The 72089-nt window shown below is 40.9% G+C and overlaps 1 protein-coding gene across 1 annotated transcript; it reads right to left on the bottom strand.

The window, feature by feature from the left end:
* Positions 1-27134: 27134 nt before the first annotated feature.
* On the bottom strand, positions 27135-49263 carry OPRK1 (opioid receptor kappa 1). The gene is made up of 4 exons (XM_075920706.1): positions 48852-49263; positions 48060-48356; positions 31558-31910; positions 27135-29947 (listed from the first exon to the last, which is right to left on the bottom strand). The coding sequence occupies exons 2-4, from the start codon at positions 48314-48316 to the stop codon at positions 29415-29417; spliced, it is 1143 nt and encodes a 380-aa protein (XP_075776821.1). The 5' UTR covers positions 48317-48356; positions 48852-49263; the 3' UTR covers positions 27135-29414.
* Positions 49264-72089: the final 22826 nt, after the last annotated feature.

Raw genomic sequence — 72089 nt, 5'->3', positions numbered from 1 at the left:
ATCTGCAAATGTTAGTATTCATGAACAACTTTATCAGTGACCTGGAAGGAAACGTAAGTTGCAAAGGGCCAAGAACAAACCCTTAAGGGATTCCACTGGAAACATACCCACTCAATGAGGATTCCCTTTTTACAGTTGCATTTTGAAACCTATTGGATAGTCAGCTTTTAATCCACTTAATGTGTGCCATATTAATTTTAAATTGTTCTAGTGTTTGACTTTCTACTGTATGACATTTTAAATACATCACAGAAGTCTAAGTATATTATGTCTACACTATTACATTTCTCAGAGAAATCGGTAAGGGTGTGTCTACACTGCAGGGCTTAACTCGAAATAAGCTATGCAAATCGAGCTACATCAATTGCGTATCTTATTTTGAAATAGCTTATTTCAAAATAGGAAGCATCTACACAGCACGTATTTCAAAATAGAGCACTCTTCTTCCAGTTTTCCTTTCTCCTTGTACAATGAGGGTTACAGGAGTCAGAGTAAGCAGCCCTCCAGCTTGACAGTATTTTGACACTATTTCAAAATAAGTGCCTGCCATGTAGATGTGGACTGAGTTATTTCGGAATAGCGCTAGTTACTTCAAAATAGTGTTGCAGTGTAGATGTACCCTAAGGGACAGAGCTGGATGTGGGTGAAGATGGAGCTGTCAAGATTCTACCAGTGCCAAGAAAACCAGTGGAAAAAAACTGCAGTAACTTAAGCATCCCGGCTACGTCTACATGACAAGGTTTTTGCATGAGAAAATATGATAATGAGGAACTCCTTTGCATGAGTTGTGATCTCATTTGAATATTTTCTGCTGATCTGTTTTTGCACTAGGGGGTTTTGAGCGAAAACAAGCCTTTCCTTTTTGCGCAAAAACCCTTTTTTGCACAAGATCCTTATGTTTCAAAAAAGGAAGTATACCAATTTTGCGCAAAAAGGAAACATCCACGCTGCTTGTTTTTGCGCAAAATCCCCCAGCACAAAAACCGATCAGCAGAAAATATGCAAATGGGATCGTAACTCATGCAAATGAGTTCCTCATTAGCATATTTTCTGCCACAAAAACTGGCAGTGTATATGTTGCATCTCAGAGAAATGTCTGAGTTATGTCAGGAAACACTCCAACCCCTTGAAAAGCCTAAAGATCAGAAGGCAAAGTTTGCTTAAAGACAACTTACCCATGAACATCATGGGCTGAGAGTTCTGTTCTGTACCTTTTGGGGGATTTTTATTCCAAATCCCCAAAGAAACAAAATAACTGAATCCCATTCACATCTGAAGGTTGACAGAAAAGAATTGTTCCAAACTAAATAACTTATCAGCAACAGAATGAACACCATAAGGAGCTTTATAGGGGCTATATGCCTTGTGGTTTCTTGTTTTGTTTAAAAAAAACCCCAAATGACTTAGTTTATTAATAACAGATTATATCCCATAAATTCAATTACTAAGAGCTCCCTACAAAGATTAAAAGATGGTATTTTTTCATCAATCTCAAACATTTCCCTATGTGAACACTTAAAAATAATAATACATTGCCATGACTTTGGAGGAAGGGTACTTCTAGGCATAAGCAAGAGACCTTCCAATTGTTTAGCCTGGGTTAGCCCTAAAGAAAAAATAGAACTTGCTGATTGTAGAAGCCTATATTATCTTTAGAAACCCAAGACTGAAACACTTTTGTGTGTCTATATTTGATTGCTTTAACCTTGTAAACAACTCCCTAATTTCCTTTTGCCTATTTATAGTAAACTACATGAACATTTATTAATTTACAAGTGCCTTTGGTGTGAGACCTAAAGCACAATTGACCTAGGGTAACTAACTGTTCCTTTGGGTTTAGGTATTGTCTGAATATTGCTATGATTCTTGAGGTAAGAGGCCATCCATCACAAACGTATGCCCATCTGGGTGGCAAGGCAGACCAGAATGAAAACATAGATGGCTCTGTGTTAAAGCTAGTAAAGCAACTGAGGAGTTTGCACTTGGTTGGTGGAATCTAAATGTAGAACTCTCAATCAATTTTGTGTTGTTCCCTGGTTTTTAACAGTCTAACTTCAAGTTGGCTCTCGTATTCTTTGCCTTATTATTGGTAGCTTCAATTCCTCTGTCTCAGTTCTTGCTCCACAGTTATGAATTGCATCTGACAGAGAAGGAAGCAAGTTACACTGCTTCTTTTTGGCCTACCACACAACTTTTGATAGAGCTCTTCTTTCATTAAATTTTCTGTGGTCATACCAAAGTATTCTGTATTACTTTGCTGTCATAGCAACAATGTAATAAGTCTAGGCTTCTTGTAGAGAAGAATGCACGCCCCATCCTCCTTTGAGGGGGATCATGGGTGCACTGATACCATGGTTACAGTTTACCAGTTTATCCTAGACCTGACAATATTGTGGCCTGATGGCCAGAGTAAAAGTCAGGACCTTTGGGTTCTGGGATGCATGGCTAAAATGCCCTGAGATGACCTGGCTGTCTGCAAGCATGGGATGGGGTGGCCTGGGGATCAGAGTCAATATATCAACCCTCAAATGTAGAGCTATGTGTCCTAGTGATCAGAATCAAGAGAGAGGCTATCAAATGCTGGATAGTGTGGCCTAGCATCAAGAGTCTATACAGCAACTCTTGACCATAGGGTGTTGTGGCCTAGAGGCCAGAGTCAATATGGGAGCCCACAAGTTCAGTGGCTGATCTGGGGATGTGGCTAGGAATATGGGGCTCTAGGGCCTCATGACTCCACTGGGTCCCAGCCCAGCGCCCTAACAGTGGCAGAGTGGTCTGCCACTGGGTCACCAGGGAATCCAACACACTGACCTTACAGGATGGGAAACATCACTCACTCCGCCTACCTGGCTTACTTCCAGCTGGGCTCCCTGAAACTGAAATTCATATGATGTTGGGGTCCCTGGGCTCCTCAGTGCAGGTAATTCCCTGGGACTCCGACTTCAGTTGTAGGTGATAGCTCTCTGTCCTGGGTATTGGGATTTCCAGCTCCCACAGGCAGGACTGTAATGTCTCCGGAGCTGGAACCTCCACCAAGTGTCCTTTCTGCTTGGTGGTCAGCCCACACTAAGCTGGGTTTCTCTCCTTTATACTAGCACAGAAGTTGGAGCATGCCCATCAGGGACTTTAGGGGTGGGACTTCCTCAACCTATAGTATGGGATTGCCCTTTACCTGTCTAGTGCAGGGTATGCACATGCCATCACACTCTTTTAAATGAGAAATTTCATCAGACCCACACTTTGTAGTAGCTATTGATATTGGGAAAGGCAATACAGAGACAGCATTGTACCTAACAGTGTAATGGAGGGGTTGTATAATACATTTTCAACGTTTTGCTGAGTTTGGTAGCAGAAATTTAGAAAAGACATTTCAAATGATAATTCTCTAAATGGTTCCACTTTTATGCATCTGTTTAGAAATTTAGCTATCTTGCTTAGGGTAAATGTCTTCATGACCCCTTTAAGGGTATGAAAAAGAAATCTATTGACTTACTTAAATTACTTAGAAGAAAAACAAAACATACAAACCAACACACACACACACACACACGAACCAAGTCTTTCAACCTGTCAAAATCCAAACAAATTATACAATGTGATAGACCCAAAATGAGAAAATCATTCAGCAAGTAAATTTTAAAAAACAATATTAATTCCTTATAATTTCCTGTAAGTATTTCATATCTTACTCTGTTTTATGATCTTTCTATAAACCTCAGTTTCATGTTTTTCTGTTTCTGAATAAATAATTTTTAAATAACAAAAGCTGTCTAGCGCACGTCACTTTGAGACTTAAATGAATGTTTTCTCTTAAAACCAGTAACATTCGAGAGGTATAACTTAAATAGACAGAACTAGAGGCACAAGCACACTTTTGGACAAAACTCTACACTGCATCCGTTAATATTGAGAACTTTTCACAACTGTATGGACTGTGAAGATAAAAAGACAGCATGATGGCAACTTTGTATCCATGATAAAGTCAGCCACAGATGCAAGATAAACAGAAAAGTGAAAAAAAAGTTTTGAGATGATCAGGAGGAAAAGTATAGGCTAGTATGGTTATATAAAAGTATATATATATGGTTCATATAAAAGTAGTGAAAAAATACATGTAAGGAGTTAAGAGGGTTTAAAGAACAGAAAAAAAAATCTCTTTCCTTTATTAAGATTCTAGATAAAGCAGCTGTAAGATGCCATGGTGAAGGGCAGGAGGAATTTGTGACAAAATTTATTAAATAAATCCAGTTAGAAAAGAGTTAAAAAATGAACATGCAGTTACCACAAGAGAAAAATATAAAACCAAATATAATTCTAATCCCACCCTTTGTAATTATCTAAGAATTGGATTGGTTAATTAAATCAGCACCATTTAAGAGCTTTCATTAATCTAGTTTGACTCCATATTCTGGCACCATAATATACATCACTAACACATGTGATTTTCATTTCCAATCTTTGGAAAAATAGCATTGAAATGCCTGTGATTCTTACAGTCTCAAGTTGCCAATGAGATCTAATGAGTGTCAAAAGTCCCCAGTTAGTCTGCACTAAACTGAATTTCCCCCACATCAAAGTCTGCCTTTTAAATAAAGATTAGACTGCCTGTTTCAGAAAAGATCATGCAGAATAAAACAGAGGACAACCTACGATGTTGCAAGGGAAAGCTGAGTAGCTAACCTGGCACTAAAACTGGAACAAGGTTTCGTTTAGGGTTAAGAACCGACACCATCACTTTCGTATACAACAACCTCTCCTGGTTGCTCATGGCAGGAATAAAAACATAAGAGCCTAAGATGCAGGGGAGAAATGGTGTTCTGTTCCAAGGCGACACTTTTCTAAAGCTACAGCTATTAATAACTTGGGATGGAAGGAAGAGAAGGGGAAGAACAGTAAAGAATGACTAGGGCCAGTCTACAGTACCACTTACTTTACTATAACTTACGTTGCTCAGGGGTGTGAATAAGCTGCTCCCCACCCCACGACACATAAGTTACACTGACCTAAGCACTGAGTAGACAGCACTTTTTTGGAAGGAGAGCTGCTTCTGCTGAAATAGCGACCATCTCTTGAGGAGGTGGATTTATTATGCTGATGGGAGAACTCTCTTCACCAGATGTGCTACAGCAGCATGGCTGCATTGGTGCCACTGTGCCTGTGTAGCGTTGTTGGTGTCAAGTAGTCCTAAGAAGCACATTTGAAGAATCCCATATAGACACACAGTTTTGCTGAGGTAGTAGAAGGAGAATAAATTGTGGCCTCAGTTCAATTGATTTGTTACGTTGCCTCGGAGCTTAGCTGGCTAAATTCCTCTCTCTCTACACTGAGGAAGCAGTGATTTTTCATTAGGGGAGAACGGCTTTGCATATCTCATTTATTATTTGGCATAAGGGTGCCACAGAATGTTAGATTGAAAATAAATGATGAAATGCTTCCGTGTGCCTTGAACATTCTGCTGTGAATAAGCTAGATACTATCAAGCTTGAGCAGCAAGATCTATTGCTTCATTGCATTGCTCCAGCAGCAAAGTTGTATCTTACTATTAGCAATTAAATAAGTTAAAAGGCAGTTTCAAAGCACATTTGAACAGCACTTTTCTTGCCCTATGTCACAGTCAGTTACCAATATACCCATTTAGCTTTAATTTTCCACATTCCATGTTGACAGATTGTGTCTGGAATTCAGCTCCTCTCCCATAAGCGAATTGCTGCTTAGGTATTTATATGGCCCCTGTCACCATCGTATCCACACGCTTCACAATTATTTTGTCCTTCCCACATCAATCATGGCATGGCTATGCTGCAGCTTGTCTGGGGTCACAGACTGGTGCTAGCACTCTAAAAACAGCTGTGTAGATATTGCAGCTCAGGCTGGACCGTGGTCCCTGAAGCCTATGGGAGTGGGTGAGCCGAGGTCCCTATCTAATTTTGTCAAAGCACCAGCCACTCTATTTTTAGAGCATTAGTACAAGCCTGGCAACCTGAGCTGGGCAGTTCACTCCCAGGTGAAGTGTAGACGTGCCCTCAGACAAAGGGAACCACAAGACCCATTATAGAGAGGAGTCAATATACAGAGTACACTAAGGGTGTGTCAACACTGCACTGTAGGTCAAAATAAGATACCGTATATTCCGGCGTACAAGACGACTTTTGATGTTAAAAAACATCCCCCAAAAATCGGGGGTTGTCTTGTACGCCGGGTATACATCCCAGGCGTGCCTGGGATGCCCCGACGCCGGCTTCCCCCGAGGCTTTGCAAAGCTGCTGCGGCTTTGCTCCCGGTGCCTCTGGTCTGCTGGGGACCGTCTCCAGCAGACCAGGGACACCGGGAGCAAAGGAGGCGGAGGGACGCTGGGGTATAAGATGAAACCCTATCTTTTAATTAAAAAATTAGGGGGTCGTCTTATACGCCCAGTCGCCCTATACGCCGGAAAATACGGTACGCAATTTGAGCTATGCAGATTGCATATCTTATGTCAATGTTATTTCAAAATCGCGTATTTCGAAATTTGGCGCTGTCTACACAGCACTTATTTTGAAATAAATCGCTACTCCGCAACATCCCTTTCTCCTGGTGGAATGAGGTTTACAGGAATGTTGGAATAGCAAGCCCATTATCTTTTTAAATAACAGGCACGCTCAAAAGACACGGAATAGCTAAATTGCACTGCAATGTAGACGTGGCCTAAGTGACTTCCATAAGGTCACCTAAGGGCAGGGTGGGGAGAGTCAGAACCAGGAAGTATACCTCAGCCTCCCAAATCCCCAAACTGTATTCTCTCCACTAGACCATCCTCTCACATGGATTTACACATTAGACTGTACCAAAGATTAGCTCCACAGAGGCACAAAATACACAGCTTCTATGGACCCATTGTCACATGCAATAGAGAGGTTCTTATTTGAATGTCTTAATTTGAATGTCTGACTTTGATTCTAGTCTTTGATTTAATTAGAATAGCAGAGCACTGAGATGGTGAGTTACCAACTACAAAGTACAGCTATTTCTCAGTGATGCAAAAATCCTTCACGATGACTAGTAGCAGGTATCATACTTGCAACCCTCTTCCCCTCATGCTTTGGTTAGCTACTTCCTCAAAAAAAGAAATAACCACATATGCAAAATGATTGTGACCACTTCAGCATCTCAACCACCAAAATCCTTCCAATTCAACTTCTCCCCCATTCTGGCTGCTCCTGTGTTATTTGCTAGTAGGGCACTACAATCTTCAAAGGCATTGCCTGTATTCAGCTGGCCAAAATACAAGGTGGACATTTACATATCATCTACCCACATTCCCCTGTTCTCACAATGCCTTCTCTGCTTTCCTTTGAAAAATACAAAATAAGTTGCTGCATTATATTCATGGACAAGCAATGTCTACTTACTGCATGTGCTTTATAGAGCAATTTAAGAACCTATGTAGATGAAAGATGTTTTGAAAAGGTACACTCATTATTTTCATTTCTTTCTATCATCTGTGCAGTGTAAGGTACATCAAAGAATGCCTCCTACAGAACAGCACAGTGCCTGTGCTGTCTACAGCCTAATTTTTTTAAAGGTCATATTATTAAAAAATACCACTCATTGCCTCCCTTCGTCTGCTTGCTCCTGGGCTGGTAAAGGAGTCAGACTGAACAGCTGTTCTTATGAGTACCCTTATGACATCAAGGGATTCTAACATGTCCCAGTGGATTACATGCATTACACTGTGAATAGTCAGGCTCCGTACATGACAACATAGGCCATATTTTCCCAGTGCAGACCAAATCAAACCCTTTTCCAGCATGGCCAGAATTCCCGTAGGTAGAGACCTAAAAGTTAAGCACCTACATTTCTATTTAGGTAGCTAAATAAGGGGGATGATTTTCATTTGTGCTGAGTTATAACTCAGATTCCCACTGGTTATAACACTGCCTTAACATGGCTAAAGAGGTGCAATCCCATCTACAAGCTATAACAATTGAACATAAGAACATAAGAACGGCCGTACTGGGTCAGACCAAAGGTCCATCTAGCCCAGTATCCTGTCTGCCGACAGTGGCCAGCACCAGGTGCCCCAGAGAGGGTGGATCGAAGACAATGATCAATCGATTTGTCTCCTGCCATCCCTCTCCAGCCTCTGACAAACAGAGGCCGAGGACACCATTTTATCCCCTGGCTAATAGCCTTTTATGGACCTAACCTCCATGAAATTATCTAGCTTCTCTTTAAACTCTATTATAGTCCTAATCTTCACAGCCTCCTCTGGCAAGGAGTTCCACAGGTTGAATACACGCTGTATGAAGAAGAACTTTATTTTATTAGTTTTAAACCTACTACCCATTAATTTCATTTGGTGTCCTCTAGTTCTTCTATTTAGGAAACTAATAAATAACTTTTCTTTATCGGCCCTCTCCACACCACTCATGATTTTATATACCTCTATCATATCCCCCCTCAGTCTCCTCTTTTCTAAACTGAAAAGTCCCGGTCGCTTTAACCTCTCCTCATATGGGACCCGTTCCAAACCCCTAATCATTTTAGTTGCCCTTTTCTGAACCCTTTCTAAGGCCAAAATATATTTTTTGAGGTGAGGAGACCACCTCAAAATTGGTATTGTATGGTCCTGATTTTTAGAGGGTTATAACATACATGGTTATAATTAACTTTGGTTGGCCTCACAGCTGACAGGTCAGACCAAATCATGTTATAGGTAGCTGGAGGAACAGAATTTACTTTCCAGTAGCAGTGCTCTTTGGGAGCACTGACTGTGCCTAATGCCATTTGCTTCAGATTGAGGGCTGTCTGTAGCTGAGGGCTGGCCTCTCAAGGTCTGTGAGAGTGAGGGATCATTTTCTAGGGTGGGATGTTACTTTCCAGAAACCGGCCAGCGGGAGTTGGAAGATTTTGCAGGGTCGGGGGCAGCATGTAAAGCCTCTCCTCTTTGCCCTGGGCTTGCAGTGTTCAGAGAGCTGATCTGAGCAGTGTGCGGGGGTGGAGTAGGCGGAGGCTCTTGGGGGCCAGATCTTATGGCTTGACAGGCCTGATCTAGCCCCTGGGCCATATTTGCCACCCCTGTTCTACATCCATAGTGACCGGGATGGTGTTTTCAGGAGCATTGTTTTTTCTAGAGAGCAACGTTGCACTTGTTTTGATTTAATCTGGCCCAAAGTACCTGTCAACTAATTAACAAGGAAGTTTAATTGATCTGGCCCACATAGGGGAGGTGATCACTGAGCTTTTTGTTTCTTAAAGGGTTGCTAAATGCAGCCGTGAAGTAAACAGGCTGCTAATCTAAATAATGATTTTCGAACGATAACTTAAGGCTTGGTAATAAATTCCTGAGCCACAGTTTTCAGCAATGAGTGAGTTCCCAGATGGAGTATGTATTTAAACTCTCTCTAAATTGTCAGCATAGGCTCCCTCTGAAAACCCACCAGTATTATATCTGTTTTAGGCATAACTAACAGAGTCATCCTCTGCTGGCACTTTGGGCAACTGCTAGGGCGTGTCCTAGTCAAGCTTCATGTCCGAGGCCTGCCTTCATTGCCACCTATGCTGGGGATTTCCCCACAGGGGACTCAGAGCTGTCAGAACCATCAGGCAATGAAGTCTTTCCCAATATCTTCTAGTGCTCCTGACTGAGGTGTGGAATTCCACACTGTTGGGCTGTGAATTAAAGCAATAATTTAGAACTGCTGGGGGACCATTTTTCCCAATAGGTAGTGTTGCTGTCGCTCTTGTGCACTGATGTGGATCCTTTTGTGTAATGGCAAAGGGGGAAAAAAAGGACAAACTTCACTGACTTATCTCTGGCGATGAATGGCTTTAATAATAGAGCTGGTTGAAACACTTTTCTGCCAGAAAATGTCACAGTCAAAAATAAACCTTTTCCAGGGGAACCAGTCAGTTTTCTCAAAATTTGCCATAGGAAAAAAAAACTTTAATATTGGTTGTCCACACAGGTCATGTTATACTTGGCTGGAGGAACTGAAATTATTTACAAGTAAGTGCTCTTTGGGAGCACAGCCTGTCTTTAGAGCTTTTATCAGAATCTAAGCTGATGGCAAAGAAAAGGCTTTTGCTTTTACTTTTTGGGGCAGAATGAAGATGGGAGGAAGATAGAAATGGAGGAAAAGAGAAGTGCATTTTTTTCACATAAATGCCTTCTGCAGTTTTCTTACCTACATAACACTTGGTCTGTCAAGGCATGCTAGGATTTCAAATTATACAATACGTTTTGGCTGAAGAGTCAAGCCATTGCTGACCAGTGAAGAATTTGAGTGTCTTATTTCAGATATTTAGAATTAGTGAAAACTATGTACAGGTACTTAATATACTTTTGTGGTCCTTATCCACAAAAGTAATAAGGACTAAGGAGCTACATTCAGGCCTGGTCTACACTAGGACTTTATTTCAAAATAATGCCCCCCCCCCCCATAGTCAAATTTATAAGTGGATCGTCCGCACTACCACGCTCATTATTTCAAAATAAGGGGTCACTTAATTCAAGCTCTGTACTCCTGCTTTTCATCAGGACTAATGCTAATTTTGAAACAGTTATTTTGAAACAGCATTATTGTGGACGCTCTAGTGCCACTATTTTGAAATAATTACTCCTCAGAATAATTCAAACTAATTACTCCCCAGTGTTTCCTGTGTCTCAAGTCTGAGATAGGGCATCCACATTAACAGAACCTGCCTCAGACCAATTTGGAGGCTTCTCTGTAGTATGTACACACTAGTTCAAATTTGTTAAATCGGCAGTTAAGTCAAATTTACTAATTTTGAAATAATCTCCTAGTGTAGATATGGCCTTCGTCCAGATTGGCTCCTTGATAGCCTTCTGTCCCTGGTTTTCAAATATTTCTGTTCAAGGAAAATATAAAGAAGACATTTTGAGAGAGAGAGAGAGAGAGAGAGAGAGAGTCTGTAATGATATAAATAACTATTCTTCCAGAATAAGCATTAGAGAGACAGTTATCCAACAATAATTCCACAGTATCAAATTTATTTTTCCTGTGTTTTGAGCCTTGACTTTGAACAATGGCACTATATTCTACCTAATTCTCCTATTTTGAGTCCCTTTGATTTCATAACAAGTATTTTGAAACTTTGAAAGTGCCTGCAATCAGTACAGTTGCACCTGAATTTGATTAGCTGTCTTGATGGCCATTCTGCTATTTTAAAATTTGATTCTATTCTGAATAGGAGCAAAACCAAAATGCCATTGTTTTCCCACAGGTGAAGTTTAAAGAATGATTATGGGTCAATTGAAATGTTCTGTTTTGATAAAATTGAAATTGTTCATTCAAGTTTTTTCCTTTTTCATTAATTCATTCATATAAAAGTTTTTAAAAATACTTTTTCATTTTTTTCTAGTCAATTTTGTGAAAATTAACATGTTGACTTGGAGAATTTTGACTTTTCATTATGTGGTATTGTCTGATACAAAAGTGTTTCAACAAACTCTATTATGAAAGCTATACCATGCATAGATTGCACATAAGATGTTTGATCTCCAAGCCTTGCCCTCAGCCCTTTAAACCATATGGAAAACTTTGAACTACTTTTTTTAAAGTTATCTTCATATTTTGCTCAAATTTTCACAATGAAACTGAACCTGACAAGGCAGACATGAAGAAATACCAGACCTTCAGTACTCTGATTATTTAAACCAATCACCGCACCGAGAACAATTACAACAATTCTTCACCATTTTTTAAAAAATTAAGTCAAATTTCTGTTTTCCCACAAAGTAGAAGCTTGAAACCACCAATATTTCAGTTCAGACAAAATTGTTTTATTTAGTAGAACTTACAAAAAAATGGTACTAGAACACATGACAATCATATTTTACTGGCACCAATCATTTTTTAAAGGATTAGAATACATAAATCATTTCTTTTAAACTCCCAGGGGTTCCATTTCTGCATTGGCTGCCTCCCTCTTTTTTTTTTTTTTTTAAATCCCAGGGATACCAAATTCTGTTGGCATTTTCATAAGACCCTATTGATATTAACACTACCAATAAGTTCTACTTTCCAAAGGCTATTGGCAGTCTCTGGATATTTAGTGACCTTCTACAACTCTGAAATCATGAAGCCATCGTTTTATGAATTATACTGATCATTCCAAAGCTGGTGGAGAGCTGAGCAGATTTGAGACCTATTCTGTATGAAGTAAAATCTGAAGCCAAACATTTTCAGCTTGTGCTAGGGAAGACTTCATTTGCTAAAAATCAAAGTCAACATTTAAGTTACAGATGGAGCTAAATGAAAGCCTCAAATGTGAACACCTTTGTACTTAGGGAAATTTGGATATACTGTAAATCCAATTATTTCTGTATTAGGGCAAAACAAAGTCTGAATTCAAACACTGTCAGCCATTTTGGCTCAAGTGACTAACCAATATTTGGGGGTTTGCATTTGTTTACATTAGGAAGAAAAAAATGATGCTAGAGTAAATTATTTCTTGGATGCAATCTTGTTTATTTACCAATAATTTGTATAAAGTCCCGTTTCCCTGAATACAGTAGGAATCAAATTGCAGGAGACTGGGTTTTGGTTGCAGTTCTGAATTTCTTTATAACCTGGGTCCATCAGCAGGTGGGATTAAAGCCATGAGTCTATAATGCATGAGATAAGAGCCAACTAGCTGTTAGTTAAGGTTGTCAAGAAGACATCACTCTTCCTTTCTCAGGTCCTCTGGATCACACAGACATTACAGCAAATGTTGTTAATTAATAACAAAAACCATTGCTAATCATAGAATTGTAGAATCCTAGGGCTGGAAGAGACTTCAGGAGGTCATTGAGGGTGTGTTTACACAGCAAAGTTATTTTGGAATAACAGCCGTTATTATGAAATAACTATGCAAGCATCTACACAGCAATTCCATTAGAATAGTGCAGTGTAGACATAGCCTACGTCCAACCCCCTGCCCAAAGCTGGACCAACACCAACTAAATCATCCCAGCCAGGGCTTACAAATCTCTAGGGCTATGTCTAGACTGCAAGCCTCTTTCGAAAGAGAGCGTCTAGACTGCACGCGGAATTTCGAAAAAGCAAGCCGCTTTTTTGAAAGAAAGCACCCTGTGAGTCTGGATGCTCTCTTTCTAAAAAGCCTGTTTGCTTTCAAGAACGCCTTCTTTCGAAAGAGCACTTTCGAAAGAAGGCGTTCTTCCTCGTGGAATTAGGTTTACCACCGTCGAAAGAAAAGCCGCATTCTTTCGATTTAATTTTGAAAGAACGCGGCTGCAATCTAGACGCAGGTGAAGTTTTTTCAAAAAAGGCTACATTTTCGAAAAAAACCCTGAGTCTGGACACAGCCCTAGGGATGGAGATTCCACAACCTCCATAGGTAACCCATTCCAGTACTTTACCACTCTCATAGAGAAATAGTTTTTCCCTAATATCCAACCTAGACCTCCCCTATTCATCTCTAGGGATGGAGATTCCACAACCTCCATAGGTAACCCATTCCAGTACTTTACCACTCTCATAGAGAAATAGTTTTTCCCTAATATCCAACCTAGACCTCCCCTATTCATGGTTTTCAAAAATTGCTCTGCTTTTGCTCCAAATTTTAAACTTAGCTGTAAAAGAAGAGAATGTTTACTTCCTTGTTAGCAAAGTAATACATCATTGGGAGAAAATAATGGATTGCCTAGAAGGCTCTGAAACCCATGATAAACATTTAAGCTTTCTAATTACCAGATGCCACACAATTCTGAGCTAGCCTAAGGAAGATCGTGAAGCTGCCAAAATCTGATTTAGGTAGCATAACAAGGCTCATAGCAAATACTGTAACAGACAGAGACAGAAAAATGTTTTTCCTTATTAATGTTATTTTGTGGCATTCCATTCCCTTTATTAACATTTGTTGTTAAAGTTTGGGGGTTCATCACTTTACCTGATGACAGAATAAGAAACTTCCACGTATATACACTACATCAAAGTATCTTCAAGATGAGAGTTAGCATGAAACATTTATGTCATAGTGTATGTGTGATTATGCACATGCAAATTGTGATATATTAAGGAGCACCATGTCTAGAGCTCATACTGCAAATGGTATATGCCCATTTGAGTATTTTGGTGTGAAAACGTGTTTCGACCATTTGGAAGATGTAGACCAAAAGTTTGCCATTTGAAAATAGTAATACAAAAATGTTATCTGAGGTCTCAGTTCAGTAAGTTGCTTACCCACATGCCTATTTTTTTGGACTATTAGGGTTGTTAGTTATAAGCAGATGCTCCAGTACCTTGCAGATCAGGGCCTGAATTTACATATTCCATCATTTACATAAAAAAAATAGAACTTTGCAGGACATGTTTACAAATAAGTATTCCTTGCATGTGCAAATGCTGTCATCTGAATTTAAGATATTTTAAGAATGAGCCTCAATTATTAAGTTAATTGTGATATTAGTAAGCATCTGTGACAAAATGCCAATTATTGTCATCTGCTTCTTTCAACTGTACGCCATTTTTATACTAAGTAGAATGACAAGATGAGTGGTTTTGGTAACAAGTGTTTTTAAAAACTCTGGGTCCATTCATTAGAGTGTAATACAATATATACAAATACAAAGTATCTACTGCAAAATTTGCCAGATAATAAAAATTTGCCATTTTTTTAAGAAGAAAATGAAAACACAATTTCCTATTTTTGTACAGGTTGAACCTCTGTGATCCAGGATGCTCTGGTCTGGCAACATGTGTGGTCCATCAGAAACAGCAGAGTCCTGGAGCAGAGGAACCCTGGCTACCCCATAGCAGCTGAGTCTGGCAGCCTTGGGGCAGTGGAGCCCCCGGGCTGGCCAAGGAGCTGAGAGCCTGGTGATCTAAGGGCAGGGCAGCCTAGCAGTTTGCTGACAGATCCCAGGAGAGCTCAGAGTCTGTCAGCAGAGGAGCCAACCTCCCTTCTTCTGGCAAACTCCCTCCTTCAGGACCAGTCAGGTCCCAAGGGTGCCAGACCAGGAAGGTCCAGCCTTTAGTTTCCCTAAATACCAGGTTTCCATTGTTCTGCATGTAGAGAATGTGTCTAAACTCACATACTCAAAAAGATAGAACATTAAACCCATCCATAACAATCTCTCTGGTTTGCCATTCATTCTGTGTTTTAGTTTAAAATAGCTATCTTTATTTTAAAACCTGTGTCTAACCTTTCCTTTCTTCCATATTTGTCTCAGAACTTCCCTCTCTCTCATTGTACACAGCCTCATTCCTTTGTGGGGGGAAAAGAGGAATGAGTATTTTCTACAACTTGTACTATGTAAAACTGTCTTCCTGGGTCTGAAACTCCTCTCTTCCTATTGGTCTATGCATCCTAAAGTCTCTGCTTTCACTTTTTGTTTTAATTTTGGAATGGTGAATTCTAGGTTTCATTTTGGAACAGAGTGTATTGGAAAGACAGTACAAAATTGGCCCTTTCCTTGTGATGCTGTTTGAACCACTTCATGGAATTAGTCTTATCTTATTAAGTTGTGTTCCTATTTGGAGAAGGACAGCCACGGCCTGCACACCTGGTTCACACAAGTCTCATATTGATTTGACTTTATGTGAATGAAAAAAGATACACCACGAAATAAGTACCAAAGACAGTATTGTATAACAAAACAGAAATGAGAATCTTAATGCTACCAAGAAGGTAGTATCTCTTTTACTGTACACAGTGACTGAAGACCTTCTATTTACATTCTCAGAGAGGTAACTGAGTTAGGCTGTACCTTCAAAAACAGTGAGGAGTCCTATAGCACCTTAGAGAGTAATCAATTTCGGATGAAGCTGGGTTTTACCCCTGAAAGTTTATGCCCTAATAAATCTGTTAGTCTCTAATAAGGTACCACAGGACCTGTTCATTGTTTCTTCTATATATTAAGGCTACAATTTATGCATGGGTATGTTTAGGAAACGTTAGGGACTGGTCACAATCAGTAAGCAAAAATTCACAACCCTTGATCTGGCCTTGACTTTTATGATATCTCCCTGACTAAAACTTGGGAGGGGGGCTTCAGCTCATGGCAGTGCCACATGGTTGCTGTGTGGAGATGTAGGCTGAGGGGAGCAACACGGATGCTCACAAGGAGTGCAGTCTGGGGGCAACTACCAGTACATGTAGGGAGCAGACTGGGGGATGCTGCCCAAGCTTGGAGTTGGGGATTTGTGGGGGGACTATGGGCACAAGGGGGCACAGCAGATGCTGGGAAAGTGGCCCAGGGGACACAGCAGGTGCTCATGGCAGTGGGCATTTGGTGGAGCTAGGGCAGGCTGTCTACCCTGGTCCTGGAAACTTGGAAGCAGCAACCCCAGCTCACCAGCTCCACATGCTTCCTCTGCTGTGTTCTAAGCCCCAGTTCTACAGCTCCCATTGGCTGGGAACTATAGCCAATGGGAGCTGTGAGGACATGCCTACAGGTAACAGCAGCACGTGCAAGTGGAGTGATGAGCTGAGCTCCCCAGATAAGCACTGCTGAGGACCCCAACATCCAGCCTTGATCTCCTCCCAAAACTTCTGCTGCCGGGGGGTGGAGAGGCCCCAAAACTGACCCAGCAGTGGTCGGTGTGCCTGGCACAGGAGTTACCCACCACGCAGAGGTCATGGAAAGTCATGGGACCTCTGTGACAAACACAGAGCCTTATTTATAGTATATGAAGACCTTCATTTGATACATGTGGGGAATGATCTTGCAAACCCTACTTTGAAGTGAAGAGATGTTCCAACTGGATTTCTAGGATCCAGGAAAAGGAAAATATTCATAATGAATTCGGAAAGAAAGAAAATAACTTGTAAGAGGCTGCTTCTTATATGTTTCCTTTCCCAGCACACATTGCAGTTTAGCCTACAATTTCCAGAATGCCCAACTGCTTTGAATTAGAACTTGGAACAGAACTAACTGGATCCGTTATAAGGTTTGAGGCCTTTTTCTACAGTAGGCAGCAGCCACGAGCTAAGAAACAGAAACTGACAGCCTCACGTTTAATCTAAATTGCATCAAAACAATGCAATATCGGGCTCTTAAGTAGGTACTCCCATCCTAATTGTACTCACAATCACCAGACAAAAAAAACAGATCTTAAGATGTAAAAAAAAAAAAAAAAAAAAAAAAAACATTGATAGTATTCTGCCTGGCCAGGAGTCAACCATGTGATTTTGAAATCTATACTTTATTGGTTTGCTTTTATGCACCTTTCTTCTTTATTGTTTACTTGTGAGTTCTTGGTCTGATTCTCAATTGTTTCTATCTGTTGCATAACTAACTTTGCAAGATTTAAATCACCTAGGATGTTGGGGTATGATTGTTTTAAAAATAGTTTTGTAATGGGCTAGGATTGGGCCACCCTATAAAGTTAATCTGCCTTGCTGGGAATGGTGAGCATTCTATGTTTAGCCTGGGTATTCTGTTTTAGTAGCTGTTAAAAACGGGTAAAGACATTACTGTGGGACTCCAGTATCTAAAGATATGACTGACTAATTAAATGTAAGGCTCTTTCACTCAGAAAACTCTCAGAAGGATATACCCCCAGTTCCTAGGGGTCAGAGTATGTCAAGACTACAAGCCTCTTTCGAAAGAGGCTTTTTTTGAAAGATCATCTAGACAGCCACAAGGGTTTCCAAAAAGCTCTCTTTCGAAAATGCCCTGGTTGTATCCAAGAATGTCTTTTTTAGAAACAGCTCTTTTGAAAAAAAAAAAAAAAAGGGCATTCTTCCTGATAAAAATAGGTATATCAGTTTTGAAAGTCCACTTTTTTTGAAAGAGCTCAGTAGTCTAGACACACTCTGGATAAGGGAGAGGGTGCCTAGATTAAGCGTATTGAAAGGTAAGGTTATGTGCTGATAACACTATGCTTATCTCTACAGCAACATAGTCCATAGGTGAAGTTTCTACTTTATCAGTTCTGTGTTGAAGATTGAAGCATGAAGATTTCTATTCCCTTTATTCTCCAACCTAAATGATTAATCTTTTTCTGAACTGTGATTGAAAATGCTCAGTGATCACTCAGTACATAAGTTATTTATATATCAAACCAGTCCTACACTAACATTTTTATTTTCTTTATTGACTGCCACTTCATATGAAATAAAAGTGTACAAACTGTCCATGCTAACGGATCTGGTTTTTTCCCGAGTCTGTTTTAATAAAAAAAAATAGAGAGACATTTTTGTGCAACAGGAGATCCTGAGGTTTCAAAATTTGGTTTTCTTCCAAATCATGACAAAATCAAAACCTCTATATTTCATAGAAATAATTCAAAGTATTTTGTTCTGACCTTTTAAAATGTGGTTTCAAATTTATCATATATGCTCAATATAAATGTTTCAAATATTATATAACAAGTCAGTCAAAATAAAATATTTCAACCTTAGCAAAATGAAACCTTGTAATAATAGCCTCTAAATAATTGTCAAGAAAAATAAATACATTCTCATGCAGTGTTTCAGTGTATTGAATTTTCAACCAGCTAGTGAGGTGTCATAGTTAATTTAGAATCCAGTAAGGCATATGAGTATTTGAAAATAATCCTCCCACTATGCTTTGCATAGTCCTGTGGCATCTTAGAGACCAACAAAAATATATATCTGGTATCATGAGTTTTTCGTGGGCAAATCCCACCATCCATTGCATTCATGTTTCTACAGTGGGTGGAGTCCTGGTCTCTCTGAAATCAATGAAAGTATTAAATTAGCTTTAATGAAACCCGCCGTTCACTTTTTGTATTCAGTTATTGTGTTGGTCATTGACCTAGCTTGGTTGGGTCCCTATGGAACAATTATTCTTACTCTGTTTTCTCAGTCAGTTTCTGATAGGTAACAGAACTCTAGAAGTTAAGAAATACATCCCTTTGTAGGTAGGTGGAACAGAAAAGGGCTATTGGAAATTATGTTTTAAGCTACTTAAAAAAATCAACAATTGGACTGAACCAGAGAACAAAACTAAAAGTCAACTGTGTATGTTTAAGATCAGTGCTTTAAAGTTACTAGTGATAGAAATGTAGCCGTGTTAGTCTGGTGTAGCTGAAACAAAATACAGGACAATGTAGCACTTTAAAGACTAACAAGATGGTTTATTAGATGATGAGCTTTTGTGGGCCAGACCCACTTCCTCAGATCAAATAGTGGAAGAAAATAGTCACAACCATATATACCATTTTCTTCCACTATTTGATCTGAGAGAGTGGGTCTGGCCCACGAAAGCTCATCATCTAATAAACCATCTTGTTAGTCTTTCAAGTGCTACATAGTCCTGTATTTTGTTAAAGTTACTAGTGTGAGATAATTAGTTCTTCTTCCATTGCAGAGCCATATGTCTAAGTTGGAAGAAGCCTTATAGCTACATACTATAAACAGTAAATAGTCACAAAAGAGCCATAGCCCACTCACTTCCTTTGTAACTAAAGGTTTTCACTTAATCTTTCATAAGAACAGCAAAGAAAGAAAACAGATGAACAGCCAACTTGTTTTCTTTGGAAGAACTGTCTTTATCCATTCTGAAAGAATAATTAGTATTGTTCAGTTGATTTTTTCCCCTCCTTTTATTGTTAATGTATTGAATAATGGTGAACAAGTGTGTGACTAGCATTCTTACTAGGTAATGATCATTGTTTTTTCAGGAAGTCAAAAAGACAATTCAAGCATCAATAAATGATTAGAAAGTGTCCCCAGGTCAATTGCAAGAAGAAAAGTGACATGTTAACATTTTTAATTAAAACTCAGAAAAACACTGTAATACTATAAAAAGCTTCAGAGGGGTAGCCAAGTTAGTCTGTAACAGGAAAAACATCAATATGATATCATCTATATGTTCTGTTAGTCTTTAAGGTTCTACTAGACTATTTGTTGTTTAAGTTTTTCCTATAATACTTTATTTAAACTAAATTGTGTTATATTGGCATGCTATGTCCTTGCTGGGCACTGAGTTTTGCTCTAGCCTCAGTCTATGTCCGATTACAGGACCAAAAGCTGGGATGTCTTAGGTTGGAAGTCCAACACCAAGTCTCTGATTTTTGGTCAAGACACTTTGTAGATGTGTCTACAAAGTGGATTTAGGCTCAACATTGCAATGCTCACTGAGTACCTTACCACACAGTGGAATCCTCAGCACCTGGTTAGGTACACAGTTTCCCTCTATAATGCCAGGGGAAAGTCAAGAATATAATTCATAGCATCCAGGGGAGCCATCAGAGCTAACCAACAGGAAATGCTAAAGAAAAGGTATGACAGGATCCCCTGGGTTCAGCCTGGGACTGTGGGACAACTGTGTACCCTTAACTCTCCAGCCTGGACTGTCTCTCACAATGCTTTGCTAATGACGGGCAGCAAACCTCTGCAGGCCCTGTTATCACTCAGCACAACTGCATGTTGAACCAGGTAGATTGCAGGAATGCTCTCAGAGCCACTCATGAGAAAGACACCAGCTAACTCCCCTTTAGTTCACAGCCTTGTACCTCATGCATATACCATCTTGCACTGATCAAGATGAGCAATGCAATTTTGTTAATTGATTCAACACATCATCAATGGAAAGTGGATATACACCAGGCTGAGCAAATTACCAGACATTTCAGGCAAACTCACTGCAAAGACAAGCAGTTAAACAAGTTTATTGACTTCAAACGATAACTATTAAGTGATTAAAAGTGATAAGCAAAAAGTCAGAGTGGTCACCACAATAAAATACAAGCATGCAGTGTAAACGCTCAACCCTATAGATGAGGCATTATTTAATTTCTGCCTCTCACCTCTTGACCCTATGCCCACATTCCCCTTCCATACCCAAACTCAGTGCCCATCCCAACACAGCTCCTTGTCCCAGTCTCTTTGCTAAGGTAATCCCACTTCTCCCGACACCACAGTTCATCAAAAATCTGTCTTCCCTTCCTACTCCTGTCCTTCCCCCATCCTACCGGTTCTCAGTTCCAGTCTTCTTGCTCAGCCAGCCCCATTCTACTCCCCAACTTGTCAGAAGCCTTCACACCAGCAATCTGGCTTAGTGGCTAGAACCAGACTGAGGGAGGCCAGGAACTAGAGCTAAGCATTGGAGCCAGAGACAGGAAGCAGGAACCAGAGCTGGAGCCCAGACAGAAAGCATACGGCCAGCACAAGGCAAGAATAGCACAGGTGCTGTAGAAGCATTGATCAATAATCTGCTGCTGTAATTGAATTTAAAAGCAGACCTAATTGCTCCCATTAGTCAATGAAGTAGGCCAGTCATTCCCCTTATTCTGCCTAAAGCTGAGGCTGGCTAGTCCTCAGGCTTAGCTGAAGGTATTTAAACCTAATACTATTTACTGATTCCCAGCCCCCCAGTTTTCTTCCCCAGCTCCAAATGCCAATACCCTTAGCCAGCCAGTCCCTGCCTTCTTCAACTCCCATTCCAACTTTCCTCTCCCGATAGTCTTCAGATTCAGTTTTCACATACCCCTGGCTCCTTGTCCCAATCAACTCTCCTCAGGCCTGCTTCTTGTAGGTCCAGCTCATGCCAAGTGCAAGGGGAAACTACAGGGAATTCAGCTGCTAAAAATCTAAGTCTCTGCTGAGCATGTGCAAGCTGCCAATTTTCTTCAAGGGCTTATACATGGGACCAGCTGTGGCAGATTTTCATGAGGAAAAGCAAAAGACTTCCTGTGACCAACTTTAAGTGCCTGCTGTAGGGGTAATAGAACTTTTCAAAGAAAAAATCACATGAATTTTTAATATGGACAAAATAAAATATTTCCCTGATCGTCTCAGAAATTGCTGAACTGTTTTAGCTGAAATTTCCCAGTATTATTTAGCCTGAGGCAGAGACCTGATATGAAACACTGAAGACCATTTTGTTTGAACTGGCAAGTTAAAAGCATATGAAAATAGGGAATTATACAAGGGAGTCTTGGGTGACCTTAATCATTCATAGTGCTACTAGCCCTGCCAAAAATGACAGTTTACTCTCAATGGAATGCTGCACTAAAAAATTAAAAAGTCTGCACACCATATTTTAAAAATTTGCAGAATTATGCATGCTGTATGTGTCAAAATAACACAATATGATCACACAATTTTTAATTATTTTGGTTATGTATTTTAAAATATCTGTTAGCAAGTATGTCTGTAATAATACAGACAACAAAAAAGGTTCAGGTAATGTTTTTTGACAGATTCCTTACTAGGCATATACCCCATTTATATGGCTCCATAGTGAGTGAGTGGGACAGTGTCTAGTTTGCACACCCACTTCTGCCCCCCTCATCTGGGTTTAGGACAAGTAGACTCAGCCCAGTGGGATCCAAGTCAGCCCCTGTTGCTTTATCCAGACTGCTTCCATCTTCCAGGAAGAAAAAAAAAAACCCTTAAGAACATTTATATGATTCTTCAGTATGTGTACAAAAATTCTTTGCATATTGTACACAAATTATTATAAAAATAAGTCAGGTCATGTGATTTAAATAAATAACCAAGTAAAAACACAAATTTGATTATTAGAGTTCTATTTTACAATTAAGAGCTACATTCATTTTTCAGTACAAGGCAGGGCAATGCACAGAATACAGAAAACACCACCTCTATTTAAACACATATACATTTATACAATACACTAGCAAAATGTGAACATGAATACATACTTTTAGAATGAGAAAAACTCCTATGAAAAACTTACGAATCTCTCCTTTGAAAGGAACCTTTTGATTGTTTTCCAAACATTCTAATTGTTGTCTTTTGTCATACCATATTATTTAAATTTAAAAATATATACTTAAACACTGTTAATGACTATAGACCTGTTTCAGATCTATCCTGTGCCTGTCCAATCCACAATGTGGAACCTAATTGTGTATTTATCTATCTGCAAACTGCACAGAACTTCAGTTTAAGAATACTTCATAAAGGAGGTCAGGAGTGATTATAGATCAACATTGACATTTAGATAAGAATTTTGCTCTTAGTACCTTAGCACATCTGGATAGCTTAGGGTAAAATCCACCCTCTCTTTGAATGTTGGATTATTTAGAAAAAGAGTACAACCATTTAGACAAAGTTGAACTAAAAAATTATGAGCCGGGTTTTCAGAATTGGGAATGCACAGCAGTTGCAGGTTCCTGACTTATTCCTGCAAGTCACAGCAGTGCACATACAAATCAAATCACAGAATCGGCCATTTAGCCCAATAGCCTATACTCAAAGCAGGACAAAATAATAACTAGACCACACCTAACAAGTGTTTGACTAACTCAGAGGTTCTCAAACTAGGGGTCGTTATCCTTCTGGGGGTCACAAGGTGGTTATATGGGGGTCTGGAGCTGTCAGTTCTATGGGACTAACAGACCCAAGCCTCTATTAAATTAAAATTATCTCCCATTTATCATTTATAAGGGGGGTAATTTGTTCTCCTATTTACCTACTATGACAGGAAGATTTTCTTAAAGTCCAACATAAGCCTGCCTTGCTGGAATGGGAATGCCAATGCTTCTTGTCCAATCGTGAAAAGTTATAGGCTATGTCTACACTACAGGCTTCTTGTGCAAGAAGCTTTTTGCGGAAGAGATCTTCCACAAAAACTTCTTGCGCAAGAGCGCGTCCACACTGCAAAAGTGCATTGAAAAAGTGATGAGCTTTTGTGCAAGAGAACATCCAGACTGCATGTACGGTCTCTCGAAAAGAAACTCTGATTGCTATTTACAGAATGGCCACCAGGGCACCTGTGCTTTTTTCGATTGCCTCTTTTTCCGCACACAAACCCTGTTTCCCATCCACACACAACTTTTTGTTCAAGAGCTCTTGCACAAAAAGGAATTATTCCTCGTAGGAGGAAGAATACCTATACCAGAAAAACCCCTCTGTTCTTTTGTTTTACTTTGCGCAAAAACTCTGTAGTGTAGACCTAGCCATAGAGAACAGTTTTTCACTCTCCTCTTTGTAACAATCTTATATGTGTTTGAAAACTGTTATCATGGTCCCCCTACCAGTCTCCTCTTCCCCAGACTAAGGAAAACCATTTTTGCCAAGTTTCCTTGAGGTAAAGATAAAAAGAGGGAAGGAAACAGTGTGATATAAAGATAGGAGTCTACTATAGAACACCTAACAAGGAAGAAGAGATGGATCCGGCTTTTTTAAACAGCTAATCAAATTATCCAAAGCAGATGACTTGGTGATGATAAAAGGCTTCAGTTACCCAGACAACTGTTGTGAAAATAAAACAGCAGAGCACTGATTATCCAAAAAGTTCTTGGCATGCATTAGAGACATTTTTTTATTAGAGAAGATGAAGAAAGCAACAGGGGAATGGCTGTTCTCTATTTGATTTTATCAATAAGGAGGAACTGGATGAGAATTAGAAAGTGGAAGACAACTTATGTGAAAGTGATCATGAAGTGATAGAGTTCATGGTTCTAAGGATAGTAAGAGGGGAAACAGGAGACTAAAGATAAGGGATTACAAGAAGAAACTCTGGCTATATCTACACTACAGAGTTTGTTGGAAAAATGGCCGTTTTTTTAAAAAAAAAACCAAAAACTTCACTTACATCCAAACTGCAATCGCATTCTTTTGGAAAAAAAATCGAAAGCAGCAAAGGGTTTTTCCGACATTGGTAATCCTCTTTATATGAGGAAAAACTCTTTTCCCAAAAGAGCTCTTTCGGAAAAAGGTGTGTGTGGATGGGGAAGAGGGAGCTCTTTCGAAAGAAGAGGAAAGAGAAAAAAGCACAGGTGCCCTGGTGGCCACTCCGTCCATAGTAATCACAGCTTAAATGAGAGATAGTGTCTATTCAATGTGGACACTATCTTTCAAAAAAGCAGATCGCTTTTTTGATGCGCTTTGGCAGTGTGGATGCTCTCTTTTGCAAGACTTTTTTTGGAAGATCTCTTCCAGAAATGCTTCTTCTGAAAGAAGCCTGCAGTCTAGACATAGCCTCTGAGACAGTTGGCAGTTTTCTCAGAGATACATTATTAAGTGCACAAGAGCAAATTATCCCACTTCATAGGAAAGTTAAGAAGTATGGTAGGAAACAACCCTAGCTTACCCAGGAAATCTTCAATTATCTAAAACTCAGAAAAGAGTCCTATGAAAAGTGGAAACTATGTCAAATTAGAAAGGATGAATGTAAACAAACAAGTTACAACTCAAGCATGTAGGAACAAAATTAAAAGAGTAGGGCTACGTCTACACTGGCATGATTTTCTGAAAATGCTTTTAACGGAAAAGTTTTCCATTAAAAGCATTTTCAGAAAAGCACGTCTAGATTGGCAGGATGCTTTTCCGCAAAAGCACTTTTTGCGGACAAGCGTCCGTGGCCAATCTAGACGCGGTTTTCCGCAAAAAAGCCCCGATCGCCATTTTCGCTATCGGGGCTTTTTTGCGGAAAACAGTACAGTACTGTGTTGTCTACACTGGCCCTTTTGTGCAAAAGTCTTTTGAAAAAAGTCTTTTGCCTGAACGGGAGCAGCATAGTATTTCCAGAAAAACACTGACGATCTTACTTGAGATCGTCAGTGCTTTTCTGGAAATTCAAGCGGCCAGTGTAGACAGCTGGCAAGTTTTGCCACAAAAGCAGATGATTTTTGCGGAAAAACTTGCCAGTCTAGACACAGCCTCAAGGTACAAAAGGAGATTAGACTAGCTAAAGACATAAAGGCTAACAAAAATCATTCTATAAATACAGTAGAAGCAACAATATGACCCAGGATAAAGTAGAGCTATTACTCGATGAGGCACGAAAGGCAATAACAGAAAATGTGGAAATGGCAGAAGTGCTAAATTATATTTTTATTTCATCTTCAGGTTAGTAGAGATCAGACATCTAACATAGGCATGTAGATTAGACACATAGGCAAAGGCAAATGAAGCCTTGATTTAAATGATCGCGGCTTCATTTAAATTTACATGGCTGCCGCACTGAGCCGACAAACAGCTGATCAGCTGTTTGTCCGGTCAGCGCGCTAGACTGGACGCTCCCCTGCTGACATCAAAGCCCTTTGTCGGCAGCCCCGTTATGCCTCGTGGGATGAGGTTTACCGGGGCTGCCGACAAAGGGCTTTGATGTCGGCAGGGGAGCGTCCAGACTAGCGCGCTGAGCAGACAAACAGCTGATCAGCTGTTTGTCGGCTCAGCGCGGCAGCCATGTAAATTTAAATGAAGCCGCGATCATTTAAATCGCGGCTTCATTTGCCTTTGCCAAAACAACAAATCTACAGCCATGTAGTTTAGATGTACCTATAGTGACCACCAGTGAAAATGAGGTAGGATCTGAAGCTTAAATAGGGAAAGAACATGTTAAAAATTACTTAGACAAGTTAGATATCCTCAAGTCAGCAGGGCTAATTAAATACATTCTAGAATACTTAACCAGCTGACTAAGGATATATCTGAACCAATAGTGATTATCTTTGAAAACTCATGGAAGACTGGAGAAATTTGAGTGAACTGAAAGATGGCACATATAATGCCCATCTCTAAAAAAGGAAATAAGGATAAACCAGGGAATTACAGACCAACCATCTTAACTTAAGTACCCAGAAAGCCAATGGAGCAAATAATCAAGCAACCAATTTGCAGCCTCTTAGAAAAATAATAAATTGGTAAGTAACAGTCAGTATGGGATCAGTTCTCCCCACTAAGATCAGTTCTGGGTCTAATTCTGTTATGTTTGCCAATGACACCAAGCCAAAAAGGACTGCAAGTGCTTTGGAGAATAGGATTGAAATTCGAAATGGATAAACAGGAGAAATAATCTGAAGTAAATAAGGTGAAATTCAATAAGGACAAATGCAAAGTACTCCACTTAGGAATGCACAATCAGTTGCACACATAGGGTGTGTCTAGACTACATGCCTCCTTCGACGGAGGCATGTAGATTAGCGAGATCGGAAGAGGGAAATGAAGCCGCGATTAAAATAATCGCGGCTTCATTTAAATTTAAATGGCTGCCCCGATCTGCCGATCAGCTGTTTGTCGGCAGATCGGGGCAGTCCTGTGCCGATGAAGAAAGGCTTCTTTGTCGGCGCGTCGCGTCCAGACTACCCCGATCTGCCGACAAACAGCTGATCGGCAGATCGGGGCAGCCATTTAAATTTAAATGAAGCCGCGATTATTTTAATCGCGGCTTCATTTCCCTCTTCCGATCTCGCTAATCTACATGCCTCCGTCGAAGGAGGCATGTAGTCTAGACACACCCATACAGAATGGGGAGCGACTTTCTAGGAAAGAGTACTACAGAAAGGGCTCTAGTTTCAAACTTCATCATAAGCTAAGTATGAGTCAACAGTGTAACACAGTTGCAAAAAAAGCAAATATCATTCTGGGATGTATTAGCAGGAGTATTGTAAGCAAGACACAAAATAGTGATTCTTCTACTCTACTCCATGATGATAAATCCTAAACTGGAGTATTAGTCCAGCTCCTGGCATCACATTTCAGGAAAAATATGCACAAACTAGAGACCATCTAGAATAGAGCACCAAAAAAATTTGACCATGTAGAAACAATCATAAGTGTTAGATTTAACCAGATATTGTAATCAATATTTTCAAGAATAGGTCCCTAAAGTTAGTATCTTAAATGCTTTTGTGGATAAGTAAGTAGCATGAATTTCAAAAGTGCTAGGAACCAGTTGACTTACAATACACAACTCCAGGTAGGATAATAGAGTAGCTGGAGTTGACATACCTTAAGTTGAATTTCTGAGATGTCCCCACTGCTGAAAGTCAATGGAAGAATCTCTCCCATTAATTTTCCTTACTCCTCACAATGGGGTACCGGAGACAATGGGGGCCTCATCAACAGTTGACCCTTAGTAGACCCATTAAATCAAAGCACAGAAGACTGATCTCCAAAGTGTCAATCTTGGGGTAAGAGTAGACCTAGCCTTAGGAACCTAAATATAAATGTAGGAACCTACATTTAGACACCCATTACTGCAAATACTGGATGTGTATTTTTATTTAAGTCATACATGTCAAGAGGCAGCTTAATGCACCAACAAAACTGCTCCAGTTGAATTATACCATACACTGTGATAGAGGATCTCTCAACTTTACTATGAATAATGAAAATAATCAAAGAGTTGATATTTACATGGTATCTAACTCTGGTCCCAATGAACACACAGCAACAGTCCCATTAACTTCAATGGGTAAAGGTTAAGATCCTAGATGGTATGGTTGTTCTAGTATCTGGGATACTTGAAGTCCTGTAGTTTAGTCTCAGCTCTGCTATAAATTTACCTTAGGCAAGTCACATAAGTTCTCTTTGCCTTGGCTTCCCCACCTTTATTGAAAAATCGAGGTAGTACTACTTATTTAATTTATAAGACTGTTTTGAGACTAAATGCATTAGTGACTAAAACTTCACTGAAAGCTTTCTCTAGCAGGTGGCAGAATGTGGTACTTATAAATACGATTAATTCTCATTTTCAAATATGAATATTATGTCAATTCACTACAGTTTTTAGTAACCAGTCCCCATGTACATTCTTTGCTTTTTAAAATGTGCTTAAATGGTATATATATCAAGGACATCTAATATAATATTAATTTTAGCCTTGCCTCTTTGCTCTTTTACTGCTGGATCTTTTGTTAAACTGGTTGGGGGAAGGAGGAAGTCTTTTAAAAATGTAGTTACCAGTCAAGAACTCTTTGCACTTTTCTAGCATTTTTCTGAAAAAACCTGTAATATCCATAATCAATAGATGTACATCTTTTGGAGAATCACATATAAAACTGTAAGCATCGTATGTGATTTAACATGTGCTAAAATATATGAAGAATTATCTTTACAACTTGATTTATTTTGAACATTGAAAAGTTTTCACAATACACAGCTACAATAAAATAATTTTGGCCTGAAGGCAGATCATGCTTAACCTGGATCTCCAGATTATAGACTAACATATATTATTTCACACAAAGTAGTTAATGAGAATTTTGATCACATAGCTCTGCCATGTTCTGTAGGCTCAGAATTGATACTGTTCATTGGAAAGCAGCAAAGTATTTAAAGATGCTTTCTTTTTGTTTCTGAAGCAAACATTTTTAGGTCAAAACAAGAGTTTCTGCCATAACTTGGTTTAGTGTTATCACCAAATGATGCTTGGTACAAACTAGGTGGTGGCAGATCCATACTATTAGAACAGTTCAATGTTATTCTTGTCCAGAGTCACCTAAGGTGGTATGAAGCTCTTCCTTCTTTGCTGAAAATGGGTATTTTTACTAGCTGTTCAACTCCATTGTAAATGTGGCTCCAAAATCTGGCAGCCAAAGTCTTCTTTTTTCATAGAGTGGGAATTCATTGGGGAATTTCCTGTCATAAACACTTAATGTATTTTAGTTCAAATTATGACAGTTCCTAAATATTATTACAAAAAAAATGTCTCAAACCACAGTGGTTATTTGAGTTAGCCCAAGATCATTTGATTCTCCTCTTCCTTGAGAACAGTAAGATGACATCTCCACGACTAGTCATACTGGTTTGTTTGTCCCATCCACTTCCCTCGTGTACACAGGGTCTTGAACTGTGTTTCTGACTCTGCTGGTGCTCTGCCTGTCCATCCTCATCTTAAAGGGAAAGCAAAAGTCCTTAAAGCAGCGCTTGAAGTTTTCATCCAAAAAAGCATAAAGGATAGGATTTAGACTGCTGTTGGTATAACCCAACGCAATGCAGAAATAATAGCTAGAGATTGCTGCAGTGCTATGGGGCACATCCCCTAATGCCTCAACCAGCACAAAAATGTGAATAGGAGTCCAACAGATAATGAAAACTGCCACAACTACAAGAACCAATCTTGTAATTCGACGAAGGTTTCGGTCTTTTTCTCGAGACCCTGAGAGAAGTCGTACGCTCTTCAAGCGTAGGATCATCAAGGTATAGCAAACAATTATAATGAGAACTGGAATAACAAATGCAAAGACGAAGACGCAGATTTTCATGAAGATGTCCCACCACAAATAATCAGTGTCTGGAAACTGCAAAGAACATTCTGTGCTCCCAGTGTCTACAAATGGAAGGGGCAAGAAGAAGAACATTTCTTTACTATTAGGCATTCCAACCCATATCTGAATTACAGTATAAGCTTGCAAAAGTGATTACCAAGTAACATGACACAAATACATGGAATTATTAAATCACTCCAATAATTGCTTGAGCTTGTCATTGAAACTGGTTTTCCTCTGCTGTTTTAAATGATTCATTGGAGAGTATTTTGAAAATGTATTATATACATACAAGCTTTAGTACACAAGAGAGATATAAAACCTACAGAAGTACAAAAATGGAGTCTATAGGGATGGACTAAAGAGCTGTTAGGTTCTGGCTCTCAGTTTGATATGAGGCAAAGCCAGGTTTTGTAGCTGGGAGAGTGATGATGGGCTGCTGATGGGATGAAGGCCTCAAACTCCCAGGGAAGCAATAGCTCCTGTCCCAGAGTACAAGGCCTGGCTCTCAACTCTGGCCACTGAAGCCTAGGGAATGGAGCTGCAGCACCGTTCAGGTTTGGCCCTAACACCATGAAAGAAAGGCAGCTAGATCAAATGTTATTGAATGGCATTGTGACCTGAAGCATGGGGGTCACAGTGCCTTTCAGGTTTGGCTGGGATAACTCTCCATCATGATGGAGGTTTGACTGGACCAAATTTGAGTAACAGGCACTGTGGTGTTGAACCACACAACCCTGCACATGCTGTCACAGCACCTGGAGTAGAGCGCTCAGCCCATCTATGTAGAAGAAGAGCTACCGCTCCTGGATAAGAGTGAGGCAGAGGGAGATAATCTCCAGCCCTTTGTGAAAGCTGACACACATACTTGCAAAGGCCTGCAGAGTAGGAAGAGTTTTATAAACACACATACACACACACACACACACCTACCTCTCTTCCTCCTTATTTACTCCACTACTGGTTGAATTAAGTTGAAATCTTCTTGCTTCTTTCAAGCTATTTCACCCCAAAAACAGTCGATTTCTACCATCATGAATGATGGAAATCTCATGAGGTTAGTTGATCTCATGAGATTTCTGCCATCATGAGACAGTCTTGCAATGAGATAATTGTATCACAGAAATGTTTTCCCACATTATTTCTTCAGTGCAAACACTATATAATCTAGGTGCTTCATTCCCTTTGAAATAATATATTTTTAAATGAATCATAGGTAAAGCAAAGTAGTAAATGCAGAGTCTAACTGAACTGCTGTTCTGCTGAATACATTATTCTTTCAGGGTATGTCTACACTGCAGTGTTTTTTCCGGAAAAACAATACTTACGTCCCTACTGCTATTGTGTTCTTTCAAAAGTCAGAAGAACACAGCAGAAAACCTCTTTTTATGAGGAAGAAGACTTTTTCCGAAAAAGCTTTTCCAGAAAAAGGCATGTGTGGATGCGAAAGAGGGTGTTTTTTCTAAAGAAGAGGCCTCCAGGAAATAACACAGGTGCCCTGGCCCCTCCTAAAATGGTCTGTAGTATAATGAAATATTAGAAATGAGTTCTTAGAAAAGAATTATAATAGATGCAAAAATTAGTAGAGTGTGACTAAGGCTCCAATTTACTCATGTTACATTTTATATTATTTTAGAAACAAAAGAATTAAAGTGCTCAAGATTATACTCACCTTCTCTCACTTTGGTGCCTCCCAGGACAATGGCAGATATACCGACCGATGAGGAGAGTAGCCAGATACAGATATTGATGATCTTTGCCTTGAGAGGCGTGCGGAAGTCCAGGGCCTTCACAGGGTGACACACAGCAATGTATCGATCAACACTCATCATGGTCAATGTGAATATGCTGGTAAACATGTTATAATAGTCAATTGAAATAACGATTTTACACAGCACATCCCCAAATGGCCAAGAGTTCATTAAGTATTCAGTGCTTTGAAAAGGCATAGTAGTGGTAACTAAAGCATCTGCCATGGCCAAATTGAAAATATAAATGTTGGTTGCTGTCTTCATCTTTGTATACCTGAAGTACAAGAAAAATAAATCTTAATTACAGCAACATATTCACATATGAAATTGGTATATTAGGGAAACAGTGTCATAACAATATTTGGGCCAAAACTGCAAGCACGTTCAAGACTGTGGGATTATATTTAAAATGTTTAATTTATTCTCTCAGCTGTACTGCTGCTGCTGCATTACCAATTAGATTAACTTGCCCGCAGCAAAACTGGGATCATGTAAATTTGTCAAGCCATTATAATAATGCAAGATTTAGTTTTATCCTCTCAAATCCAGCCAGAAATAAATGAGAATATAATTTGCTTTATTTGCAAGTGATAGAACATTCTAGCAGTTCCTTTCTTTACAAGCATTTGAGAATACATTTGCATGCTATAAACGATCCATCGCATGACTGTGGTTGGCTCTGGTCAGCTGAGTTGGGCTTGTGGGGCTCAAACTGTGGAACTAAAAATTGCTGTATTGATATTCAAGCTTAGACTGAAGCTTGATCTAATTGATAATGTGGCAGCAGCAATATAGCTGAGACACTAAATGAAACACATGTCATATAATCCCACAGTATATAGGCTATATAGTGTAGAGTATAGTAAATGGACAACTTGAGTCTATAAAAATTATAGGGCTGTCAAGCGATTAAAAAATTAATCTTGATTAATTGTGTGCACTGCCCCTTTGAAATGCTGTGGCAGCATTTCAAAGGGGCAGCATTATGGGAGCCTGGGATCAGCTGGAATCTCCAGCTGACCCTGGCTCTGTGCCTCGCTTCCCCTTGGAAATGCCACCCTGGCATTTCAAATGGGCAGCACTGCAGGAGCCTGGGGTCAGCTGGAGTCCCCAGTTGACCTCGGGCTCCACGCAGCACTGTCCCTTTGAAGCGCTGCCTCTGAACCTCAAAGGGGCAGCGCCTTGGGAGCCAGGGATCAGCTGCAGTGCCCAGCTTATCCCCGGCTCCGGGTTGCGTTGTCCCTTTGAAGCTCTGGACCGGTGCTAAAGGGGCAGCATAGCACAGAGCCAGGGATCAGCGGGGCACTCCAGCTGATCCCCAGCTCCTAATGCACTGCCCCTTTGAAATGCCGGAGCAGCGCTTCAAAAGGGCAGCGCAGCATTAAAGCCTGCGATTAATGCAATAAAAAATTAACACTTTAATCCTTCCCTGGGTTAATCACAGGCATTAATGCACATCAATTGATAGCCCTAAAGCATTATGTTCATCATAATACTATTTTCTCAATATACATTACATTAAAATTGATATTTGTTTGCTTCACATAACACTGATTAAGAAGCATGGCCTGTAAAAGCATGGAAAACTATGGGGACTACATTTTCAACATGGGCCCTTAAAGTTTCTGAGGTGGCACACAACAGAATATTGATTGTTTCTCATCGTCAGTGTGACTATGCTGATAGAATAATAGTGCCCAACTAGTGTTTAAGTCAGTTGTGGTCTTGATGACTGTACAAGAGACAGGAAATATGAAACCACTTTAGACTCTACTCCTTTTCTTTTAGAGAGTACTTTTTCTCTCTCCAAAAGTCTTATAAGATTCACTACAACTTTTCCTTGTTCAAACTTGTTCTAACCACAGATCTCAAATGTGTGTGCAAGCAGGCATTTATGTGCTTACCTGCCTGTTTGCGTGTATAATTAACTGACATGTACATGAAAACCTAAGATGTGTGAGCGCCACACTTTGTGGAGGCAACACAGCCACTTACTCCTGAAATCTTAATTAATAATATAAAAATAATTGTACAAAGTCTAAGAATGAGCAGACTTTCATGAGCCATCCCCACACAACTCTCCACAAGTGCTCCTTCAAACTAAGGCCTGGGATCAGTGTCCAATCAGGTTACAGGAGCAGATGTCGGTCACAGATTCTCTGCCCAATGGAGGATCAGACTGCTGTCCAAAGACTCTCATAGATTTGAAGGGGAAATGAAACGGTCTTTTCTGCTAGTCTCCGGAACCTGCAAGTTGAGCGAGTCAACAACACAGAAGCTCTAGTTTGTCAATAGAAGGAACAGTTGCCTAGCACTTTATACTAGCGTGGATCCTATGATTCTTTTTTGGAGTCATCCTTGTTGACAAGAGGACTTTGATGCTTAGAAGGGGAATTCCCTTGAGCTACAAAAGTGCCTTTTCTTTATCCCATGAAATTCCATTCAGATTTGGCTGAGATATAAAGTGTTAAAACTGCTACTTTCACTCTCTCACTTGCAGCCACAAAAAAGTTTGGCAACCTGCCAAAGTTCCTGAACATTTCAAAATCAGGCTTACATCTCCAGAAAAGCATCCCACACAGCAGTGAGAATACCTGGCAGCCAACGGAGAAGAGGAGGGGGACAATCAACCCAAGTGCCCCCACCTAACCCCTTAACCCACTAAATAGTCCTAGTAATCCATTCTCCTTCTACCCCTTGGATTTCTCCCAACACCTGGGCTACGTCTAGACTGGCATGATTTTCCGCAAATGCTTTTAACGGAAAAGTTTTCCGTTAAAAGCATTTGTGGAAAAGAGCATCTAGATTGGCACAGACGCTTTTCCACAAAAGCACTTTTTGCGGAAAAGCGTCTGTGGCCAATCTAGATTCGCTTTTCCGCAAAAAAGCCCTGTTCGCCATTTTTGCGATTGGGGCTTCTTTGCACAAAACAAATCTGAGCTGTCTACACTGGTCCTTTTGCGCAAAAGCTTTGCGCAAAAGGACTTTTGCCCGAACAGGAGCAGCATAGTATTTCCTCAAGAAGCACTGATTTCAGACAGTAGGAAGTCAGTGTTCTTGCGGAAATTCAAGTGGCCAGTGTAGACAGCTGGCAAGTTTTTCCGCAAAAATCTTGCCAGTCTAGACACAGCCCCAGAGAGGAGGAAGATACTGGGGTAGAAAGAGAAAGCACTAATCAGTGCTGGACTTCCTGCACACACACATCCCAGCCCAGCACCTTATATCTTTTTGCTTTATCATTATTGATGTTGTAAGATCAGTTAACAGCAAAAAGTATGGAATGGAGTTAAGCTGATTTTCATTGCTGTGACCATCTACTGGATAGATTCAGAAACACTTCTATTAGCAGCTATTTAGTCCGAGTTGGAATCAGCTTCTTGGGAAGACAGACAATAAATAATTGCACTGTAGAAGCAACCAGAAAGATGCCATAATGTTCTGATCCAACATAAAACAACAGATATCTGGTTGACTATCTGTTCTCTCTCTCTCCCTGGGTTTTTTATGACCTCAGACAATGGAAGTGAGTGAAATATGGAAAGCCTAGTTTTTCAAGTAACCTGCTTTGTACCTGCAATTGTACAGGGTAAAAGTATTTTAGTATGTACAGCCTAAAAAAAAATCCAGGGATGCTGGAGAAAAATAAAATTATTGATCCAATAGTTTAACTTCAGCTGTGAGGAAAATATCTGTATCTGTTTTAAAATGCCAAAAGTACAGGAATAAGAGCAGAGTTGAATTTAATGAAGCAACTCATAAAAGTTGGAGTTATAAGATGTCACATTTACTGTCATTGCTCTAAAGTATAATAACCTTAAGAAAATATTTATAAACTATGGATTATATTTTACCCTCAGTCTTTGTATAGACTCTGTCCCCTTTCCCTCTTAACTTCAGTGGAAGTTCTGTGCATAGAACGAGGGTCAAAAACAGCCCATTATATAATGGGAAATGCAACAGAGTGATTGTTTTGATAATCCTTCATAAAAGGTGAAAAGGTACCTGTCCTCAATCAGCCTAAGTTCAGCTGCTAGAAACTTGTATGAAGATACAGAAGTATTTCTGCTGTCTTACATTTGTAGGAGGATTTTATTATCTCCAGCTAGCACATACGAGACGTGGTTGGAACCTCTCTATTACTAACATACCTGAGAAGAACAGAGATATCCCATAGGAAAAAATTGGCTGAAACTTAAGTTTGGACATTATTATTAAAGTTACCAAACTCCAGGAAGGAAGGTGATCTTGAGTGTGTCCACTTTGTAAGTAGCAGAGTGAAAATGCCATTTGTTCACTTATAAAGTATGGATAACATTCTCAAAACATCTCAGCAATTTTAGCAATTGGAAGCCTCAAGCCTACTGACTTTCACTCACTTTAAATAAACTTTGGTTCCTAAGTCACATAGGCACTTGTGAAAAAAAAACTTACTCCACTTCTTATTTCACCCATACTGAAATGCACTTATTTCCAGAGTAGGATGTAGCAGCTATTTAATAGAACACATTAACACATCCTATAATACTCAAGGAGCTGGCCAAAGAGATTCTAGATGACTGGAAAAGGGCAAATAGAGTGCTCATCTATTAAAAATGGGGGAGGAAGGGGAAATAAGTACAATCCAGTCAGCTTCTCTACTAGGAAAGATAATGGAGAAAATTATTAAGGAATCCATTTGCAAAAAAATTAGAAGAAAAGGTGATAGAAGATAATAAGGTCATAAGTAACAGCATGGATTTGTAAAAAATAAATCATGTCAAACCAACTTGACAGCTTTCTTTGATAGGATAACAAACCTTGTGCATGAGGGGAAGCAGTAAAGAATTTGATATAGTCTCTCATGACCTTCTTATCAGTAAAATAGGGAAATACAACCTAGATGGGGCTACTATAAAGGTGGGTTCATCTCAGAGAGTAGTTATCAATGGTTCACAGCCACATTGGAAGGGCATGACAAGTGGAGTTCTGCAGGGGTCAGTTGTGGAACTGATTAAGTTCAATATCTTTGTCAACAGTTTAGAAAGCAGCATAGAACAGTGTTTCTCAAAGCAGTCTGTGGATCCACTCTGGGTACATCTACACAGCATGCTTATTTCAAAATAAGCTATTCTGGAAGAAATACTCTGAAATAGCAAGCCTATACTACAGGGAAGCCTCAAAATTAGTCCGAGGCAGGTTTCTCTAATGTGGACGTGCTACCTTGAGGAGTCACAGGAGGCACTGGGGAGTAATTACTTTGAATAGCCCTGGAGAAGAGCTACTTCAAAATAGCAGCAGTGGAGTGTCCACATTACTGCTATTCTGAAATAGCTATTTCGGAATAGGTGTTATTCCTTGTGGAATAAGCCGTCCATTATTTTGAATTTATTTCAAAATAACAGAATTGGTGTGTAGATGCTCACATTCTTATTCTGAAATAATATTGCTGTGCAGATGCACCCTCTGAGAAAGCTGTCAATGAGCTACTACAGTTTAATTACCGGTGCTGCAGCCACAGAGCCTCGCTGCTCCCTGTGGCTTCCCTTGGCTACAAACGGCAAACCATGGAAGCCACAAAGCTCCTGGGCTGCGGTGCCGGTAAATAAACAAGCTATAGCAGCCTGTTGGCAGCTTTCTCAAAGTGGATCCACAGACCTCTTTGACAAACACTGGCATAGAAAGTATGCTTAAAAAGTTTGTGAATGACACCAAGCTGGGAGGGGCTGCAAGTGCTTTGTGAGATGGGATTATAAATCAGAATGATCTGGACACACGGGAGAAATGGTCTGAGATAAATAAGATCAAATTCAAGAAGGACAAATGCAAAGTACTCCACTTAGGAAGGAACAATCAGTTCCACACATACAAAATGGGAAATGACTGTCTAGGAAGGAGTACTGCACAAAGGAATGTAGGGGTCATTTAGATGGACCACAAGCTAAATATGAGTCAACAATGTAACATGGTTGAAGAAAAAAGCAAGCATCATTCTGGGATGTATTAACAGGAGTGTTGTAAACAAAACGCAAGAAGTAATTCTTCCTCTCTACCCTGCACTGATGAGGCCTCATCTAGAGTCCTGTGTCCAGTTCTGGGCACCACATTTAAGGAGAGATGTGGAGAAATTGGAGAAAGTCCAGAGGAAAGTAACAAAAATGATTAAAGCTCAAGAAAATATTACCGATGAGGGAAGAAGGAATGAATTGGGTTTCTTTAGTCTGGAAAAGAGAAGATTGGGAGGGGGCATGTTAACAGCTTTCAAGTATCTAAAAAGTTATTACAAGGAGGAGGGATAAAAATTATTCTCCTTAAGGTCCAATAATAGGACAAGAAGCAATGGGCTTAAACTGCAGCAAGGGAGGTTTAGGTTGGACATTAGGAAAAACTTCCTAACTGTCAGGGTGGTTAAACACTGGAATAAATTGCCTCGGGATGTTGTGGAATTTCCATAATTGGAGATCGTCTAACCTGCTCTTAAACCCATCAGAGATCATCTAGATCAGAGGTGGGCAATCATTTTTGATGGGGGGGCCACTCCAAGATTTTGGGAAGTGGTCGAGGGCCACACTCTTCCATGATATTAATGGAGATGCAGGGTCTGGAATGGAGGTTGGGTACAGGAGGGAGCTTGGAGTAAGGGGGGAATTTGGGATGAAGCAGGTGGTTGCAATATAGGGCAGGGGACTGGAGTGCAGGGATTTGGGCTGTGACCTAGAGTAGGAGGGGATTGTGATCTGGGGCAGGAAATTGGGGTGCTAGATCTGGGAGGGGGCATGGATGTAAGGGGGGACAAGGGGTTTAGGTGTGTTGAGTGGGTGGGGCAGAGAGTTGGGGCAGGAAAGGGCTGGGGTGCCATAAGCAGGCTGTGGCCAAGAGACTTCCTTGTCAGTTGCCAAACTAGCCTGCGTGCCTGCAGAGCTTGCCTGGCCATGTGCTTCATGAATAACTGAGCCCAGAAGATGGGGCGTGATTCTTCTTTGCTGCCTGTTATTCTAACAAGCAGCTCTCATTGGCTGGTTTCTGCCAGAAACTGACCAATGGGAATGTGCTAGAGGAGGGGCGGCTCCTAAAACATCCTCCTTCCCCTCCAGTTTCAAAACAGAAATGGATCCCTGCAGCCGCTTTTCTGCACAGCACGCAGGGCTGCGGGGCAAGCAGGGGAGCCTAACTGGGGCTCCCCGCTGCCCACGTGGGCCAGATCCGGGAGCTTGGTGGGCCTGATACAGCCCATGGGCTGTATTTTTCCCAGGCCTGATCTAGACAGTGCATGGTCCTGCCGTGAATGCAGGGGACTGGACTTGATGACCTCTCAAGGTTCCTTTCAGTTCTATGATTCTGTGATTGTAGGAACACTTAGGGCATGTCTACATTACAGAGGTCAACCCTCCAGTGGTCAGTCTTCTAGTATTCAGTTTTGTGGGTGTAATGTAGACCCCTCACATTGTTCTCTGAGAAGTAATGGAACCTGGTGAGAGATTGTGTTCCCATTGGCCTCATGCAGTGTGGAGACTGTGGCAGCTTAGCTTAAGGTACTGGAAGGCAATCTGCCTTATCTAGTATAGACCAGGCTTTACACAGTAAAAGAGGAAACAGAGGAATCATGGCTAACATAAACCTAAAGGAAAATTTGTGGTTTGGTAGGCACAGTGTTATTAAAAAATTGGAACACGTTCCAGGAAAGTATCAATATATATTCCTAATATGTGAGGTTTCTTTGATAATATTATTGCAAGCAGCAAGAATGAAGATTTAGAAATTGCAGCATTGCATTAATGATTTTAATCAAAACTAAGAAGGTGGTTCAAAATCATATTTCATCCAAGACATAATTTTGATGAAAAAATATTTTCAGAATGAAATGGTCTATTTCAATGTGAGATCAATTTGTTTGGCAAGAATGACAAATATACTAGGACAACATTCTACAATAGCGGTTAATATGTGATGTACAAATACATTAAATAGAATGAGGCATAGCAAAGAAGCAGTATAGGAGGCCATCTGTCACAGTGAATTAAAACATACAAACACAAATGTCAAACATTTCTATAAGTTACAGATGGATGTATTCTTGTTAGGCTTCCCTGCGTGAAATTACCATGGATAACAGCAGCAAGTGTTGTTCCAAAGACAAGAGTCAAAGGTCAACAAGAGTTAAAATCTTCACAGGGGCCTCCATTTACAACTATATCTCCAAATGAGACATCTATAGGGCTTGAACTCAGGGGCTACATCTAGACTGGCATGATTTCCCGCAAATGCTTTTAACAGAAAAGTTTTTCCGTTAAAAGCATTTGCGGAAAAGAGCACCTAGATTGGCATGGACACTTTTCCGCAAAAGCACTTTTTGCAGAAAAGCGTCTGTGCCAATCTAGACACGGTTTTGCACAAGAAAGCCCCGATCGCCATTTTCGTGATCGGGGCTTTTTTGCACAAAACAATACCGCGTTGTCTACACTGGCCCTCTTGCGCAAAAGCATTTGCACAAGAGGGCTTTTGCCCAAATGGGAGCAGCATAGTATTTCCGCAAGAACACTGACAATCTTACATGAGATCCTCAGTGTTCTTGCGGAAATTCAAGTGGCCACTGTAGACAGCTGGCAAATTTTTCCGCAAAAGCAGCTGCTTTGGCGGAAAAACTTGCCAGTCTAGATGCAGCCCCTATGTCTAAATCTAAAAAATTTATTTTCTACCACTTGAATTAGAGAACTGAATCTCAAATGTGGTCTAGTCACTCTGATAACAAAAATCACATGTGTTATGACCCCCTCCCTACCACCTCTCTTTGGATAAAGAAGTCTCAAAGGGGTTGTTTGTGTTTAATTAAGAAGAAATCCCATGTTTTACTTTACAAACATTAGTAATCTCAAGTGTGGTCTCCCATGGTTTTTCAGAGAAAGCAACCAGAAAAACTCAAGGCTATTGTGATTTCTCAATCTTAAAAGAAAAAATATATTAGAGTTTAAGAAAAAATTACTAATATTTTGGATAAAAGGAAGTAAAGTTAAATAGGTTTTAATAAAAGCAGATAAATACAATTTTTAAACCACATGGTTACCAATTTAATTCTCTTCTGTTAGCTGAACTTTCTCTCTCTCAAATCTTGAGATGTTGTCATTTCACTAATTTGGCAGTAATCACAGTCTCTCAGGATGAAAGCTTCTAATAGAAGGCAAAATGAGGCTCTTGGAAACAATCTCACTAATGAGGAACTCTGCATATAGGGGCACTGCACCTGATGTGCTGCACTCATTTAGGTCCAGTTCACCACTTTCTTTGTGGATGCTGCTCCTTTCTCCATATAGCATTCTTCAGCCTCACCCTTCCCATTTCCTGCAGTGAGGTTTTGTTTTAGGACATCATTACCTCCTCCTGTGTGTGTCAGTGGCTCTGGGACAAAAGGTATCAGAGTCTGCCTGTCAGTTCCTGAAAAACCAGGGGCTTCATATGCGTCAGTTGTTGGTCTAACAAGAAGAGACTCTATACTTTACTTGAATGGAGGTGCCTGGACCAATGGGTACTGTGGGCAGGTGTCACCTGGTGGAGGGCACAGGTCTCCTTGCCATGGGGAGAAGCGATAATGGTTCCAGTAGAAGGGTGACAGAATATAATGTCCTCCTTTCTTCCTTTGCAAGGAGAGTGGTAATGGTTACCTATGAAGATCCTGACTAAAGGCAACCAAATCTTAAGGGAACTTCATTTGTTAATGCACATAAACAGAGGCGCTGCCTGAACACTACTTGTGGGGAAAAGTCTTCAGCTTTTTCTCAGAGCAAGGTGCCTTATCATGGAGATAGAAGAGAGAACTAGAAGCTGGTGTTAGGTATGCTCTGTCAAATAACTGTGTCGTTGAAAATTAGGACACATGGAAGTGGCATCTAAAATAGGCATTCCATTAATGCTTGCTGGGATATTTGGGAGCATTCAGAGTATAAGGGTAAGATGCTATTAGATGTTAACTTTGCTTGAAAGAATAATACAACAGATTGCATAGCCCTGTTAGGTATTATCCCCATTGTATAGATGGGAAAACTGAGACAGTGAGGTGAAATAACTATCCAAGGAGGCTAGAGCTGGTCAAAATTTTTCTAAAAGAAAAAAAAATTCTCAGGAAGTATCATTGCATCAAATATTTCAACTTTCCACAGCAATATCTCAATTTCAATAATAATTTATGTAGAAAAAGTTGAAACTAAGCATTTCAAGAAAGTTGACTTTTAAGAATGGACAATATTATTTTGTTTCAAATTTTATATTTATAAATTATAATTAAATAAAACAAATTTTAAAAGACAAAATAGGAAGACAACATTTACATTTCATCAAAATTGAATGCTCCAAATGATGTAGAACTTATTTTTATTATTTTAATGGGAATTAATTTCAAAATACTGGCGTTTACAAGCTGGAAATCCCAGCTGTCAGTCAACTCCACCAAGTGGGAGACTTGGCTTAGGCCCCTGTTCCCTCACAGACATCTTCTGTGCCTTTGGGCAAGTAATTTAGCCTCTCTGGGCCTCAATCTTCCAAAATGGGATTAATAGCACTTTCTTACATCCTAGGACAATGGTATGGGCCATGAAGAAACATTTAAGGGAGCATTCAAGTTAATAAAGGTACAAAAAAGTAATGAGAGACTGAAAAGGGACAAAACATTTTTATAGCTGTAGCACATAAAGATAATCTGAGACAAGTTGACTACATTATGACATTTCTTAATAGAATATTCCTGTTACATAGGATCCATTAAATTCTATGAATAAAAAGAACATGACACTTATTTTTTCCTAAGACATTAGAAAAAACAGATACACACAAGCTCCTCTTTCCCCCTTAGGAATGAACACACAATTGTGATGCTGCCGTTTGTTTAAACTGTTTTAATCCTAGAGAATTATTCAGACCACTGGAGGTTTGCGAAATAATTTTCAAAGAAATACAGGATTGGCTGCCTTGGATTTTGATGACAGCAATTCTTCTCAATAGGTGACCTCCTGGAACAATCAAGACAGAGCACACTGAAAAGGTAAATCCAGAATGAGTGAAATGACAGACACATATCTCCCATGGTGGCTATGTACAATATTGTAATAGCAATTCCATAATTAAAGTTGCAATTCAGTTTCCATTACCAATATGCCTTTTCATCCCCTCAAGAAAGCACCATATTGCCTGACATTTTTCTTGTGAAGACTTGCTGTCAGAATACAATTTGCAGGGGACAGAAAAAGTTTTGGCATAAAGAGACAAGGGCTATTTTCATATGAAATTTGAAAAATGTGTTTTGCCTTTTAGAAGCATATTCTAAGGTATTTGATGTTGTCAGATCTCAAAAATGGCTTGCTGTAGAAATGTACTGCAGATACTTGTAACTAAGTTAGTATAGACGTAGGTAGGCCTGGCCTGATGTGAATAATTGAACGTGGATGGAACCTCATTTCTTGGGGGACAGTATCAGGAAGGTGAATGGATCAGTAGATAGGAAACAGAATGTCTGTACTCATGGAACCTTCACTATGGGTAAGATAACAATGGACAAAATAAGACTGGAACATAAGATTGAGGTAAAAAGTAAATTGTGTATGGACAGTGTAGCCAGATCATGCTGTCCAGGGATTGTTTCTATGAAGTAACCAAGCCAATCACAAAATGTATAATGCAATGTAAAGTAAATGCTAATGTAATGTGACATTAAAGGAAGAGATTTGCTGTGCAAATATGAATATGTTACTTCTGGGCAGCAGAAAAATGCCTCCCTGCAGAATCCCTTTGCTTTGTTGCAGAAAATGGTTTCTGCAGGGAAGTAAAGACAAGCTGCACCAGTCATGGTGCACTCACTGCTACCCCATCTGTTCAGGCAGCCAGGGGAAAGAGGAAAATCACTAAGGTGAGGGAAATCTGGTCTCCCACAACCCAACTGCCTACCCCCAAACTTACAAGGAACAGGGTTAAAATATATAAGGGAGGAGCAGCTGCTTCCTCTGATTGTCTTTATGAATTTGCCCAGCTCTACTTTTGAGCCCCAAGCCACCAGGCCACACCCCTCCAGAGGTCACCGTGATTTCTTGCTCCTTCAATATTCTGCCTCACTTCTACCTCCCATCCCATCCGAGATGGAATGGCTGAGTTGGCATTCTCCCTTTTCTAACCCCCACCAGTAGGGCATAGATTTCTCCAAGGCCTGATCCACACAAGAGAGGAAAGTTGACTTAAGATACACAATTACATAGCTGGAGTCAATGCATCTTAAATTGTGTTTTTGGGAAGTCCACACAGCGAGAGGTCAATGGGAGAAAACATTCTCATAGACTTCCCTTTAATTCTCGTGAGGAGCAGGACTACCAGTGCTGACAGGGGCACTCTCTCAGTTCAAATTAGTGGGTCTTCGCTGTACCCACTAATTTGAATGCTAGAAGATCTACCTCTGGAGGGTTGATCTTCTCCATAATGTAGACAAGCTCCAACAGTGGTGAAGGGCCTTGCTTTACTCTATCTGGATTCTGACATGGCTGCTGTGTCAGGCCAGCTTTCCCAGCAGCCTTTGCCCACCATCTCTCAGAACATTCAAACATGGCACTAATGAACTTAAGCAATAGTCCCAAAGGAAATAAAGGAAATATAAAATAAATGAGTTTTTCACCCTTCCCAAGCTACCTTGCTCTTCATAGAGTACTGACTCTTTGTACGTTCTTCCTGGGGGCCTTGCTCTTAACCAAGTCATTGATCCTTTGGGCTTCCTCAAAGTTCTTCCCCCAATTTGGTTCTCTATAGGCTGGGAATAAGAGTCCAGCCTAACTATGGTTTAGCTCCCTCTACAGCCTGCCACAGACATCTCCTTTTTTCCTAGTGACTTTTTTTTCATGGCAAGTCATAAAAAAAAACACCACACACACACACACACACACACACACACACACACACACCACCTTCTTTCTCTCGCTCTCTCACTTCCCCACCATTAGGGGTTCTTCTATCTTTCTCCTACTCTCATCTCACAGAGTTAGAGCCCCCCAGGTGGCAGGTGATTTCTCCTCACTCTGTGTTTCTTATGTGCCAACTGCCTTGGTGCTCTAACGCTGAAGAACACATAGAAAAAATAAGTGGAGGGTGCTGAGTACCCACTGGTAGCTCCATTATCAGCACCTCCACCTCCCCCCAGCAACTGCCCACCGGGAACCCCTACAATCAACATTTCCCCCCTGCCACTGCCTCCCACCCATCCTGACTCAGCTATTCTGCAGCATTCAGAGGGTGCTGAGGGGGTAGGGAGGAGGAGCAAGGGAAGACGCACTCATAGGCAGAGGTAGAGTGGGGGGGGAAGAGGCAGGCTTTGGGTGGAAAGAGGTAGGTTTGGTGGGGCCTTTGGGGGAAGGGGTAGAGTGGGGGTGTGGCCTAGAGCAGAGCTGGGGGGAGTACCCTCAGGCTATGTCTACACTGCAGGTTTCTTGGGCAAGAACAGCTGCTCTTGCGTAAAAATTTGGAGCATCTACACTGCATGTGTGTTCTTGTGCAAATACATTTACAGTAAAGTGTCAGAACAGAGGGCTTCTTGTGCAAGAGTTATTCTTCTCCCCACGAGGAATAAGCCCTCCTGTGCAAGAGCTCTTGCGGAAGAAGGCAGTGTGGATGGGCAAAAGGGGTTTCTTGTGCAAGAAACCCTATGGCTAAAATGGCCATCAGAGCTTTCTTGCTCAAGAGAGCATCCACACTGCCATCGGATTTTTTTTTAAATCCAACAATAGAGTTTTAAACAAAAATTCCACCTCACTAAGACTTTTGAAAGGTGGTGGGTTTGTTCCACATCATCGCAAAGAAATCTCAAAACCTCAGAAGTCTGAATGAAACAAAATGGACATTCTCAGGAGAGCTTGATTAGATATTCTTTCCCATTCAGCCATCTAAAAAGGGGGAGAGAGCTAGTGAAGCAAGGCCTCCATATCCCCACAGTCTGCTCATATGCCAAATAATGCAGCCTTTCCAGGTCATGAAACGCCGCTTCAGAGATACCCCCTTTTCTTTGTGATTTAGCCAAAAGATACTTTAACAGCTCCCAGAGGGGTGAGGAATAAGGCGGACCTGCCTACTTTACAGCTTTTAGCTGGATTTCAGCTAGTTTATCAAATGTTCCAGACTGCTCCTCACTTCCTCTGCCCTTCTGCATGTCCTCCAATGCTTCAGTGGGTTTCCTGCATAGGATACAATACTGCCAACTTTCACAATCTTCTCATGCATCTTATGACAGATCTCTTATTTAAAGCCAGGCCTCTCTTTTAGGCAACTGATAGGAGCTCAGATTTCATTATTAGAAAAAAGAAAAAAAGCGCCCAAGTCTCCCCATCCCACCATCAATGCCTAGCAACAATTTTGCTGTTAGGAAAGGAAGAGCAGCCCTAGCCTGCAGGGATTGTGGGGAATAAAGGAACAACAGTGAGGGACATCACATGAATTCCCCACATTTCTGGGGAGTAAAAAAAAAAGAATTAGAGGAGCAGAGATGTGTCATCATCCTCCCCCTGAGGAGTGCTGGGGGTGGCATGGGAAGGAGAAGAAAGAAATGAAATGGCAGAGAGAAAGGATTCTACCATGCCACTTTCTCAAAAGCTCCTCACAGAGATGGTGTTTGTGAAGAAAAGGAATGTTTTTGCAATACATTTTTCACTAGATTATGAAAAAAAAAATCAGATAGGGACACTCAGTGCAACACCAATTGAACATTTTTAAATTAGATTTTATATATGCTGGAACATTAGCAACCATTTGCCACAGAGAAATAAGGGGAGGGGAAGGACAAATAACATTGTGAAAAAATCTCAAGCTTTTCAATGTAAAAGTGTAGGTGGGGAGACACGAAGAGGAATGATCAATAAGATTGGGTTGAAGAAAAGAAAGAAATGTATAAGTAGCAGGGGATACCAAAAACCCTCAGAAGGGAAGAAGTGAAAGACAGATAGGAAACACGCACATTCAAGTATAATACATGTTAGCTTGCATTCAGGGTTGAGGCTCTGAGTTTATTTTGACTGCCCATCGAGTTAATTGCCACTATTAAACTGACAGCTTAAAGAAACTCTCCCCTTATGACTGGAGTGTCAGAAAAAGACTCAGTCCTCCTAGTACATAAGGGATTTCAGTTCTTACTGTATGTGAAGGACAGAGAAGATAGCAGGTAGGAAAATAAAATTTGCAACTTGGAGCAAAATAATTATTTCACATTGACAGACAAGCATATTATTTACTTTGATGAATTTAAAGGGATATTTTTTCATTTTCAAGAAGCTTTACCAGACTGTAAGTGATCTTCTCAAAGTAAATTGTAAACAACAACTACATTGACGATAACCGGAAGACACTGAGTCAATCATGACATTTTTCCACTCTTATTTTGGAATTGCTTGGCATACACAAAGTCAGTTTTGATCACCAGAACCTCTTGAACTTATATCAGCTTAATTTTCATACAGAGACTTATTTTACTGTAGCATTAAAACACTCCAGAAAGCGAATTTCACAGTGTTTATTGCAGTAATCAAGTACATTATGAATCAGGAGGACAAAGGGTTGAATGATTTCACTCACCAGAAAGTGAGGTATAAACCTTCTGAGCTGCACTACATGGCGTACTTTGATACAGTAATTGCAAATAGGAATTATAAAAATAGAGAAAAAAAGTCACAGCCCCATCATTTCCTAAGGATTAAAGATAAACATCAACACACAAGTGTAAACATGGATGCATTTAAGTAAACTGTTTAGCATGAACACCAATTAGTGCAAATAAAAATCTCCTTTTTCCTGTTACTTGGAATATTAAAAGCAATCCTATCAATGCTTACTTTGATTTCATCATACCTAAAAGCAACAATGCCATTTAAACCTGAAAACTATCTTAATAGCCTAATTTAAAGAAAAACTACTCCCATCTTTATATTCCGATTTTCCAATTTTTAGAAAGTGTTTATATTATAAGAGATACTATGATAATATAATAAAGCAAATCATAAACCGTTCCTTTCTTTTTTGGTGCATATCCTAGGGGAAGGATGCCTAATAGAAGTTTCCTAATTGTAGTGCATCATTTTCTGTAATATTAACTGCTTTTCAACTCTAGAGGGGGCTCTAGCCACACACTTCCAGTACACCACCAGCACCTCCTCTCCTCCAACTCAAAGGCTAGAGGATTTATTAACTTTCTAATCCATTTCTCCTTTGGGTTTCAAGTTGTACTCCTAGGCAAAAAAACCAAAAATGTGCATAGCTCCCAAACGGAGTGAAAGCACTTCGTCTCAGCTGGGTCACTTCCTTATGGTTCCTCAAGTTTGTACATTATATCTCCTAAAGAGCTTTCTCCCCACCCCTTCCCTTACATCCCTCCTAATGAGGTGTCACTTGAAGCCTCTTTAGTTTGGTACACAAAAGCTAAACACTTCTCCCCAAGATCCCTTACCTTATGATGACAAACATCACAAGAGAGTTGCCCACCAAGCCAACCACAAAGACCACAGAGTAAACAGCAGTGATGATAATAGGGATAGCTGGGGAAATGTTGGTGTGGTTCTGCTGCAAGTCTTCAAAGCCACCACTGGCATTGTTGCCATACTCGGCCCAGCCCAGGAGCCAGCTGCTGCTGCTGGGGAGGAGGCAGGGGCCTGGAGAGCAGGTGGAGCCTGGCTCTTCACGGAAAATGTGCACAGGGGGCTCCATGGGGTTCACTGGGACCACACACAGGGAGGCCAGAAATATGCTAGAAAAAGGAGAGAGAGAGTGAATGAACCACAATGTGCAAACTTTCCATTCAAACAGACCTGTGTTTCTAAATCAGTGGGGAGGGGAGTGCTTTAATAAGCATATTTAGATAAATACCATTTAATGAAACAACATTGTAACATTGCTTAATTGTTAAACGTAACAGGTAAGTGCTGGTAAATGCTGCCCATGAGATACGTGGCTGAAGTTTTCTCCAGGTAACAGAGATTACAGGTTGGGAACAAAACAGAAGAGATACGATAACAGTTTAGAAACAGCTCAATTCCACACCTCTGGTTTCCCCCTCTCGCCACATTTTTAAAGTCAAACAGTACCCTAATCTCTAGGTTCTCTTTCTGCCTTGACTACAATGAAGAGGGGAGGGGAGTGGAATCCACCCCTTTCACCACAATTGCGTGCCATTCTTCCCTCAGCGTTTACCACATTCAGATGTGACACCTTTCAATAAGAGAAACAAAATTTCAAAAATTACCTCTTTCAGTCCTGAAAAAGGATCAGTCTTCACACAAATGCTTTTAAGAGTAGTGTAGAAGCATCCTTTTGGCTCTTGGAGGTGTCACTGATCTCTTATGGCTTTTGAACCTGGAACATCTATGCCTCTGGAGAGCTGAAAACGTGCTAGAGATGAAGCTGAATCCCAGTCATTAGCTCCGAGGTGGCGGCAGCTGCTGCTGCTACAACTCCCAGCACTTCCCCCTTTTACACTCACACTATCTCTGTCTCACTCTCACTCTGCAAGGTCTCCAGCAGCATGCTGCACTAACTCACACATTCTCCTCCACCTCAGGCTCCGCAGCTCAAAAGCTCACATGACTTTTGTCTAAACACCGACAGGCAGACAAATTGAAAGGAAAGACAGACAGTAAGTTCTACTCTACCTGACTGCATCATTTCCATTCCCATACACTTTTCCAAGTTGTATTTCTCCCTTTCCTCCTCCTCCTGCGTCCCCCCACCCTGCAATTTAAAAGTCTTCAGGCAATGACACTTGCTCTCTTATTGAATATTCCAAATTTTGCAAACTAGAAGACATTGGACAGAACAGAAATGTCAGGCAACCCCCTTTTGGCTCCCCTCTTCCCCCTTTCCCCTTGAAACACAGGTCTGTTTGAATGGAAGGCATGCACATTGCATTTTGTAATATATTTTGAGAGAACAGAATGTAGATGCATGAAACTTGATCCAAACATGTGTGGGAGAAAAATCAAATAACTCCAATTGTGTCTAAAGGGGGGAACTGTGCAGAAATCATAACTTTCTAAAAGAAAACTGCTGTAAGGGTTAAAAAGTTTTCCAGGCCTTTCTCCCTGTAACAGAGAGAAATCAAATTAGCTCTAATCAAAGACCCTTACAAATGACTATCTCAAATTCATGGATACTCCTAGTCTGTCACAATTTGTCATGTAAACCCTTATCTTTGTCACAGTTTGCCTTGTAGACTCCTCCACTCAAGTTCTCATGTGGCTTTGTGTACTGTAAAAACTTACTTCTAGCACTCCTGGGGTGAACAGAAGTCTCAGAGTACTTCTGCTGAGACTTTGATATGTTAAAGAAGAACAATCCACAACTGAACTGTCTAAGCATTCTGTATATAGGATACCTGAATCTGTCTGTCAGGGCTGCTGCTTCACTCTTGGAAGTGACAGCCTGCATGCATGCATCATAAAGTTTTCTCTTCTAAGTTTCTTTCCTGCCTCACTGATTTGACCTCCGGCCTCGAACCCTTCTGGGGGCTCTGTACCCCAGGGGAGCGAGATTTCCCCCTCAATTTGGTGTCAGAAGTGGGATGGCTTGGAACTCCAGTTGGAAAGGCTGATGATGGGGAATGGGAACGGACTACAGCGCGCATCTGGAGGGTAAGGGATCCATTTAAAATCCCCCGGTCCGCCTCCCTGTTCTCGTCACCAGCTGGACCGGCTGGCGGTAAGAGTCATCTTTTACTTAAAATTTTTTTTTGTTAAGAGGCTTGAGGGAAACTTAAAACGAAAACACTGGGTATAGCCAAATAGGGGTTGGATTTTGTTGTTGTTGTTGTTGTTGTTGTTGCTGACTGATTGGTGGCGAGTCCAAGCACATGGTTTTGAGTGAGTGAAGTCCGGAGGGGGACCGCAGCCGCACCAGTGCTGTCAGTGTCACTGCACAGCTGCTGAAAGCAAGGGCGGTTTCCCCCGGCACATAAGGAGTGTGAGTGAAGCTGACAGTTTGTGTGGACTCCCACACTATCCTTGGAGAGGGTAGTGTTGCTGGACGCCTGTGCTATCCTTGGAGAGGGTAGTACTGTTGGGCTCCTGTGCTGTCCTTGGACAAGACAGTGCTAACATGGATAAGATTGCTCCCTCAAGTCTGTCTCCTACTGAGAGAAAAGGTTTCTCACAGCCTGGGACTCCCTTGTCTCAGATGATCAGTCAGCTAGGTATTGCCTGCAGGTTTGAAACTAAGGAGACTTAAGGAATTATTGAGCATTTGGGATGGCTATACTCAGGGGAATTCCCAGAATACATGGCAACTAGAGCTTTGACTTACAAAAGCTTGCTTATCTTAGAGTTTTCCTCGAGGAAAAACATCCTAACCAGATGGAATATTGGTGCCTCTGGGAGGATGTGACAGTAAAAAAAAAAATAATCAGAGCACTATGGCTAGCAAAAAAGATTCTATTGAAAAGCTGCAGCAAGAATTGGCTTCTCTAAACAGCTTGATTCCCCAGATGTGCCATCTGCACCCCCACCCCGCTTTGGACCCTTGTCAGCTGAACATTCTTTCCTGTTATCTCCCTGTTCTCTTGTAAACCTTATGGGACATGACTTGTTGTGTAAATTGGGTGCAAACCTTCTCTGTAGAGAGGAAGGGATATTTGTTGACCTTCCCCCCCATCAGACCCCAAAATTGATGGCATTACTACTCTCAGAGGAATCTGATGAGACCTCAGGATATACACCCCTCCTGGACCTCTCAGATGTCCCAGAGACATTGTGGGCAGCCCATGTGAATGAAGTGGGGTTGCTAGCCTCTGCAACACCAGTGCAAACAACATACAGACACAACAAGCCTTTCCCAAGGGTAGCCCTGTATCTATTGGCTAGGGAGGCACAAGAGGGCATTAAGCCTGTAATCTCTCCCTCCTTAAACAAGGGATACTTGTTTATACAACTTCACCATGTAATACACCTATACTACCTGTGAAAAAGCAAATCTATAGATTTATAGAAGACCTAAGAGCCATTAATAAATTTGTAATCCCTAGATTTCCAGTAGTACCTAACCTGGTTTTCTGTAATAGATTTATGTTCTGCCTTCTTTTCTATTCCAGTGCATAAGAATTCCCAATTTCTCTTTGCCTTTTCCTTTCAGGGTCATCAATTAACCTGGACATGTTTTTGTAAAGTTATTGTAAAAGCCCTACTCTGTTTTCTCAGTTTTTTAAAAAAAAGCTGACCTTAATTCTCTCTCTCTTCCCTACAGTTCTGTGTTAGTTCAGTATGTTGATGATGTGTTAATTGCTAGTAAAACTGAGGAAAGATGTAAAACTGATACCTCCTATGTGTTAAAGTGTCTTGCTAATAAGGGTCACAAGGCTTCCAAAGCCAAATTGCAATTTGTAAAACAAAGAGTTCAGTACTTGGAACATTTACTTTTAGGAGATGGCCGCCAGTTAACACCTGAGCGAATCTCAAGTTTTTTTTTCATTCCTCACCCTTTCACCAAAGTCAGGTATACAAATTTCTGGGTACTGCAGGATATTGCAGACAATGGATTCCTAACTTTTCTGGACTCACCAGGCCCCTTACTATTCTACTCTTAATCTTAGCTCCTGACCCAGTGACCTGGTCCCCAGAATGTGAATCTGCTTTCCTTTCCCTTAAAACTCTTCTGCACAGTGGGCTTACCTAAATATAGCAAGCCTTTTACTCTGTTTTGTCATGAACAGGATGGAATTGCAGCTGGAGTTCTCTGTCAACCCCTTGGACCCACACCTCGTCCAGTAGCTTATTTTTCTGCAACACTGGACTCAGTAGCCCGTGGGTTCCCACTTTGTCTGAGGGCAGTTGCAGCTACTGCTGAATTACTTGAAAAAGGCCCAACCTGTCACATTAGGCCACAGCATTATCTTACAGGTCCCTCATGCTGTCTCTGCTCTCTTACAGCGACACCGCACTCAGCACCTATCTGTTCAGAGACAAACCCTGTATGAGAATGTTATCCTCTCTTCCCCAAATGTGGTAATTCAAAGATGTAATGTACTTAACCCAGCTACTTTTTCTCCTTTACCCTCTACTGGTAAAGCACATACCCATAACTGTGAAGAATTGCTTGAGCACTGTGTAAAGCCTCCCCAAGATTTGTCTGCTCAACTGCTGGAAAATGCAGTTCTTGTATTGTATACTGATAGCTCATGTAAAAGAAATGCAGTTGGTAAACTAAAGGCTGGATATGCAGTGGTCTCAGATAATAATGTTTTAAAGGTTCTTTTCTCTTCCAGGAATCAAAATCAGCTCAGGCTGCTGAGCTCATCGCTTTAATTCGTGCTTGCCTTTTAGCGTCCGGACAGTCTGCTGCCATTTATACTAACTCAAAGTATGCTTTCTCTGTCTGTCATGTCACAGGACAAATTTGGAAACAGCGAGGTTTCCTTACCTCTTCTGGCTCTGCTATCTCGCATGGTCCCCTTATCTCCCAACTCCTTGATGCTATTCAGCTACCCACATCCCTCTCTATTACCCATTGCCCGGCCCACACAGGTGCCACTGATCCTGTTTCTCTGGGTAATGGGAGTGCTGATGCAGCAGCCAGACATGCAGCAGAACATGGACCTCTGGCTCCCTTTCAGATTCTGGTCTCTCTTTCCCTCCCTGTTTCTTTGCAGGCCCTGATAGAACTACAGCAAGCTACTCAACCTGCAGAGAAAAACCTTTGGGAGAGAGCAGGCTGCTCCTTATCCCCAGCTGGGATAATGGGTGCACCTGATGGCTGCCCAGTCGCCCCAAAAATCTCTCACACGGCAGCTTGCTCAGGTGTCTCATCAAATGACACACATGAGCAAAAGGGGGGTGGCCTCACAAATCCCAAAACAATGGTACGCCCCAGGCATGCACCTAGAAGCTGTCTCAAGAATATCTAATTCATGTGTGATTTGTAAGCAGTTTAATGTTGCAGGAGGCCCACAGGCTAGCAGCCACACAGAAAGAAAAAAACCTAGACATAAAATGACGGTTAGAAGAGCTTGCATCTGCAGGTAAAGGAAGCCCTCCCAGTACCTACTGATGTACCGTGCCACAACATCCAACCAGGCGACTACGTGTTCGTGAAGGAACATCGCAGAAAGAATTCCCTGACAGCCCGGTGGAAAGGACCGTTCCAATTGCTGTTCATCACCCACACAGCAGTAAAGGTGAAGGAGGGCCCCTCGTGGATCCACGCAAGTCATGTACGCCGAACTGCAGATCCAACAGAGCTGATTGACCCCGTCACCCAGGACCCCTCCCTGGAGGAATCACCTGAGGACGAGGTTCAGCGGACCGAGGTGGCACTCTCAAACCAGACTGTTACCAAACCGGCCTCCACCAGGAGCTTCGAGGTACAACCTGAGAGGTAGGACTGTGCCAGAAAAGACCTACAGGTGAGCCTGGCGCCCCATAGCTCTCACAAAGGGGAAGCCATTCCAGTATTGAGTGAACTAAGAGACTACGAAATCTCGAAGAGTGCCTGCAGAGGCAAGCCAAACAATACTAACTGATTAAGTTTAGTTAAAAGACTGCTTTGCTAGTTGCTAGATAATTACTATATTATTATTATCCTTTCTACTTTAGAAATTTAAGATACTATAATAGGATAAGGATTGTTTTCCTTCTTTTAGTAGTCAGAATAGCCTTAGTATATAACTTTCCCCACCCTTATTGGGAAGCCCTGCAAAAGGTTGTGTCCCTCACCAATATAAGTGACTGTTGGATATGTGAACAGCTTATAAAAGGCTCTGAAGGCCTTTTACCATTACAGTTTATCCCAACTCCTGCCTCCCTGTGGACCAGACCCCTAAAATTCAGATCTACTGGTAGTCAGTACTCTACAGGAGAGCGGGAGTGGGTAGATGCCCAGAATGATAACACTGTGCCAGAAGTACATAGTCATGGGGGGGAACAGGCAGATTTGGCATAAAAATCTGATTGCCTCAGAGATTCCCCTTACTCAAGCATTACATCCATAAGGGAATGCTTCCCTTATGTTTCCCTTATGTTTTAAAAGCAATATTGGCACTGGTAAAGATCTGGGGGTGAATGGGCAGTGGATCATTTACCCAACTGATAAAGAAAACCTCCCTCTAAGATAAGAATTCATCCCAGCAAAAGAAGAATACCTAAGAATGTCTAGAATAACTTTGAGTAATACTCCAATAGGAGTATTAAAGGGGGGAATTGTGGGAGAAAAATCAAATAACTCCAATTGTGTCTAAAGGGGGGAACTGTGCAGAAATCATAACTTTCTAAAAGAAAACTGCTGTAAGGGTTAAAAAGTTTTCCAGGCCTTTCTCCCTGTAACAGAGAGAAATCAAATTAGCTCTAATCAAAGACCCTTACAAATGACTATCTCAAATTCATGGATACTCCTAGTCTGTCACAATTTGTCATGTAAACCCTTATCTTTGTCACAGTTTGCCTTGTAGACTCCTCCACTCAAGTTCTCATGTGGCTTTGTGTACTGTAAAAACTTACTTCTAGCACTCCTGGGGTGAACAGAAGTCTCAGAGTACTTCTGCTGAGACTTTGATATGTTAAAGAAGAACAATCCACAACTGAACTGTCTAAGCATTCTGTATATAGGATACCTGAATCTGTCTGTCAGGGCTGCTGCTTCACTCTTGGAAGTGACAGCCTGCATGCATGCATCATAAAGTTTTCTCTTCTAAGTTTCTTTCCTGCCTCACTGATTTGACCTCCGGCCTCGAACCCTTCTGGGGGCTCTGTACCCCAGGGGAGCGAGATTTCCCCCTCACATGTCCTCACAGGCAGGTTATGTAGTATTTCATTATATCTCTAACAAGAAGTCAGTTAGGTGGAGTCTAGGGGAAGTTAGAAGAAGGAGGTCTGCAGTGAAGCAGAGAGAGAAGATTTAGATAGAATACCCTTGCTCTTATTCTCATAAACTTCCTTGTACAGTGTTAAAAGAAAGCATCATTTTTGTGATTTTGCCATTTTTACATGACACCATAATATTTTGTTCCATCAGAAATTAAACCCCCAGGAAACTAATGAAGGTCTACAAGGACTTCACCATACACTATATTCAAACCAGCAGCAGATGGGTGTAAGAGTATAGAACCCAAATCCCTAAATGATTGAATATCAGGTGAAAATATTTAGTTATGCAGGTATTTGGATCTGGAACATCATCTGGGATGTTATTTAATTAATCTGATCCCGGATGGAGGAGAAGAGATGCTCTAATGTTTTAAGAATGTTATTCAGGTAATTGAATAGTTGACTAACCCCATGAATTCTTAGCAGTGAGTTGACTATTCTATAGCCAGTGCAACCCGGCCACAGCCCCCTGCTATTCCTCACTGATGCCTCTGTCTCAGAGGCAGCAGTGCAGGGTGCCAGGTGGGAGCCAGTACACGAGGGGAGCCAGTTTAAAAAAAAAACAGCTCCCCTCACGGACCAGCTGCCTGTCACCATGCGCTGCTGCCTCCGATAAAGAGGTAGCAGCGCAGGGTGGCAGCAGTCCCTCTCTGCAGGGGGGGTCCAAACTCTGCGTGGATAGAGGCTTCTAGACGGGGAGGGGCAAGGGAGGCTGCCCTGAAGCAAGCAGCCTCTGTCTGCAGTGGCCCACGCTGGCTACAGACGGAGGCTTCTCCAGCACCAGCCCCTGGTCTGAAGGCAGCACCAGCACTGTGGACAGAGGTTGCTTCGCTGTAGCAGCCCCTGTCCGGGGGGGACGGGACAGGGCAGGATGTCACTCCTTTCCCCCTCCCCCAGGCTTATCGTTTGATCAACTACTTGTTCGCATCCCTGCTATGTTTCCCTCTAAATGCCAAATTGTGAGTAAAGCAGTAGCTCCTCTAGGCCCATGCTCTGCAGTAGAGAGAGGAAACAGATTAGCTATCTTAGATCAATGGGCTAAGTAGGCCTCCCCCCAAGAAGACTGATAAGTGTGGATGGCAGGAGACAAATCGCTTGATCATTGTCTTCGGTCCACCCTCTCTGGGGCACCTGGTGCTGGCCACTGTCGGCAGACAGGATACTGGGCTAGATGGACCTTTGGTCTGACCCAGTACAGCCGTTCTTATGTTCTTATGTGCATTTTGGTGGCATTCAACAGAGCTGCGAGTGTTCCTCTTGCTGCCTTTTGTAATGCAGAGACTTTGCTCCCTGTTCTGATTTCTGCTGAAGAGTTACGAGTGACTAACTAAATCTTGAAAACCAAATCACAATGCATGATGTTTTGCCAAAACCAAACCATGTGTCAGAGCATGCTTCTCTGGTCCCCGATACATAGACATAGCTATAGCATTTCAAATAACTTTGAAACTACCACCAGCATAACAGATGAAAGACAAAAATGTCCCTTAGTGAGTCATACACATTTTAAATATGTAGTATTGACCTATGGGCTGCCACGAAAGGAGCTGCTCCCCACTGCCTCTCTTCTTCCCCCATATGGAAGTCAAACCTGGATTAACTAATAGGTACTTCCACAGATGCCGTAAGGATGACACCTGATGACAAGGAGAAAAAAAATTGCGTAGCACTGCTCAAATTTGGCCTGGCTGTCCCTCTGATATGATAGAGGGACAGCTGTGCTAAACTTGAGTGGTGTGGGAGTTGTGTGAATGCAGGGCAGTTGATGGGAGTGAGCGGAACCGGGCCACTAGGACTGGGAATAAGTGTCCTAGTCTGTGAATGGGAGCAAAGCACTAAATAGCCAGGGGCATCCTGGAGGAAGCCAATAAGCTACTGGTGAGTTGTTGGTGGGGATAAACGGGCTGTTGGGAGGCAAGCAAGAGCTGCTGTGGTCAGAGGTATGAGTTGGTGCTACGGCAGCACTAGGTGTGAGGGAGCAGTAGAGTGAGATGTTAGAGGTTCTGACTGGTGGAACGGAGGTGTTGGGGACTCCAATGAGTGTGATGCATGTCAGGACTTCTGGGATGTGTGTGAGAGATGTTGGGGTCATTTGTGAGGTGGAAGAGGCGTTTAGGGGTGAGGAGTGGGGATTTCTGGGCTCTGTGTTGGGTGGAGTATGTATGGAGCGGGGAAGCTTGTGCAGTCTAGTTTACAGCAGGTGGGGACTCCCCAGTTTCCACAGTGCACAGGCACCAGACACTCTTTAAGCTGGACCTGACAGAAGTAGAGTGACCAGAGAGCAAGTGTGGAAAAAATCATGCTGGGATGGGGAGTAATAGGCACCTCTGAGAGACAAAGCCCTGAATACTGGGCCTGTCCCTATAAAATTGGGATATCTATTCATCTTACATTGAAGTGTTCAATAGGCTGTCACTTGTCATCTTAAATGTAATTCAGTAATTTTCAATTACTTTTACCATTTTATTGGAACGTTTCCATTTTGCCAATGGAATAGATATCTATGAGCCAGAATGTAGCAATGTCTTTAACACACATTGGCTAACCAGGCTCACCAACAGTGGAGGGATAGAGGAGATAATTGACCCAGAGTCTGGCATTTCTAGGGGACCCAGGGCTCTGGCTGTTGCTGCAGTAGCAGCAGTGATGTCCACAGCCCTGGGCCCTTTACATTGCTGATGAAGTGTTGGGCCATGTGCTCCAGCCAGCACAAAGAGCTGGGGTGGGGTGCACCACCTTCTAGGCAGCACTGAGGGCTCAGAGGAAGGGCACACCACAGTAGAGGCAGCACTGAGAGCCAGTTGTCCTCCACCCCACCCCTTATGCCTTGGGCCTCTCCCCTCCTGGGAGCACAGAGCCGGCCCCCTCCACCTTGCACAGGGGCCCACAGAGGCTGTCAGCTCCACTGTGGCTAGCCATTGCATTGTGTGTTTTATAATAAAATATTATTTCATTCTGAAAAGTATGAGGCAGCATTCTGGTCAATTTATCAATAAAGTGAGACTTATGATTGTTATATTGAAGATGGCAGAGGAGGAAGTGGTTTCTTGTTCTCCACTTACTATAGGTGGACTAGAAATGTTCTTATGGGAGGAAAAAAGCCTGCTATTTTGAATGTTCCAGACAAATCTAAAATGAAAAGGGTAAATAAATGCATTTAGATTAATTATTGTCCTCAAAGGTTTAGGTAAGGGACCAACTTTCTTCCCAATTTCTATTCTCCATCTAGGTGCTAGATAGGTACTGAGTATAGCTATGGCTTATACATCTCAAAGGATCTTCATGTACTGAAAGTGTATGCTAACAGGTATGCTCATCCTTAACTATGGTTGTCAACAGAGTTCCCTCTAAGCTGGATGGCAGCACAGCTTCACAGCTGATTAATCAGCCCCACCCAGTCAGAGGATCAGGGCTCCATGCATGAAGCTGACTGCTGGTCAGAACTGATTAATCACCTGTGAAGCTGTGCTGCCACATCTTAGAGGGAACACTGGTCGCCAGTCCTCCCAGATTGTCCTGGAGTCACCAGGAATTAAAGATTACATCATGTGATGCAATCTCCAGGAATATGTCAAACCAAAACTGGCAACCTTATCCTTGACTGAATGGAGTAACAGTCCCCTACTTCTGAGTGGCAAGTAAATGAGGTGGAGTTTCATGAGGCCACTGTGGTTTTACCCTTCTCTTAGGAAGAATACCATTTATGTGGGAGCTAGCTACACTGTATTTAGAGTAACACTTTCCATTGCAAAAGATTCTTGCAACTTTAAGAGCTCTTTCATTCTTTGCTGCAGGCCTTTGAAATTCAACAGGAAAAAAGCCGAAAGCCAGAAGTGCATTTTCTTTAACCCATGAAATTACATTTGGATTTAGCTAAGTATAAACTGTCAAAACACCAAGACGAATAGGAGAATACATATAAAATAGTATATTTAAAGAGTCTTATTTCAGGTGCAAATTCAAGCAAGCAACATGTTTTAAAATGCAGGTTTGTTTCCCTTGTGCATACGTGCTGTGGTACTCCATAACCACATATTTCTCTCATAGAATCCCTGCCTCTGGTACTGCACAAACTAGATGCACAAAGTAGCAGGATGTATGGTCACCTATGCAACATCAATGTGGTTGCACGGGCAATCATACATTTGGCATCTCCTGTCAAATGCTTCACTTTGTGAGCTAATTAACACATAGTTTTCCTGTATGCTCTGGTATCTATAGTGAAAACAAGCAGGCAGAGCCTCAGACTCATCATCTCACTAGAAAACAAAAACAAGGGCATATCCAGTAGCACAGTGCCCTCTAACAACACACTAGGACATGAATTCAGTACAGATTCAGATGCGAGAGTAAAAACTACTGAATCACCAGCATTACTATCCCCAGCACCAACATGCCAGACTATAGCAAGGGAGTGACCACCATCTCAGACGATTAGATATCTTCTATGATCACCCATCTGAGTACTAATCCTATTCATTTTCTGAGAACTGACTGGATCATGGCAGGCAAGTGGTGTGTCTGCAAGCTACTTGCAGTTTCTGCCATTTTGCCAGATGATCAGGCTGTGAAGTCCTGTTGAATTGGGGGGGGGAGGAACCTTCTCATTTTCTGCTAAAGTTTCCAATATTGTTCCCTGACAATGAAATAATCTTTTGAGATTTGTAAATTAAATTGAGGAAAGCTAAAAACTTGAAGTCCAGCTAGGAGCTTTAATTTGAGGACTGTGATCATTTGCAAGACCTCTTTTTAGACATCTGGAAAACAGTAAGTAGTCACACTTCACCTCCCCCCCCCCCTCCACCCCCAGTATCTGCTAGCTTGCTCCATTTTAGTCCACCTGATAATTATTTTTCTCTTTGCTACCTGATTGACCAACGGCTACAATAAGAGAGAACCTGTATAAATGAAAGGCAGTTTAAAGAGCTTTCAAGTGACTCTGGTTGCTAAGGGAACCAAGTTCTATCTATACGCATTCAGAAATGTTAGCTGTCTGGGAAATCTAGCTGTCAGGAATTTATATTTTATCCTGTTCCTGGGGGGGGGGGGGGGGGGATTTAAAATAATTATTCCTACATGGTTCATGAGCATGTAGATAGATATACAGTATTGTAAACACTTTTTACATTGCTTCTTTTGGAAATAAAAAGTCTTATCCACACACTGGTTCCTCTTCTCTTTTCAGAACCCAGACTTCCTCCAGAAGAAAGATGGAGCCGTACAGTGAAGCATAATAAACTAGGGAGTTTACAAGTACAATGACATTGTGATTGCCAAACATTTTCTGAAAGAAGAACGGTAAAGATACAGAGTCTACAAAGGAAAGGAAGGGGTAAAGATTTGGACACTGAATCTGACTAATCGTAACACAAGAATTTATTTAATTCCTAAATCAAATGGACAGAGATCTTTCTCCTCTGTGATAATCTCTATGAAGTCACAACCCCTACAAATGTTTGAGATGGTAGCCCATAAAAAGAATCCAGATTGCTGTTAGTCAATTTCCCTATGGGCACTTCCTCATTGTGAGGAGTCTGAATCAACTTTACCTCATAAAATTAACCAGATGAGAATACCTGAAATTACGTATAGACTACTAAGGTAAGTTGGAAAAGGATACGCAAATTGCAAACCGCAATTTGCGCATCTTTTTCCGTTTCTCTGTCGAAAGAGGCTTTTCCAAAATTTGGCGTGTCTACACGGTGCCAAATTTCAGAAAAACCTGTTCTTTCGACACATCCCTTATGCCTCATAAAACGAGGTTTACAGGGATGGTGAAAGAGCACATCCGTTTTTCCAAATATTTTTTCGGAAAGGCGGACACATTCCTTGGATGTGGCATTGCTTTTCCAGGATACCTCCGGTGGAGATTTTTCATGCCTTCCTTGACAGAAACCCTCAAATATCCCACAATCCAACCCCTACGCAAGAAACCATTTCTTGTCTTTAAGGTTTCTCTTAATTATGGTTTAGTATCTAACCACTCCTTTTGAGGAAAGTCATTGGGAAGGTGCTGTTTGATCAATACCAACAGCATCTACTGTCCTTTCCAGTTTCTTGATCTACAGCCAAGTAGGATTTAGACCTGGGCAAGATGTCAATAATGTTAATGGTTCATAATCTGCTCAGAAGAACAGAGAAGTCAGCTGCTCTTACTGATACCATTTGATCTCTCACCAGACTTCTGTATTGTAGAACATGAAATGCTATAGAAGTCACTGCTGGATTTAATAGGAATAGACACAAAAATCACCATAAAGTAGTTCTATTAATTGCTTTTGGAAAGATCCCTGAGTTGTCTAGATTATTGTCTAAAATGACTATTATTCCTTCCAGATGTATTTTAGCTATTGGGCCGAAGAAGACTCATTTTTTTCTTTTCTTGTTGAATGTTTAAACAAAAAATACCATGAGAGATTGAGCGTTTTAGACTGTCAGTGCGCTGATAGCATTCAATTCTTAGTCTCCTTTTTCATTCAATTCTTAGTCTCCTTTTTCATCAGTCTTACATTATTTACTTGCTTTTCCAACGTCCGACAGAAATAAGGAGCAGACAAGAGTATACTAGGCTCTGACAGAAGAGACAACCAGAAAATAGCAATTTTACTCAATCAACTTGTCTGTTGGTTACAGGAAAATGCATTGAATCTGCATATGCACTACCCAACTCAGCTCTCTTGTGACATTACTTTTCTCTTTGCATCTTAATTAATGGTATGCACACAACACAGCTGTTTGCTTGACACAGCAGAACATTCTTGATTAGAAGGCGAATGGAATCAAGGAGGATCATCAATGCAGGGCAAAGATAATGAGACTTTCAAGAAGTGTTGGGATGGGAAGAAATTGTGAAAATTACTTTTTTTTAAAAAGGGAGTGATACTGAAACAATAAATATACTACTGATGATACTACAAGTAGTGTCATCAGTAAAGAACTAAGATTCAGTGTAACTTTTCAATCACTGCTACTTCAGATATCAAATTGAAACTGAATGCCAAAATTTTATAAAACTGCATTGACAGTAAGCTAGCAACACAATATACAAAACAAGGAAGGGTAAATGTGTAACTGAAACTTTAGCATGCAGGGGGCAATTGTGGTATTTGAAGAATGCCACCAAATGAGAAAAAAAGATGTGAGCATTTGATAACCACAAGGGGCTTGGTCCTGACATCTTAATTCTGACTGTTCATGTGCACACAAGTACTGTGACAAAGCTGGCACTGGATGTACTCCATTTCATCTTCTGAAGTGAAGAATAAAGAAAGAGAAGTAAATGTAATAGCTATATTCAATACAAACAGCAGAGGGTGTAGATGCTACAATATGGTATCTATCATTGATAGGGATGCTAACCATAAACACGGCCGCAAGCTGTAAATGAATAATGGTAATTAATTGTGTGCCTAATTATATTTTAAGTACTCCCACACTAACTGACAGAAAGGCTTATGCTCAAACCTTAATATTGATCTACAAACATTGTGCCATGTAATAATGGAGCTGTTTGATTAGACATATGAATTGGCAACATCTGAAGATGAAAAACATAGAAAGAGATATTTCAACTCTATATGAGCCACAGACAAATTGCTGGTGTGTGCAGTGTTACACTGTGCAGTTTGTCTATTAAAGATATATTTGATTCTATTATGGATACTGAAATTAACTGTAATTATGGAAACGAGACTGAAAAGCATGTTACTGTTTTGTAGCATATGCAAATGTGCCCGTGTGACAGACATTTGCTTAGACAAATGATACAAGAAGAAAATGGGACTATGATCAATTTGTCAATCACTAAAAGCGACATTTGTGTATGCTGTAGATGATCACATTAGCAAGCAACTGAATGGATCATGTAAATTACTATGGCCAAATAATGCCACCATTACTCACTTTGGGTACGTCTAGACTACATGGCTCCGTCGACGGAGCCATGTAGATTTGTTGTTTTGGAAAAGGGAAATGAAGCCGCGATTTAAATGATCGTGGCTTCATTTACATTTACATGGTTGCCGCGCTGAGCCGACAAACAGCTGATCAGCTGTTTGTTGGCTCATGCGCTAGTCTGGACGTTCCCCCTGTCGACATCAAATCCCTTTGTCGGCAGCCCCGATAAACCTCATCCCACGAGGAATAACGGGGCTGCCGACAAAGGGCTTTGATGTCGACAGGGGAAACCTTCAGACTAGCGCACGAGCCGACAAACAGCTAATCAGCTGTTTGTCAGCTCAGCGCGGCAGCCATGTAAATGTAAATGAAGCCGCGATCATTTAAATCGCGGCTTCATTTCCCTTTGCTTACAACCCTAATCTACATGCCTCTGCTGACAGAGGCATGTAGTCTAGACACAGCCTTTGAGTAGTACCTGACTTGATGAGTAGTCTCATTAAACTGAATAGTGCTTGTCAGTGATGTTCTGAAAGAAATCATGGGAATATTAACAAAACTATAGAAAATTGTATAGGCAACTCTAGCAGAAGAAAAGTGGAAAGGAATGGCAAGATAAAGCAAACTGCATGCAAGAAACAAAGTATATAATGAAGAAGAACAAGAAAATAAATAGAGTTATAGCCAAAAAGGTCAAGCCCATCAAGTTTAAAGGCTAACCACTGCATTCCCCACCTCCATCTCTGCCACAAGCTCTGCATATTCTGCCTCTCACCCCCAGTTCAGCAGAACCTCACCAGTCCAGCTATCTGTCAGACAATCAGCAGCCAAAGGAGGTAATAGGAAATCATTCATCCCTTAGTATTAAACTTTCAAAATTAAAAAAAAAAATCACACACAGTAGAAATGGAGAGATGTTCATGATTGTAAAGTTGATTTTGTAAAATGAGTTACACTCCATAGACATCCTAAACTTTTGTGTGTCAATCTGTTTTCATCAACACTGCCCAAAAATATAGTTTTGTGAGCTCCACAGGGGTTTACAGACAGGCCATCAATGCAAAAGGTTCCTGCATGATTCTTTATGTATTGACAGATCAGTGGTTATCTTGAGTCATTGTCCTGTTTTCCTCTTGTTTTTTTCCAACAGCCTGCTATTAAACTAAACCAGCATATGCCTATAATGAACCAGGTCACAGACAGTGGTCATAAATTATCACAGAGCATCTCCACTTCTGCCGTGGACAGGCTATAAAATGGCAAGATATTAAAAGGAGTTAAAATATTTATATTCATCTAGTGCAAAATAGTCAAGGTATAATATGTGATATACATATTGTGCATAATGTTTCTGATACCATGTAATGTATTTGTCTTATTTGCATAGGAATCCTGTAGACAAAAGCTCAGCACCTAGGAAAGATTCAATTCAGAGGGACTGAGGCACGGAAAAATTTTCACTAATGGTATGCAATATTTAAAAAGAGCTGCAACACTACTAACAAGAAAGCATTTCTTTCAAGACTTCTCTACATATTCAGTTAAATAGAAGCCTCTATGTAAGACCACATCTATACTTACCCAGAAGTTTGAATTAAGATACGCACCTCCAGCTTTGTTAATTGTGTAGCTGAAGCCAAGTATCCTTAATTTAATCTTTCATGCTAGCTGTACAGTAGGAGATTGATGGGAGCAAATGCTTCTGTTGACTTCCCTTACTCTTTATGCATTGAGGAATACTGACATCAATGAGGGCACCCTTTGCATTGGATTTAACCAGTCTTTACTAGACCTGCTAAATCAAACACCATAAGATCAACCATCGCATCATCAATCTTCTCGCTAGTATAGTACAGATGTGACCTAACAGTGCCATCTGATGACGCCAAACAGTACTGCACATTCTATAAACAAGTTAATTTGGATTCTCTAGTGATAGGCTGGCAAAAAAGACACCATATGACAAACTTAAGCACAGTTGGGATTGCTAAATTAGCTTAACAGGATTTACTTTCCACAAACCCATGTTGATTGGTATTAAAGAATTAAAGAATGGTAATTTAGTTATTAATAGAGTCCCATATGAGTTGCTCTACCATCTTGCCAGTGATTGATGTCAGACTGACAGGTCTAACATTACCTTGAACATCTCATTTATAGTACTGGCACAACACTAATTTTCTTCCTGGCTTTGGAACTTCCCCAGTGTTCCCACACTTACTGAAAAGGAACATTAGCAGTCTAACAAGCTGTTTGGCCAGCTCTTAGAAACTTCTTGGTTGTCTGGACCTGCTGATTTTAAAACTTTCTAACAATAGTTGCTGTTTAACATCCTCTGGGATTGCTACTGTGTTTCATCTCTATCTGCTATGACAATCATCTGGAATTTTCCCCCAAACGTAGAACACTTTTGTCTTTTTCTGTATTACTATTGACAGTTCTAACATTTCCATCTAGTAATTGCCCAATACTATTGCTAGGATTCTAATATACTTGAAATACTTATTGTCCTTACCGCTACTGGCCACGGGCAGCAGGTTTGCAAAAATTTTGGTAGTGTCCAATGCCCACACTCTTCCCCCTTTCCTCCCCCCCACACCTGCCTAAGGCTTTGAGATGGAGTTTGGTGGGGGAAAGCACAGGCCCTGGTTAGGATGTTGGGTACAGGCTCTGGACTGGAGCAGGGTATTAGGTGGACTGGAGGAGGCAGGCTCTGGGAGGGTGTTTGGGTGCAGGAGGGGTCAGGCCCTGGTTGGGATGTTGGGTACAGGCTCTGGCCTGGGGCAGGGGATGGAGTCCTGGGTGCAAGCTCTGAAATAATAATTCCCCTTAAGAATATGAAGCAGAACGAGAGAGAAGTAAAGAGAGAGTCTGGTCCTTTTCCAAAGAAGTGATAATGTTCTACATTTTGTATGTTACCTGAATAATACAGTGGTGACAGTACTGCAAATAGATCAAAATCAGATAGCAGCCACTTTGTCTTCGATAAGAGCTGGAATGGGCCATGAGATTACACTATTTGTTCTCTTAAAGATCCATTATGTGGAGTTACTGAAAGTGGCATAGAAAAAAAAAGCTTATAAGTACTTGTCTTCACCATTAGATTTTTCATCTCACATCGCAGTAGCAACAAAAATAACCATTGTTGCCACTCGTTTCCGCATTTCCTTTGGAGGCTACTTCAGTTCCATAAATATTGGAAATGGTTCATTCAGTCACAGGTTGTGTTTAACATAAGGTTCTTTTTCACAGATGTTGCCATGGAAGCTTGTCAGTAACTGTAGGCTCTAATAAGCCATTTTTTCCGTCTAATTGCTAACCATTACTTTGGTTCAAAAAGCAGACTTTGTTGCCTACAGCACTTTGACTGTGTGATTAATATGAAACCTTGTTAGCTTAATCCATCATTGAACATGATTAACTGACATAAGCATTATTCATGTTTGCTTTACCTTGATATTTTTACCTTTCATTTAAATCACAAGTCTCCCTGAAACACCTATTGCCTGTTTAATTCCTACTCTGTAGTTATCAATTTGTGAGCAAAGATTAATGTGTGATGCCAATAAACTGTAGGTATTACATAGTTTAAAGAGAAATTATTCAGGAATGCAATACATATTTAGCTATGAACTTTAATAAGTCCAATTAGTTTAATGGACCACAACTCCAAAGTTAGGTACAATGTAACTATTACTGCTAAGTGACCATAATTTCTTTTGAAATAGGTTGAGATTTTGTCTATATTCATCAGAAGGTTTTCTGAATAAGTGCACCTCATTTAGCTAGCCATTTCTATCAATTAAGACCAGACTTATTTTTCACGATTCACCTGAAAGTATTGCCATTGGAGACTTTTTTAGAAGATATTACCACATCTAGGGTAGAAATAACTCTTCTTATGCCAAGATAATAAATAATTTAATATTAAAGAAGAGCCAGCCTTATTTTGATCAAGCCTGGCAAATGCATAAGTAATTTAGAGGAAGCAAGAGGATTCTTTGGAAAACACGCCAAACTCAATTGACTCAAACTTAACTGACTCATGTTACACACAGTGGGCACTATAGTGAAGATATCCCCTCAGCTTCTGCCACAACAGTAGAGCCCAGCTGCTTGTCTTAGGGGTTTGTGCATAATTGCCAACATTTAAATGAGTTTTGCAAAGGAAAATTGTCCAAAGAATCTGGGTGTGGGAAGAAGGAAGAAGCTAGATTCCTGATCAGTAGAGCTTTTTTTTTTTAATTTGCACTAACTGATTAATTCTGGCACGTAGTGCTTTACAAACTGTTGAAATCACAACAATGTGACTGTAAGGTGGGAATGCCAAGGCAGAAAGGATAAGATTTAAACTAAAGTAATAGAAAGAGTTTATTGCCAGAATTAGAATGTAAAAGCAGCAAGGAGTCCTGTGGCACTTTATAGACTAACAGAAGTGTTGGAGCATAAGCTTTCGTGAGCAAAGACCCACTTCGTCATCTGACGAAGTGGGTCTTTGACCATGAAAGCTTATGCTCCAACACTTCTGTTAGTCTGTAAAGTGCCACAGGACTCCTTGCCGCTTTTGCAGATTCAGACTAACACGGCTACCCCTCTGATAATTAGAATGTAGAATCCCTTTCCTTTCAGGCCCATGTGTAACACTTTGCCTCTCCTTTCCATAACCATGTGTCTGGCCTTTCTGAAATGCTTCATATCATTTCACCTCCTGGAGTCCCACACTGTTATTTGAAATGATTGCCATTGCTAGAATCATTGCCAAATGTGGGGCTTAATCTTTATCTCACACAGGTAGCCCACGTGAGGTAAATGGAACTACATACAGTAAAACCTGTGTTATCCGGCACGCTCGGGGATTAGGGTGTTCTGGTTATCTGAGGGTCCCATCAACCTAGGAAAAACCAATGGACAATAATAATAAAACTCAAGTTTTGTAGTATGAGACAATTGGTCTCACATTTCTATTTTGAGTTAAAGATGATTAGTACTTCTTACATAAAAAATTGTTAAGCCAATTATGGTAAACCAAGCCAGGCCTGTGTGTCTGAAGATGTGTCAGTATTGTGGTTGGGGGTAATGCCAGTTAACAAAGTTTTCTGGTTAACAGAGTGCCGGATAACAAAGGTTTCATTGTACATAGGTATTTCCAATGTTAGTGGAGGTTGGCAGGAACAGGGACTTTAAATAAGCCTATTCTTCCAGATCATGGATAAAATATTGCAATAAAACTGAACCCAACACCAAGTGCCCATGGAATCTTTTATCCTTGGCATTTTACATCACTCACTTATTAAGGAAGTTAATAGCTTTCCTATTCTGAATATGGTTTTGTTCTGTGCAGGAGCATGAAAGGGGAGGTGTGAACAATCTATAAATCCCAAGATAAGTGGAAATTTAGCTATGTCAAAAAATTGCTTACTTCTGATGCTGTATTTTTATGACAAGAAAAAAGGCTGATTAGATTGCACGAGAATCACATAATAAATTGAACGGTAACTCCGCTGGAGGTTGACTAAGGTCTCATCCAGCAGTCTAAGAAAGATTGTTATTTCAACAAACCAAAAATGTGTTTAATAATAATATATTAAATATTAATAACAAACAGTTGTATAATGCCTTCCATCTAAGAATCTTAGTGTACTATAAAGAGGAGGACGAGATGTTAAGCTTTCTAGGTCTCCTTTTATTTCCTGGACAGTATTATGATGTATGATCTATTCATACAATCTAAGTCACAGCAAAAACTTCTGTATTCCTGTGAGGCTGAGAAAGGATCACCTCGGATGTACAAACTCCATCCATGAAAAGTGTTTCTAGTCAGTTTTCAATGTAACCAGGCAATCTTAGGAAATAAAGAATGTTACATTGAAAAGATTACCTGACTACAAAGTTTGGAACAATTGGTTTTGTAGTCCTCTTCCTGGAATAAAAAAAGAACACAGGCATTGATACAGGCACATTATAATTTGTTGTGATACTTTTGGTATAGTTTCCCATAGATACAAATTATTACTTATAAATTAAAAACTCACACTGCCGAGGAAGGTTCAAACTGCAGGTCTTAACAATCCACCTAACAGTTCTTTCTCTTAAATGCAGGAAATAAAAATAGCTTCATAGTTGAATCTTAATTTCAAACAATTGGCTATGTAGCCCTCTTTCTAGAAGTGAAGATGGATATATATACATACTAGTGGCTGCGTCTAGACTGGCAAGTTTTTCCGCAAAAGCAGAAAACTTGCCAGCTGTCTACACTGGCTGCTTGAATTTCCGCAAGAACACTGACGATCTCATGTAAGATTGTCAGTGTTCTTGCGGAAATGCTATGCTGCTCCCATTTGGGCAAAAGCCCTCTTGCACAAATGCTTTTGCACAAGAGGGCTAGTGTAGACAACGTGGTATCGTTTTATGCAAAAAAGCCCCGATCGCGAAAATGGCCATCGGGGCTTTCTTGCGCAAAACCGCGTCTAGATTGGCACGGACGCTTTTCCGCAAAAAGTGCTTTTGCAGAAAAGCGTCCATGCCAATCTAGATGCTCTTTTCCGCAAATGCTTTTAACAGAAAAACTTTCCGTTAAAACCATTTGCGGAAAATCATGCCAGTCTAGACGTAGCCATTTTGTTTCCAAAAATGTGTCTTGATTAGATGGTCTCAAAGGACTACTTATTCCCCTTGTTCCTGTCTCAGAATTCTATTGGTAACAGTTCTCTGCTTGTTGTTGTTATTTCTTCTCTTCTCCTTTTGCACCCTGCAAAAAAGGTCACATTGTACTCTTTTATCTATGCTACTGCATTTATTTTTGAACACTTCATTTTTGATCCCTTGAACATGAGCTATAATAACCCAATTGTCATTGTGCACCTATTTTCCATTTGTTTTCTGCAAGTGGGATGGGTAGTGTACAGTGTTTTAATGACTTATTGGCTTCATTTATAACTCATTTGACCACTTGTGAGGAAAGTAGGTTATCCCCAATAAAGCCTTTAATACTATCACACACACACACACACTTTATTTATGCTATATTACAAACTATTTTAGACAGCTTTAGTTTTAATTAGTACTAACTTTCCTCTCTGCCTGTAAATCCAGTTGCCAATAGCACACACAAAAAATCTAAATTACAAGAGAAGATTAAGGTCAGATGCTATCTGACTCTGCAAGGTTTAAAAGGTGGGGAAGAGTTCGTGAGGATACTTCCTCCTGCACAGGAACCAGCCACAATCGGAAAGAACTTCAAAAGCACACACAGCATGCACTGGCTTTACTTCGCTCCTGCTGAAATCAATGGTACAATTCCCATTTACGTCAGTGGGAACAGTGTTAAACCAATGCTGAGCACTCAGGATTTGAAATCACAGGCACTGCAAATAAGAATAAGGTCATTGCTCAACCTACCCTCACTATGTAGCAACCAACCGAACTGACCTAAATTAGGGTGTGTCTAGACTACAGGGTTTTGTCGACAAAAGTGGACTTTTGTCAACAAAACTATACCTGCGTCTCCACTGCCGCTGAGTTCTGTCGACATAACGTCGACAGAACTCAGCAGTTTTGTCGACAGCTGTAAACCTCATTCTACAAGGAATAACACCTTTTGTCGACAGAGTTCTGTCGACAGAAGGTGTTATTGCATCTACACTGTCCTTTGCATCTACACTGTCATGTCGACAAAGCGGCTTGCTTCGTTGACAGAACTGGATGTAGTCTAGATGCTCTTTTTCAACAGAAGCTTTGTTGACAAAAATTCTGTCGACAAAAGCCTGTAGTCTAGACGTACCCTTAGAGACACCAAACCAATGCACCCTGAGATTAAGTGAACTCCAACTGCAGTGTGTACCACTCTGGAAGGGAATCTGGTCTTTATCTTACTCCATTTAATGAGGCTAATGAGAAAAAAATATATTTGGAAATTTCTGATGCTGTAAGATAACAGTAACGTAAAAAAAAAGATGGGGGGGAAAGACTTTTAAAAGATGGGGTGACATAGATTAGAAGAGCAGTTCTGGAAAATATTAGCTGTGGCAGTTTGGAAAGAACGGACACAAGAAGGCTGCCAGAAAAGGAAGAGGAGGAGATTGATCATCTCTTGTCTTGATACTAAATATGAACAAGGCTTATCTCCCTTCACCCACCCACCCCTTGCTTCCAGCTGGAAGCCAGGACAAGAAGCCAAAGTGGCTTACCTCTCCTCCAATCTGATGCCCACTAGAAGCCAGGCAACCATAGGCACTGACTCAGTGAGTGCTCCAGGGCTGGTGCATCTACACACAAACATAGTGGTGCAGTTTCCCCTTCCTCTCTAGACCCTCCTATTTGCTAGTCACCCAGTTGATCAGCACCCTAGTTCCTCCTGAATGCTGCACCTCAGCTGTTTCTTGGCATATAGGGGGTGCTAAGTGGAGGGTGGGGAAGGAGTAAGTGTGGGGCTTGCTTAAGGGTGGGGGTGGAATGAGTTGGGAAGAGGTGGGGCAGGGAGAAGGGAGGGAATGGGGTAAGGCCTGGAGCAGAGCCAGTGGGGCGCAACACCTGGCATGTTAGAGAGAGAGAGTCAGCACCTCTGCAGGCAAACTTGTCAGTTTCACAGCTTGGAAAGCTGTGAACTTGACAAGGCTACCAGGCTTCCTGTGGGGAGTGGGATGGAGGAACTGAGAACCTGGGGAACCTGGACCCTGCTCCCAGAAACTGACTTACATTTCTAGAAGCTTAATTCTGAGTTATTTCAGAAACATTGTGAGATACTC

The sequence above is a fragment of the Pelodiscus sinensis genome, chromosome 2 (genome assembly GCF_049634645.1).
Source record: "Pelodiscus sinensis isolate JC-2024 chromosome 2, ASM4963464v1, whole genome shotgun sequence".
Classification (NCBI taxonomy): Eukaryota; Metazoa; Chordata; order Testudines; family Trionychidae; genus Pelodiscus; species Pelodiscus sinensis.
This window is presented reverse-complemented; position numbering and strand designations above follow the sequence as displayed.

What these genes read in the sequence shown, in the direction of transcription:
- OPRK1 (XM_075920706.1), bottom strand. Translation starts at nt 48,316, where the DNA reads ATGGAGCCCCCTGTGCACATTTTCCGTGAAGAGCCAGGCTCCACCTGC. An exon ending in GTGATGTTTGTCATCATAAG is followed by an intron (nt 31,911 to 48,059) that starts GTAAGGGATCTT and finishes CTTGTACTTCAG; the next exon opens with GTATACAAAGATGAAGACAG. An exon ending in AGGCACCAAAGTGAGAGAAG is followed by an intron (nt 29,948 to 31,557) that starts GTGAGTATAATC and finishes TTCCATTTGTAG; the next exon opens with ACACTGGGAGCACAGAATGT.